The 72,089-nt window shown below is 38.9% G+C and overlaps 2 protein-coding genes across 2 annotated transcripts; one reads left to right on the top strand and one right to left on the bottom strand.

The window, feature by feature from the left end:
• Positions 1-47,843: 47,843 nt before the first annotated feature.
• Positions 47,844-57,360, bottom strand: ATPSCKMT (ATP synthase c subunit lysine N-methyltransferase). Its single transcript, XM_040548217.1, has 5 exons — positions 57,114-57,360; positions 56,456-56,739; positions 53,739-53,876; positions 52,626-52,676; positions 47,844-48,959 (listed from the first exon to the last, which is right to left on the bottom strand). The coding sequence occupies exons 1-5, from the start codon at positions 57,334-57,336 to the stop codon at positions 48,762-48,764; spliced, it is 894 nt and encodes a 297-aa protein (XP_040404151.1). The 5' UTR covers positions 57,337-57,360; the 3' UTR covers positions 47,844-48,761.
• Positions 57,344-65,036, top strand: CCT5 (chaperonin containing TCP1 subunit 5). The gene is made up of 11 exons (XM_040548216.1): positions 57,344-57,604; positions 57,981-58,041; positions 58,133-58,297; positions 58,802-59,000; positions 60,088-60,280; positions 61,019-61,168; positions 61,505-61,624; positions 62,082-62,267; positions 63,293-63,430; positions 63,639-63,819; positions 64,765-65,036. The coding sequence occupies exons 1-11, from the start codon at positions 57,500-57,502 to the stop codon at positions 64,890-64,892; spliced, it is 1,626 nt and encodes a 541-aa protein (XP_040404150.1). The 5' UTR covers positions 57,344-57,499; the 3' UTR covers positions 64,893-65,036.
• The last annotated feature ends 7,053 nt before the right edge of the window (positions 65,037-72,089 follow it).

Genomic DNA, 72,089 nt, shown 5'->3' with positions numbered 1-72,089 from the left:
GTGTCATTCACCAAATTCACGAACTCTGATAAAGGTTTAAGGAGAGAACATCTGAGTGGTTCCTGCCAGGCAGTTCTAACTATTAAGAAAATTCATCAGCAACAGACAGAAAATTAGAACTAAGTGCAGAGAATGGTGGAAACACCTAATGTAGGGAGATGTCTTTTACTGAATATTAACACACAGAGGGAAAAGGGGAAAGGTCAGAGGAAACAGTGTAAGAACTAAATGTAAATGATTTCATATTCTCAAGAAAATGGAGGAATATCCCTTCACTTTTGGAAAGGATCTTCACTAGCAGAAAGCTTCTTTGGAGAAAACTTATAGCCACTACTGGAGGGCATCAGGAAGGAAACTTTGTTCCATGAGCACCCTAATGGATTAATTCACTAGTCACCTATAGTATATTTCATACTTTGGCCACCACCATTTTCTTTTCCAGTGCAGGAACAGTTAACATCACGGAATGAGAATCTTCCAGGAGAAATCAGAACGGAACCTCAGAAACTTCTCACTCTGTTGAGCGTATTCTTATAAAAAACAACACCAAATGCTAAGCACTCAACAGCTTGTACTTATGCACAGTTTGAGTTTCTCATGCATAGCTGATGCATGTGCATCATACGTTCAAGCAGATCTTTATTCAGGCCCAAGCTACAAAAGGGGTAGCACAGCAAGAGCAGAGACCCCACCTCACAGTGCTTTTCAGAGAGAAACATTCATAATGGCTTTTTCTGCCCCAGGAATAAGGCAGTTATCAGGTTTCTGGACTTCATAATTTCAATAGCTAAATCAATAAGAGGTGGGGAAGGAGCCCAGAAGGCATGCCGCATGCAGAAGAAAAACAAAAAGTCTTGAAAAACAAAAAGTCTTGAAAAACATTGCACTGTTTGCTAGGAATGGCAGACACTAATGAATAAAAATGGAAGAGGCACTAGAGAGAATTTTGCAACCCTCATATTGAAGTGTGGAACTGATCCACAGCACTGGATACAGTGAAAAATACAAATGTGCATAATTTTGAGTGCCTAGTGAAAAATTAGTATTAGCTACCTAAAAGTTGTTTGCTTGAGTGTCATTCTCCATGAGTTGTGCTACATCTAATTGCTCTAAAACAAATGAATCAAGGCATGCTCTTGGGTATTCTGCAGCTTCTTTAGTAATTAATTCAGGCCTCTCATCACCTGCATTTGAAAGAGGATCTGAAGGTAAGAGAAGGGGTTTTGTTTTTGTTTTCTATAGCTTGTCTCATTATGCAGCTGTGTGAATGAGCCCTTGTACGTACAGTCAGCAAGCAGAACAGAACTGCTGAGCACTAACAACTGTTACAGAAATCAATAGGAACTTCAGGGACATTGTGCCTTTGAGAAACAGTTTATCCTTCTTCAGGAGCCTAATTATAAAACGGTTGATTCTAGAGCTGCATAACAAGTTTTCAGTACTGGTGAGGTTTTTCAGTTTAGATTCATTTCAGGAGGACAAAATCAGGCTAAGTCCCAGGGCATGGTCAGAAGGAAAAATGAAAACCTTTCAAGAAGATCAGCAGAGTTCAGAAGTATCCTTGAATCTCTTTGTGCACAAGGGCAACAACCAACGAGGTATTCTACGAGCAACACATAACTGAACATTGCAAATGAACAGGCCCAGCTGGGGTTCCCCATGAGAAAAATCTTTCTTTTATCTATGTTTGTAGGTTGCATGCACTTGCCCAGCTAAGTGTGGAACATTTGGCATTCAATGCTGATGCAATGAAGATGTCCTATCAAGGGCATTTTAAAGCTTGTCTTTATTCTCTCTCTTGTTAAGCATTGCTATCAGAAGGAGTTGAGTGGTTCATAGTGGTCATAGCACAGGGGTCAAAAGGCCAAGCTATGCAGCTATAGGCAATTCTTTAAGGAAAGGCCTTTGTTTTAGAGTACAATAACTGCAGTTAGCACTGCAAAACATGACATCAAAGAACATGAATGAGTCAAGAGGGAGGTGTAAAATGTAAAGAAATTACCCTGATCTTTCAGCAAGTTCTCCTGGGTTTGGATTCCATCCCTTTCCTGGCACAGGGCTTAAGTGAGAAGTAGCAACACAAAATTCAGTGGACAACACAAGCAACTGCCTGACTCAGGCAGTGGGATGTGGCTGTCAAACAAAACCAAAGATACTCTGCTGAGACAGAAGATGCAGAACCTGGCAATAAGTGCAAAAAGTTCTGAAGACAAAGGCAGCAATAGGATAGTTAATCGAGACCATCATCTGCAAATATTGCCTCATGAGGAAGTTAAGAGTAGTTGAAATGGCACAACACTTCACCTACCTTATGTGTACTGCACACAATGGAAGATAGGAAATAAACATACTCAACATACTACAAATAGTGTAGAAGTAGTCCAGTAAACCTACAATACTAATGCAGATAAGGAACACCATTTGATGTAAAATATCCAGAATATACACAAAGTTTCAGGTTACTACTTCTAAAAAGTTATTTTTTCTTCATATATTTTAAATCAGTAGGCCCTGATGTGGGAAATACTATTACACATTCCAATGTATTAGAATACGTGCAGAGGACAGTGTATTTGAAATCTTTGTAGCTTTGAATTTTAACACATTAGAACTTGAATGCTATCTACTTTCATCTTTTGTTTCTTGACATCCAATTTACCTTTGTCCATCCATTCCTGCTATTTCTTTTTTCCCTAGACCCTTTTAGAACAAACAACCAAACAAATCCCAGATAGTTAAACCCAGTGGCTCATTACCACTCTTCTGTCTCAGTGTCCTTGTCATACCGGTCCTTTGTCCCTGATTAACTTCAGCAATGTCTCATATTTTCCCCTGTCAGACTTTATAGATATGATTATTATGCAGAACAAATGCATTTAGAAGTACACATGAGTATTCTGAAGCAATGTATTAATATCTTATGTGAAATGCCTAATCAATTATCGTTTAATATTGAATATTTAAATTAGCCCTCATTCCATGACTGAAGACAGCTTTTTACAAAAAAGTTGATATTGGTTGCTTTTACAGGAAAACAAGAGCAGATTTCCAAAAGACCCTGCTGGAAAGACAACATGCTTTAGGGAGCCAGAAGGGCAAGTGCCTCCCTTTGGGATGGGGAGCCAGTGGGGCCTGGCAGCCCAGCCCCATCCTAGGGTATCCCGGGGATGGGCTGAGGCCAGGCCCATGGCCAGGCATGCCGGAGGCCAGCCCTGTGCAGCATCTATGGGACAGGGACTGGTGGCTCTAGGAGGTGGACAGACACAGTCAAGGCTAACAGTGCCCCCAGGACCATGACAACTTGCACAACACCATCAGCAAGAGCTGGAAAGCAGAGCACATGAAAGTTTTGTTTAAAATCATCCAAGTTTCACAGTCACCTAATAAAATTTTACCTGCTACTTGTAAACCCCGCAACATCTAGTTAAAGGTCTTCACATTTATTTGTTTTCCAGTATAAGGAGTGCATCGATTTACAGTGGCTTCACAGAAAGGGAATGTCTCATCAGAGACTAAAAGTAGAAAAACACCTATAAAGCTGAGCAAGGAATATATGGGCCTGCAGCTGAATGAGGCAGGTAATTTAGCAACAGCAGACACAGATAAGGCCAAGGTATCTAATGTCTACTTTGCCTCAGTCTTCACCATGGTCTCCCACATCCCTGTGACTAGTGAAAGGGGTCATGGAGATCTACCAGCAACGTGTGAGGACTCAGCTAGGGATTACTTCAGATAATTCAACCCACACTAGTCCATGGGATCCAACAGGCAGCATCCAAGCGTGTGGAAAGAGCTGGCCAATATCCTTGAAAGGTTACTCTCTATTATCGTAGAAAGCTTACAGATATCAGGTAGTCCTTCATGAATGGAGAAGGGCAAATATTGTATCCATCTTCAGAAAAAGCCAGGAAGTAAACCGAGGGAACTCCAAGCCTCACTTTGCTGGAAAAATCACAGAGCAAGTCCTCTTCAGGCATCTTTCTGGGCACATGAAGTAGTTGAAGGTGACTGCAAACAGTCAGTACAGATTTACGAAGCATATATTGTCTTCTAGGATAAACAATTACATTCATAGATGAAGAAAAAACAGTGGATATTATTTACCTTCATCTTTAAAAATATGCTTGACTGTCTCCCACAATATTCTTGCATCCAAATTAGAATGTTACGATCTGGGTTGGTAGGCAGCTAGATGGGTAAAAAGCTGCTTGGATGATCAGGCTCAGAAGACAGCAATTAGCCCATCGCACTCAGTGACCTTGAGAAAAGTGATGTCATGCATTCTCAGCAAGTTTGCAGATGACACCAAATCAGGAGAAACAGCTGAGATACTTAAGAGCAGGACTGCTGTCAAACGGGACTGAATAGGCCAGCAGGAACCTTATGAAATTCAACAAGGATAAATTCAAAGTCCTGCACCTAGGAAGGAATAAGCCCTTGTGATAATACATGCAGAGGAGTGACTGGCTGGGGAACAGCTCTACTAAAAAGGCAGCCAGCAGACAACCAGCAGTACATCTGAGCAGTAAAAAAAAAAAAAAAAAAAAAAAAAAGAGAAAAGTCACAGACTCCTGGTTTGTATTATCAGGAGCATAGCTAGTAGATAAAAGCACTTGTTAGACCACATCTCAAATATTGCATCCATTTTTGCTCCCTTCCATACAATGAAGGCATAGATAAACTGAATCAAGCCCAGCAGAGTTCAGTGGAGTGCTACCAAGAGGTCAGGAGTCTGGAGCACTTGCTGCAATTATACTGACTTCTAGTACAGAAGATCTCAACATTTCTCTAGATCAAGGTGTGAACTTTTTGCAAGTGCTGTCATGACAGTAATACAGTTCTTTTCCAGAACATTCTAGATTATATAACCCTTCAACAGACAAGTAAAAAATGGAAATCACAGTTGAATCACAAAATCACAGAACGGTTGAGGTTGGAAGGGACATCTCAGGATGCCTAGTCCAATCCACCTGCACAAGTCTGATCAGCTAGATGAGGTCACCAAGGAAAAGCAACATATGCAGAGGAATTTTTCATTCACTCTGCTATTAAAGAGAAGTTCCCTCCTTTCTGGAAACCCTTGTTTAAAGCAGAAACAACATGGCACCTCCTCATCTAGAGGTGAGAAAGCCAATCTGTCTTCTCTCCTCTGAACAGTAACAAGAATATACTAAGCACTCCTAGCACAAAGTTGGTGAAGTTCTAGGGCTGTGCAACTCTGGCAGAAGATGACTGAAGCAAAGACAGATAATTCTTAGGAAAACAGAATGGTTATGGCCTCTCAAAGATCTGATTTAAAATGTCCAAACAAACTTCTGGGGGGTTACTTTCTTTCAACTCACTGAAACCTAACTGCAAGACACGTAGCTACAATTAAGAGCCAAATCCTTCACAGATCAACCAAAAATAGTGCTATGGATCCCTAATTTAGAATTGCCAAATGCTAGAGTAGTGAAGTAGACCATGCCTTTGTTCAAACTGAAACATTACCTAGGACTGAATTATATTTTCTTTTCATCTTAACAAGGCATAGGAGAAAATAAGAAAGCAATGAATTAAACAATATGAGGGCAGGGCTAAGGAGCTTTCCTGAACTAATCTGGAAAGGTGAATTTTAAATATATTAGAGAATCAAATTATTCAACTAAGAGTTATTTGTCCTCCAAAAGAAGTTACACTTTCACACCTCGAGTGCCCAATAATTTATTTATGAACTGATTAACTTTTAATTTCACAATTACTAGTCAATATTTCATCCAAAATATAGAATTTTTTTTTTTAATATCTGGAGGTTTATTAGTTCATTTTCATAACTCAAGGGCGAAAAATATAATTAAGACATCAATGAATTCTACTGTGCAATATAAAGTTTCCTAAGTGAACTACAAATATAACACTTCTAGGATCCTCTTCCCAGGTAGCTGTGTTTCCTAAGGTGTCACCATATTCCTGGAAAAATCATTCCTTAGCCAAAGACAAATCTTTAGCTCTATGCAGAGTTCTCTCCCTTCCTCATCAGGATGGGTCATCTATACCAATAAAGCAGGTTATCCCTACTTCTTCTCTACAGAGATGAAATGCCTCTGCTGCTGCCAGTAGTACATTGCATTTATGTGCCCTCGTCTCAATGAGAATATATCTTTTCTCTATGAACTCATGTTAAGATAGAAGGGAATCAATATTCAAGAATACAAAGTGACAAGAAGTTCATCAGGAATAGTTAGAAGGGATTTTCCTAGGCCAAGTTGTGTTTGACCAACCTGATTACTTTCTATGATGAAGAAACTAGCTCTATGGACAATGGGAGATCAGTGAAAATCAGGTCAAGGGAATTATCACATTGAAGAGGCCACAGCTGGTAAGCTGTGTGCAGTCTGGGGCTCTGCAGTCCGTGAAGGATGATGAGAAGTTGAAGACAGTCCAGTAGAAGACTCTCCAGTAGATGGTCAGCACTTGACCCGCGAGGAGAGGTTGAGGGAATTGGGCTTGTTTAGTCTGGCAAAGAGGGTTATACAAAGGTAGGTCTAATAACAGACTACTACAGCTACTTGAAAGGTAGTTACAGTGACAGTGGAGCCAAACTCTTACCAGATACAGTAGATCATACTTGGCAAACCAAGAGCAACAGGGAGTAGTTGCACTTTGGAAGACTTATGGACACAGGAAAAAATTCTTCACTAGAAAGATAGTTTAGCACTGAAATATATTATTCACACAGGTGGAATCCATCCTTAGAGGTTTTCAAGATTGGCTAGAAAAAAATGCAGCTGACTTGATCTGGAGTTTATAACAGTCCTGCTTCAAGCAGGAGAATGGACTAGATGGCCTTCAGAGATAACTTCCAAACAACATTTTTATGATTCTGTGAAAATGTGTGAGAAAAATGACACTGGTCAATGTAACTTGCTTTTCACAGTAATGCTTAGAAGGGTTATGAAATACGCCTCTTGTTCATGAAGCATCCTGGATAAATGCAACCACATTTGCAAAAGGACTAATCCAAAACAGCAGGATCTCCCTTTACGCTACCTATAAAAATAAACAATGATAATGGCTTAAGATAATACTTCACCTACTTCGGAACTGGATGTATTTACTGAATTACAAATTAACACCGAAAGGCAATTTCATAGGCAGAATGTAGTCTAGACTTGCTTCTAGAAAACAGCTTCAAACGCCATTCTCTTTTCCACATACTTAAATGTATCAAACTTTTTTTTTTTTTTTTTTTTTTTTTTTTTTTTTTTAATAAACGTGGCACCTTCAACACAAAAGTGCCAAAAGTTTCTAGTATTTGCTCAGGGAAAAGAATCATGAACATTATACCTCAGCTTCTTGGCAGCTCTCCCATACAAATATTTTTTTGCTTCTTTTAAACAAGACTGGAAATAGCCTACCACACACACACACACAGACTTGAAATTAATAAACTACAAATTAAAAAAGTGAATTTAAATCTACAAGAAAGTAATGACATAATGAATTTGATTCATGTTTTTCAGTGTAAGTATGGCACAGTGTTGCATTCCCACTGACATACACATATACCACTGAATTTGGCTTCTTCCTGACTATGAAGGAAAGCCCTCGATATGATGCCTACCCTGCCAAGCTGTCTTTTAAAAATCCTGCCTCTTACTATGCACATTATTTAATATATACATATTCTAGTGTTATGCCAAATGCATAAATGGTCTATGCTGATTATTGACTAGTGATTCCAAATAATTGAAAAGTAGAATATTATTTGTAAACTGCATTAATTGGTAGCATCCACATCATACCCCCACCAAAAAAATAAGCATTAGCACAGGACCACATTCTCCTGTACCCCAGGATCAGAATTGACAGCAAAACCCCAGACAGTATCAGCTAGTACCAATGCACACTGCCTGACTCCAGAATCAGTTCTCCACTGCTCTTTATACTTCAGCATATATCCACTATGGCACTTAACTGCTCTTTCAAGGAGCTAAGGGTATGTCTGGCATTCACTACTGTAACCACAGCTCATGTAGACATTCATGATAAATCCAAAGTACAGAGGCTGAATACTGCTGACGATGCAGCCACAGCAAGAGACATGCTCAGGCCAGTGGGTAGTTTTTAACCAGCTTCCCGCTGCAGCTGTAATGCTGACAGTACCTGAGCTAAGCAGCTTCTAGCTAGCTCAAACTTGTTCACCCGAACCACAGCCATACCACAAGTCCGGCACTTGGCAGCCATAGCCATCTCCAAAAGCATCTCTCAGCTGCTGACCAGCCCGGTGTTGGTTGGAGCTCCCAGGAGCAGGCACAGAACAGAAGCTGAGGTGAAGTGCAGGCCTCAGCGGGACTGTCAGAGATCCCCACTGCCACCCCTGGGCACGGCCTGTTCCCAAACACCGAGCACGCCCAGGGGGTCAGCCCCACAAGCAAACAGACAGGGGTAAGATTCCCCTCTCTACCAAACCAGAGGGTTAGTGACATCGGGCAGAGGTAAACTACTTTTAAACGTGTGCACATGTAGTCGTACAGCCTCAGCAGGAAAGGCACTGAATGCCACCCCAAAGCACATCACCGACCTCAGCCCCTTCTATGTGCTTGTGTGTGTATTTGGCAGTTGTACTCCAGCTCCTGGATGAACTCTGTAGGAGACAGCTTTTTCTCCGCTCCTTTCTGAATGTTGACAGGTTGAGAGATTCCTGACTGACAATCCCGAGTGGAGACAAATGCTACTCTCTGGCCACGAGTTCAGCACTTCCTCAGTATTTCGCACTCTCTAGCTTAAGTGGCTGTCTATTCAGCTACATTTTTGGGTATTTCTATTCTGATGTGCATGGCTTTCCTCAGCCACTTCACAAAGAGGTCTTCCAAAACAGGATGGCGTACCTTAAAAAGCATTGTAGTACCCATTCCTAAATCCAGTACATCTGGGCAGATCCCAGTAGCAGCAACATGGTAATGGCAAATGTTGCCCAGGATATGGATGTAAATATTCCGCTCTAGTGTTTGTTAGTGGAACAAATTAGTGTTTCCCTAAAAACAAAAGAAAAGTATTTCATGCTGTATAGTCCCATCAAACAGGTAGAATTCAGTAAGTTGTACACTACTCAGTGTGTATGCATATATAAAGCTGCACTTCACTCAGTGAAAAAAAACATCTTACTTGAGCTGACATTAAACTATTTTGTTAATGCTTGAACAGTTGCCCTAGTAAAACATTAGTTTCTCAATTGGATCAAACTAATTTGACTTAGAATAAGCAGGAGGAACTGTTTAATTAGCACTACTGAAATATTCTGCACCAGACTTGATTTTCTTCTCAGCACCACGCAGAACTCATTAAAAAAAAAAAAAAAGAGAGAACTCAACCTTTTGCTTATAATCACCTTTGGAAGACCAGCACTTCAGACAATTTTCTAATTGCAGAAAAGGAATTGCACAAAGCTACTATTCAAATGCATCTATTAATTTACTTTTATTTTCTGCTCAGCCTTCCAAAACTAATTATCTAACACTGAAGTTAGAAAAATGGAGAGTGAGCCTCAAGAGGGATGGGGCAGAAGGTTTCCTAAAAAATAGCATTTGAGCCTTGGGGGAAGGGGTATTCTACAAAGTAATGTTTGTGAAATTGCCCCCCCAACAATCCCCGTAAAGGGCAGGCACTTCAGTATTGTGTATTTTTTATCTTCACGCAAGTGTCTTACAAGATCAGACAGTTATGTGGCAGATGAAATACACAGCTGATAAATGTAAAGCAATGCATATGGAAAAAGAAGAGTTTTCATATACAGAATGACAGGCTCTGAGGTGACTATAACTAGCCAGAAAATACAACACAGATTTGCATTATGACAGTCAGTAGCAGCCATGAAAGCAACCACTGAGATTGCCTCTGATAAAGAAAGGAACAATGTACAAAGACAAAAACATAAAAGGCAGGGTTTCCTGCTCTGCATTTATTACCTAGGAGGCATGCGCTGACCTTATACTACACACATAGCAATGTGTGTGCAAGAAAACATAGGAAGCCACCATTTTAAATTAAATTTTAAAATAGATTTTGTGACTGTGAGGAAATTACTTTCACACAATGTAGTTCATCACCACCTAAGTGGCTGGCATAATGTTCATACATCAATGCTCCCACTGGACACCCTTAATCTGGACAGTATCTAGAAGAAAGGGCACGAGTTACTACAGTAACTGTGTTACCCAAATGTTTTTCATTACAGGAAGCAATCCTTATACCAAGTTTAAGACTTACTTTGGCTATTCTTAAAGCACAGCCAAAGATCAAACTGTGCAGTCTTAACAGAAAAGAAAGGATGTCAGCAGATGATCCTCAGCATCTTCCAAGATTCACCTCTGAGTCTATACATTGTCTTTTGAGTGATCTCAGTGTTTTCTTGCTTACAAGAATGATTTCTCTTGCTTAATGCAGCAAATCTGTCTTACAGTCATCCAACTGTGTCGATCTTCTTAAACACCACTTACCATAACTATAGCTAGAGCATGGACGAGAAGCCACTATTAAGAAATGTACAAACACCTTCTAAAAGGGTACTCTCTCTGCTAATTTACTTCAGTAGCAACTTCATCTATAAAATTATTGACAATCAATTCTTTTTTCAATGTACAACTTCAAGTATTGGTTTCTTGATGATGGAAAGAAACAAGTTAATACCTAACATTGTTCATTAACAGGTGCTGCAGAATTCTGCAACTCTGTCTAAGGTTATCGCTCGTTTTAATGAACAACAAAGTGAATCTACATGTCTACATTAGGGTTCAGTATTGACAGCAGTGTTCAGTACATTCACTAGCTACAGTAATATTATTATTCACAATTACCAAATATCATTAATCAACTACTTTCACATAAGCATCAATAAAGATGTGCACGGTCATCACAGAAATCTTCACTCTGACTTAAAGCTTAGAGAAGAGTAACTGTGATGGTTACAGATCCTGCAATGCGGAGAACACTGAATAGTGACACGAAGAACAAGCCAGTGCCCTGGCTGGGCAGTACCACGTCAAATCCTCACACAGTCTCACCAAAACCCTGTGCAGGAATCCTGTAGCTTAAGGAAAGCACTGCCCCAAATCCACATGAATTCTGTCTCATATCTCACCTGTCCAGAATCACCAAAAGGCAACAGTAATCTCTGACAGTATGCTACCTAAATTTTAGCAAGGAATTCTGTCTTCCTTAGAGAAACTGGATTTATATTTTTCATTTCACCTCATTAATTCTAGTTTTCCTTAATTGCATCTCTTATACAAACCACAGCAATCTCTTCATAAACTAACTGATTATACTGCCCCATGACAAGAGTCTCAGATTCCTTGGGTAGGAATAAATACTGGACAAGAAGCCTATGGTTTGATGGTATTTTCATTTATGATAGCAGATCTCTCTTTACATTTTGCGGCTGAATGGGCAGAAAAGGCTCCTTGTTCAGACCAATGTGACCAACACCAGAACCAGACTTTTACTCTTTCTCCTCAAGAGACCTGGAATCAGTTATACCAGGCCTAAGCTTTTGATAACCTTCTCGAAGAAGAGCTTGATTTGAAAATTTACACCACAGAAAAGCAATGGAAGATTACTCAGCACTACAGAGTAAGATTTGTTGTTAAAAGAAATAAAGAGAAAATGCAATTTAAGAAAACCCCAACTATAAAAAGAAAGGTAATGTGGTATGACAAAAGCACAGGAATTATATCTAGAACAACGCACTTCTTACAGCTGCAATTTAATTATTATGAAATATCTTACACTAAGGCTTGAATAAAAATGGAAAGAAACAGGAGTAATATCTAAATCATAAACATATTATATTTTATGGTGTTTCACCAGAATTATATCTAAGAAGATATAGAATTATATAGATCACAAGAAAAATTCTTATGAAGATTTGGTATATGAATTTAACCACAAAAAAACCTTACGGTAGACTCTGAGTAAAAGTCTCTTTTTTAAATTCAAGGCTATCTGTAGCACCCAAGTAATTAAAAATGAATATGATTCAGAACTATTAAAGGAAGAAATTTGTGTAAGATAAACGAAATACATTTCAAAAGTTCAAATCCTTCATCAATGAGATGGTGCACTGCAATCCCTAAGAGCCGCATGCACATGAACAATATTCTGTATGAACATAAATGTTATTCAATAGGTATCACTATTACAGGGGGAAAAAAATACTGTTTTTTTTCTTTTCTGTAAATGTGTCTCCTCCTCCCTGCCCCTGCCTAAAAGAGTAAAAACTCAAAGAAAGATGCGCTTGCAATAAATTAAAGCCCTAGATGCATCTAAAAATAATTATTATATGAATCTTCCAGTATGTACATGCCAAAAGGCCTGTTAGCTCTAAGAAAGACCGGGGGAAAAAATAAAATTGAGCATTACCCTCTTGCAGGGTAAAGAATGCTATATGCCTGAGAGGTCATCAAGACTAAATTTAGTTGGGCACCACTTCCTGACAGTCTTAAAGAACATTTTCACTCCAAACATGGAAGCGTATATTAAATATGGAGTTTCCAAATCTTATCTTTTTTTTTTTTTTCCTTCTATCTCCTGACCTCCTATAGAGGACGTGTCTTCACTTCAGTGGGCTATGGATCAGGCTTTTAATTAAATGACCACCTAACATAAATTTTCAGTATAAAAACAGTCCAAAAATACTTAGCCTGATCCTCTTCTTCCCAATTGCTTACTCTTTTTGTAAGCAGACCAGTACACTTGTTCCCAAAAACTGTTTAAAAAAAAAAAAATCAGCAAAACGGAAGAGCTATGACAACAAACAAACCCCTCACGGTTTCCCTTCTGCTGTTCTTAGAAAGGGACTTACTCCTTCAGAACAGTAACGTCCCTTTCTTTAATTTTAGGAACTACCACAGTTCAGAGGGAGGATCCAGCTAACATCTGCAGGATGTTATGAGAACCATGGTGGTGGTCATGAGATGAGAACTCCAATGTTATTACAACTTTTACATGACTCTACAGAAAGTGTTCTGTTATTTTGTTCTACTTTTTGTTATAGACAAAAGACATGTAAACTAGGTGGCACTATAAGAAGATGTATAAAGGAATAAGAAGTATAAAGAAATTCCAGTGATGTCCATTAAAACTGAAATCAGCTGAGTGCTTTTGCTGTGCATTAAGAGACTTCTTTCTACATTTTAGAATTTCCATTAGAAAACCTGTATGTATTGAAAAGAGGCAGAAATATATTGCGAGCATCAAGCACATTAAAAAGACCTAGAAAAACATGACATTTTCATGACATCAAGATCATATTTGTTCTTCTCATACCTGAATATTTATAAAAATAATTCTAATTGTGTTATTAAGATTTGGAGAGTAAGTGGCAATACACTAAGAATGCCAAAACAAGAATTTGAATCTTCACCTCATCTCAAGCTTTTTATTTTTTTACCCATTGGATGCATTCAAGAAATAAGAAGAAAAGGCATTTCTGATCTCTCTGAAGTTCACCAGTCGGCTGCTAAATAGCAGCATTCTAGTTGCTAGGCTACACCATGTTTTGCAGGTTCCATGCTGCCTGAAAATCATAGTGGAGGACATTGAAGAGAGACTTGTCTGTGGGCAGAGCACCATTTCTGAGGGTGGCATACTTATTGGAAAATAAGCAGCCAAAAATCAAACCACCACAAAGCTAGATAAGAGGTTCGGCTACATGGTCTCCACAGTGCAAGGAACAGTAAAAAATAGTTCGCCAGGTGAAAAGAGAATTCAGTCACCATGCCCAGTCAGTCCTCTGCAAACGGAAGTGCTGACACCAGGATTTTCCAGTGAGGATACAAAATGGTGAATTAGTTTGTTTTACTTGGACCTTTACATTCCACTTTTTCTCAGCCTCACAAAGAAATACAAAGGTATTGGTTTCTGGAACATCTCACTGATGTACAAGTACCAGTACAACATAAAACCAGAAACAAAGGAGTCCGCAGGTGCCATTGCCAGGCCCTTCAAACCATTCAGTCGTCTTCTTCCTGGATCAGCAATACTTACTTATATATCAACCTGGAACATACACGTAAAAATTAATGGTGAAAACCACGCTGAGGAAACACTGGGGAGAATCCTTTTCTCTCAGCTGTTTTTGCCTTCACTTATCTCTAAGAAAAAGCCTTCTGAATGTTGAGCTGGGACCAGAGAATGGTGTTGAAAAGTAAATTCAGTAAATCCAAACTTTTTTAAGAATAGGGAAAAAACATAGACTAGCATCTAATTCTTCTTGAATAACAACTTCCAGATATCAGTCACATAGGCGTTCTCTGATGTAACCATGATATGTCCTTTCTAAGCTCCAATCTGCACACTGTCATAAGTGAGACCACGCAATTTTCTGGTCTATCAAAAATATTTTATTAATTAAGTAAGCAGGCACAAGCAAAACAGCGCTGGGCGGCCAGGGAGTCTCCGCTCCGCAACGGCACGCAACTTTCCTTTTTTCGCATCGCTGTTTTATAGCATCCAAGTTCCTGTTGAATCTCTTGAGGCTGCGCAGTCCGTTGTTGGGGGGTCGTCGCTCCTCTCTCAGTGTTCATGCGTTATGCTCGTGCTCAGGAAAGGGGGTAGTGAAGCGATGCCTTGCGATCACAGAGTCTTTATTTCATCAAGGATGTTTGCCCAGCACCCCCTTCCCCACTATCTACTTTCTTAATCCTCCCCCTTAACAAGGCCATAAATTGTGAAACCTTATCTTCTCAGTATATTCTCTGCACTCCTTTTAGAGACAATGAACAAACACCCGCTAATTTATCACACACACCAAACTTCTCTGATGTTTTTCACCCTAGACTTCAAACATTCAGTTCAGACTGAACCTCAGCCTCATTTCTTCTCCAAGTACTCTTCATCCTGCTGTCCCATGTCATGACAGGCCTTAGCAGAACCCCAAGTACCCTGCCTACACTAAATGTAAAAGAAGTAAAGAGCAGAGAAACTGTTTGCTACTTACAAGCTACATGGACCCCGCAGACTGCTTGGTTCTTTCTGCCATTTTCTTTTGTGCTCCAGATGAGAGCACAGCAGCAGGGAGGAGGAATGATTCAGCGCATCTCCATGGCAGACTTAAATGGTTGCCTCTGCCTCTGAAAGTAAGCAAGCAAGGTAGCACAAGGCACTTTTTTTTTTCCTACTATTGTTCTGCCCATTTTCGAAAGAAAAGAAACACCACCATCGTTCAGGAAGACAACCAACAACAACAAAAACACTTAACATTGCAAAACTAAAATTGCTGCTGAAGAATTCTGTAGAGGCTAAGTCCTGAGCACTGATTAAGACAGCTTCATCCACCTTGTGGTGAAAGGCAGCTATCTGGCATCTTCGACACCACGTGTTTAAAGATTGCTGCTAGTAGCACTTTTCAATAGTAAGGTAGGTCAGTTGTAGCACTAAAAAAAAGGAAAGGGGAAGGACAGTGAAGTTCCATCATATCAAATCCTTCTGCCTCGTTAAGTTTATGAAGATAATAAATATATTAAATTGCAATATGGCATATGAAAGCTGTAGGGAAGAAATGTCTGAGGAAAGAGGAATCTAAAAAGGACAAAGAACAAAAAGGTTAAATTTTTGTATAAAAATTGATCTTCCTAGTGCTTGTGTAGAAAATAAAGTCTTTTGTTAATGATAGCAACAACGAAGTCCAATAAATCAATCTAACAGGGCAACTGGTGCAGAATTTACAGCAAGAACTCACACAGGAAAATATTCAATTTTCCCTGCAAAATTTTCACCGCTTAGTACCTCATTAAGTACAAAATATGCCATTGAAACTTTCTAAGCCATCTCTGAATAAATATCTATAACCTGTAACTTTTCCCTTGTGGAAATTTTTAAGAATCTTCTTTTGCAATTTCTAAAATACTGCTCTAGCATTTTAATTAAACTTCAGCCATGTAACCAAAGTAACCTCACTTTTCTAAAACATAACGCTCATCAATATGCTACATACATCATTCATTCCAGTCAGTCAATCAGAAAGAGGGGCGGCTGAAATGTGAAGTAAACATTCATTTGAGATAAAACTAAAATTGGTAGATTTACATTTTAGTCACAAAGCTGCACTTCTGTAGTGTGATCTCTTGCTAAAAAAAAATACTACTGCTCTGCCCATTTTCAAAAGTACATGCTACATTTCACTTTTAAATTTACTGGTGTTTATTCCAGTAATTCAGAAATAAAGAACATAGAATTACACAGGAATGTTCAGAATAAATTCAAGATAATTTTTTGGTAGAAACATGTAGAGGAATACAAATGACAGCTTCTAAAAACAAAAAGCACCTCCATATTTTAGTTCTAACTCACGGGCAGTAGAACATTAAGGATCTGAAATCTGAGTCATGACAGCAGGATGTTCATCTAGGATGAAATTCTTAATCAACTGTTGTAAAAATTACTCTCAACATCATTCTGAATTAAGTATGATTTTTTTCCCCAAAAAATACAACTGCTACTGAAGCTTAAGTGGTTATGGTGTTCGATATGTTCTGCAGTTCCTCTCTTAAAGACTTAATCACTGTGTGTACATACAGAAATTGTTCTGAGAGTAAAACGCTGGAGCTAAATACTGTTTCATTCCAATACTACTTGATAAGAAAATACAGACAGCCTTTAACAGGAGTCTGACTTTTGGATTGGACATTTGAGTGGCCAATAAAATCGATTCCTCTTCTAAACTCACAATCAGAAAGATCACATTTGTTAAGGGAATGGCCCTCTTTCCTTTATACTAAGTAGTACAATAAGTCATTCTGGAAAAATAAGTTCAGGAAGGAGTGAAACCACAATATACCCATGACAAAAATGAGAACAGCAGAATAATTTCACATTATGATATGAACATTTAATTTTTTTAACCTGTCTGGCTACCAGACGAGTGTGCAAATGAAGGACTGAGAGATGAGTGTTTAGGACTGATGAACAGACCATTCAGAATAAACTGAACTTTTAAAATGCCTGGGAAACAGCACAAATTTCAAAAATGGATATGTGACTATTTTAGTCACACCATTCATTTTATAACACTACCTGAAGTGACAACAATATAGCAGCTGCTGCAGACAAGGTCTTTAAAAAGATGTGAATTAGAGTGGTAAGAAATAATCTCTCCCCCAAACACTGAAGAATTCCAAGAGCTGTTCCAAATAGGAGAGAACAGAGTAACATTTGGTCAACATGAAAGCGATCTCATATGACAGCTAATGCAAATGAAAGCAGAACTGTAACCACGGGTGCTTACTCTGTCTCTATATTGCAATATACAAAATGGATTATTAGGGTATTCAGGTTTTTAAACTGTGATTTTACTATTGCTATGCTCTTTCCAAAACTTGAGTGGAATGCGAAGCTTAATAGCACTCTTCTGATTGAGTTATACTTCAATTACACATGCATGATGGCTCTGTGATGCTATTCAGATCCATTAATAGATAAAGTAGAGGAATGGAGCAAAATCTGTTTAAAGTACAAATTGCAGGCAATTATTTCTGCATGTTTTGAATTCCCCTTTTAAAATAGCCCTTCTTAGTATTAAAAAATGAGGAGAGGGACAGTGGTCCAGATTGCAAACTAAACTAAACAATAGTGTCTGCTAACCAATAGTAGATATAAGAAACTGAGGAAGAAACAAAAAACAGAAGGAATCAACCGATGTGTTACAACATTCCACTAAGCCACTATGTAAGTAGAGCTCCCATCGAGACAACAGATCCAGGCTAGAACAACTGGGACTGAAGTTAAAAGTAACCATATCCTGATATGGAATAAATCTTCCATCAGCCTTGCAGATTTAGGAGTAATGTTAAGGACTGCAGAATATTGGGAAGATGAGCAGAATCCCTCACAGAAATAAAAACAAAAGATCTTGCTGATGAAACAGCTAGAGAAAAGCTAACTGTAAAAGATGGTAGATCCTTGCAATTCCAATAATGTTTCTCTGCTGAAATAACATCATGTTATTGTTAGATTTACATTTTAGTCATAAAGCTGCACTTCTGTAGTGTGATCTCTTGCTAAAAAATACTAGTGTTCTGCCCATTTTCAAAAGTACATGCTACATTTCACTTTTAAATTTAGTGGTGTTTATTCCAGTAATTCAGAAATAAAGAACATGGAATTATACAGGAATGTTCAGAATAAATTCAAGATAATTCTTTGGTAGTAGCATTTCAGTCTTATATAGGAATGAAGAAAGTTTCATTGTGGCACCAAAACAAGGTGTAGTGTTTCCAATCAGGAAACTCAAGAAATTCATGGGAATGGGTTGTGCTAGTTAATGTTTCTTCATTTAAATAAACATAGTGCCAGGGACCTCAAGGTTATGCACTCAATGACTTGGTAAAGGGGAGTTCAGGCTGGTTGTTTAGGTGCTACACGTGGAATCGAGTACAAAGAAAATGCAAAACGAAGCAGGATTTTTTCGACACAGACACATTGCAAACTCAAAGCACATCATGACACTCGGACACAGCAGGCTGACAGGAATATTTCCTAACGTGCACTTGAATAAATTCATGTACATATCAGACCAGATTGAAGATGTTTTCTTCAGAGGAATACTTTACTAGAATGTACTTTAACAGAAACACAATACACCAATTACTGTGGAAACTCTTGCCAAAATGTTTTAGCATTAATTTTGAAAGGGCTGGCAATAAAAGGAAACAATGAATTCATACCAATTTATAATGATTGAATTACACTGCAGAACTCCTTGGCTATCAGAGCCCTGCTGTATGACTGCATAAAGTTAGGCACAGCAAACTGAGTGACTACAATGCACTATTTCCTTTGCAACACACTATTACATTTTGATGTTGAAAGTCAAACAAATGACAGCACTAATGAAGCAAATGACAGTGCTAATCTCTCTCTTCATCTGAGTTTTGAAAAGAAAATGTCTCCTTACTCATTTCAGGATCTCAGCTTGATTGCGACTCAAAAAGCATATGTGAGACTGTACATTAATTGTGATCTAGAACTGTCCATGTACACCAGATAACTGTCTGTTTTATAATTTGCTCTTAATTAGCTTACAGAGAAAGCAGAATGTATTATGTAGTAAAATCTCTAACTTTTTAAAAGTTTACAGTCACTTACTAGCATGATATCAAATTGATAATTAAGCCTGGAATAACAGCACAATATTACTGGGCTGCAGCATGGCTTTTACAACTGAACCTCATGAGAGAGTTCAGCAACCTGCCCAAACACTGTTTAGTAGACAGGCAACTACTCCTCTCTAGGTAGTTCCTGGCTGGGATTCACCAGACAGAGCTCTGCACTGATTCAAGACACCTAAATTCACCACACGACCTTTGAAAAATCATTTCAGATTTCTGTAAAGCAAAACCAAAAATACTTGGCTGCTTCTGAGAGCTAAGATTAGGAGATAAGATAAACAGCAAGAATTATGATAAATACAGCTGGCAGGATTGTTTACAGTTAAGGTTGCTATACTTTACTAGCTGAAGCACCCCCTTTCGCTTTAATAAAAATGTTGCCAGACTTTAAACAATCTACTTCCATGCTGCATCTCTGCTTCAACCTCTTGCAACTTTTCCTTTCTCCACTCTAATTTAGTATCATTTGATGTTTCTGCTCGCCCTGTCATGCCGAACGAAGCCTGACTTTTTCCCTGCACAAGAGGAAAAGATGCCTCTCCTGGGAGTCACCCACTGTAGTCTTCGATCTGTGGGAAACTTGCATCCTTTGTTACAGGACCTGGAAAGGTCTGCACCAAATGAGGCATGGGACTGCAGGAGATAGAAGGATGGTCATATGATTAAGGCAATTTAATACCTTCCTGGAAGGCCTGATTTGATCTTCACCTCCTGAGTCCTGAAGCTCTCAGTCTTAAGCAAACTAAACCGTCACCAAATGTTCTGTGTGTCCATCTGCTGAGACTCCAGATGAAATGCTGAAAATGCTGATCATATGAAAAGATACATCTGAAGACACTGGGAAGTCTATTTTCATTAATATATATATAGATATATATAATGCCATGCCTGGTCTTTTAAAAGAGCATATAAAACTCAAGAACATGTGACAATTTCAGCTTTAAGACTCTTTGTACCTCATTATTTTCTCTGTAAAATGAAGACAAATTATTGCTTTCTTAGCATATTCCTTTCACAGCACCTCTGTGATACTTGTAAAACTATCGTGCTCAGTAGAATATTTCTTTTAAAAAAGGTCTTTTCAATTTGCAGGAGAAAATTTAAATCATTCATTAAATAAAGCATCGAGGTAAGTAAGGAGGGGATTTATTTATTTATTTATAATTCTGTCCATTCAGATATAACTACTACAAACTGCTTTGCTATTCTGTTTGCTGAACTCTATCATTTGTATTTAAGCACTATCTTAATTCTGAACTAATCTTCATTTCAATATTTCCCAGTTTCTAGGTACTCAGCTTACACTGCCGCTCTGCTGTCCAAAAGATCACCAAGCTCTATACCACAGGAAGAAATATATATTAAAGGGCATAGAAACAAGTAATATTTTTGGAATATTAAAAATTACTGAGTTTGGTTTCAAGTTCAGATCAAACTTTCTTAGTAATTCACATTTGATGTGCTCCAGCTCATCCTTCCCCAATTAAAACTTGTACATTTGCCAATAAAGATTAAGAGATCAGCAGTTCATTTATCATGTTTGCTTGAGTTACTCATCTCTAAATCATATGCTCGTTCCAGATACTTACCACACAGCAGTGTTGGAAGGATTGATTAAAGACCATGGTTTCTGTTGCCAGTGACAACTACGATAAAAGTGCTTTTGACTGAAGAGGAAGGATTGGATCCAATGCCATGAAAATACTGTGTTGAAATATAGCAAAGTTTTTAAATCTAAAGATGAAAGTGTTTTCCAACAAGACAGATGTACTTGCTCTGATAAAACAGAGGCTACGAAAAACACGGCCTGCTAAATACAAATTTTGTGAGTTAAGAAAAGATAAATAGCAAATTGCCTGTTCACCTGAAAAATCTTATATATTCCAGTAGCTGAAAACCAGAAAGAATATTCAGTTTGTTTAAAGTTTTCTAAAAAACACGTTAACATGAAAATTAAGTATGAAAACTCATCACCAAAAGCCATGGCACGGAACAAGGAATTAATGTGTAAAGGGAAATAGAAGGGAATACTATAAGGGTAGCAATTCCTGTGATCATACTGATAAATTCACTTGAATCTGTTTGCTTTCCATAGAGGATCCAGTGCTCAGCAGTGAACATTTTTTCCTTCTTATTTGCAAAACTAAAAGATTTGAAATCTATCTCTTACTTATTCCACTGTGTTTTGCTGCAGGGTATTTTTTTGGTTGTTTTTTGGTGAGGATTTTTTAGGTTAAGTCAGTCACATCTTAAGCAGCTAGCTGTATAGCACATCTGAAATATAAACCTTTCATCCACTTTGGCAAAACTCAAACTATAATGACTGGAACACTTAAGCAAAGAGGAGAAATCAAAGGATTAAATCTGACTCTCCAGGAGAGTCTCCAGGATAAAATGAAGCCCTAGAAGATTAGAAGTATTCATGCAACCTCTTCAGGAAAACCACTCTTTAGACATTTAGAAATGAATGTCCTGGATAAACAATGCTTTGTCATGTTTTTTCACTATAGAGTTACCAGGAGAGAATAAAATATACTCACCCAAGAAAGTGCACCTCAGGCATGTTTTTATCTTATTATTCAAATAGGAATTTTCTGACCTACACCCTCAGTTTACTTAATCAGCAAAGCTGCTCAAGGTTTCACTATAGATTCTACCTTCATAAGGTGCATGTGGAAATAGTACACCAGGAAAGTTAAGTGGCAATAATACCTATAGAGACAGCTCAAATGCATCCACTTTAAAATTCCAGGCTATTTTGATGATGCTCGTGAAATTTTAGTAATCAGCTCGTGATCATAGTTTAAAGGAGACACCACTGAAACTAGAATAATAAAGGCATACACATATAAGAGTATAAGCATATACTTTTCTGAGTATATTTTTTCTCCAAAAATTAAATTTTAAGTCCTGCAGTTAGGAAAATACCGAATTTAGCAGTTGTCCTTTGCTACCACCTTGTATTACTATATTGACATTACTGCATGGCCCTGGCTCCATAACAGACTCTGAAAAAAAAAAAAAAAAAAGCAGTTGGTCCAACTAGACTTTTCCACTCTTGCTGTTTCCTCATATACCCATAAAGTATTAGTTACCCACCTGCATGCTCAGGACTTTTAAAAATACATTTACCATACTAGTGAATGTTTTGATATAGCAAAAATACTCAACTTTTACCCACCTACCCCAGTGTTTTCACCCTGATGAGCAGTTGAACTCTACCACAACCACTCAGTCATTTCCCCTCCTCAAAGGAAAAGGGGGAGAAAGTACAGTGAAAAAGGGCTCAAGGGTTGAGATAAGGACAGGGAGATCATTCACAAATTAACACCAAGGGCAAAACAGACTCAGCGGAGGGAGAGTAATAAAATTTATTGCCTATCACTAGCAGACCACAGTAGTGAGAACTATGAGCAAAACTAATAATACCTTCCCCACCCATTCACCCTATTCTAGCTACTTTCCCCAAATGGCACAAGGGAACGAGGAATAGGGGCTATGGTCAGTCCCTAACGCTTCATCTCTGCCAGTCCTCCACGGTCACCTTGTGCCCCTGCTCCATGCGGGGTCCCTCCCACGGGATGCCGTCCTTCCCAAACTGATCCTGCGGGGGCTGCCCACAGGCAGCAGCTCTTCAAGCACTGCTCCCACATGGCTCCGTACCACGGGGTCCATCCCCCAGGAGCAAACTGCTCCAGCACGGGTCCCCCACGGGCGGCAGCTCCCCCCAGACCCCCTGCTCCTGCGTGGGCTCCTCTCCACAGGCTGCAGCTCCAACCCGGGGCCTGCTCCTGCGGGAGCTCTCCATGGGCCGCAGCCTCCTCCAGGCCACATCCACCTGCTCCACTGGGGGCTCCTCCACGGGCTGCAGCGTGGAGATCTGCTCCATGTGGGACCCATGGGCTGCAGGGGGACAGCCTGCTCCACCAGGGGCCTCTCCACAGGCCGCAGGGGGACTGCTGCTGTGTGCCTGGAGCACCTCCTGCCCTCCTGCTGCACTCACCTTGGGGGCTGCAGGGCTGCTTCTCACTCCTCTCTCTCCCAGCTGTTGTCACACAGCAGTCTTTTTTTTCCCCACCTCTTATATCTGCTCTTCCAGAGGCCCAACCAGCATCACTCCCTGGCTCAGCTCTGGCCAGCAGCAGGTCCCTTTTGGAGCTGGCTGGAGCTGGCTCTGATCTGACATGGGGCAGCTGCTGGGCCCTGCTCACAGAGGCCACCCCTGCAGCCCGCCTGCTACCAAGCCTTGCCATGTAAATCCAATACATTCTGACACATATGTACCCACGTAAAATGTATATGTGTGTGTGTGTTTCTCTGTATATTTATTTATATAGTCCTTAATTCCATGTCAGGCTAAGACCTGAGTACACGTATCTGGCCCTTCCTTCTCCCCTGCAAGATTTAAGGGAAGGAAATCAAGCACATGGATCCAAAGAAGTTGGCAAGGAAGAGGAGCACTTCAATGTTCCCCTGCTTTTCCGTATAGCCAGCCACTTCTTTATGGTCAATTTAGACAAGCAACTTAGTCACTTGAACAACAGGGAAAAAGTAACTTTTGGCAAGTGTGAACTGTGTCTACAGCCAGTAGACTTTGCTGGTAGAGACTGTATAGATTAGATCTAAATATCTTGCTCCATACCAGACACCTCTTATTTTTATCCTGCAGTCTCCAGCTGTTTCTTATACTTTATTCAGATACCCAAAGCTTTTAAAAGTTGGACTGAGCAGCCTGATAGAAAGGATGTAGGCTTGTCTTGAATCACCTTTCTGAGAAGAGAAGCATTTGGGATTCCTGCAGCCTCAGAGGAATTTAGTCAGCTTTTAACCACTGCATGCAAAAACAGCAGGGTGCAGAGGAAAAAATATTGAGTATTTCCCCTATGCAGTTTGATCAATAGATCTCAAACCAAACTACCATTTCAGCTGCAATTTACAAATTAACAGAACTGTAACATTTTTGAACAAATGAGAAATAGGGAGTCAAAGGAAAAGGGGAAGTAATACTGTAATTAGGTATTGTAGCTAGAATTCAGATCCCAAGGTGGGACTGAGACATCCGAAGAAAAATCCTACAGGGTGAGTACCTGTAGGTACTCTTCTCTCACTCAGTTCAGTGAGCAAACAAAAATAAAGTAACATTCTAAATCCTTTTACCGTAAGAAGTTTCTTCAAGACTTATATGTTGAATTTGGAGAGAAGGTAGTTCCTCTTCACTTGTTTTCCTTTCTCGAATCCGAATGGCATTTCTGTGTTCCTGGTAACATGAAAATGATTGGCAGCATGCATCAAGCAAATAAATTAATTGAATAAAAACACATCCATTCTCACAATTACATGGATGTGATTTGGTTAAGGTTTTTAAACTCAGAAAATAAAGAGACCTTAATACTAGAGTAACAGAAAATCAATGTTTTTCCTATTTGAGGAGTGGAGGTTTCAGCTATGGATCAACAAATCCATGCCATTTCCTGGCTTTCTCTATATAAAAAGAATCATCAGTCCTTTGAGTCAGTCAAACCTCTGAAAGAACATATGTCCTGTTTTCTCTCCTGGAATAGCACAAAAAACCCTTCATGCTATTTCTAGAACCTCTTAACTACGGATAGATGGACAAACACCTTTTAACTTATTCACTGCCAACAGTATGTCTGGATATTTGAAAACATGTCATTACAGGTAAATAGAGACATGCAAGAAGTGAATGTATATAAATAAATTCTCTTTACATTATTGCTATTATTGATATGTCCTCTCTATTTTGAATAAATTCTTTTCATCAAAATGAATCTGATGCCTTCTGCTGGACAGTGAATACACTAAGAAAGGTCAAAATGCATTAACATCTTGTAATAATTATGAATACATTTTTTCCCCATAGCTGGAAGGTAAGGCTAATGCTGACATAAAAGATTTCCAGATACAAGCTGTTTCTTTGGACTACTACACAGCAAGTTCTGTAGCAACAGACTACATAAAGTCTCCTGAAAGCTTATGAGGTTTAACATAGACCTTGATCTTCCCTTTCTACCATATTCTCCATCTTTCATGTCGGCATGTTAATAAGTGCCCTGGATTGCTCATTAGCTTTATGGTCTCTTGAGATAGCTCAGAAGTGGAGGAAGCATTTCACTGAATAAACTAACAGTGGCAAAGATCTCCACTTTACAGGTAGCATTGTGCCACATTATGTTTCACATCTAACATACCAGGTTTTCTGTTCCCTTTACTGCATAAAGCATGATTTCTTTCTGATATTCGTATTCAGGACAGTAATTGGATTGGAATACTATTTGAGCTGTGAGAGTATTTATCCTTGTATCAGAGCTTTTTAAAAAATTAACACACTTGAGTAGTGATCCACAATAATATAATATTGATCTATATGAAATACATGACAGCTTTCTGAAAGTAAAGCAGTAATCACACAGAATCACCACAGTCACATAGCACAATCACAACTAGTATTAGTCTGGTCACTGGTCATTGTTTGTCCCATTATAAGTGGCAATCTATAAAGGATGCTAAACTAAAGGTTTCAGCTAAATTATTGCATACATAACCTTGCAAATGTAGCACAGAACATTAAAAAATGGGAGCTTGCAAATACACGGGAGAATGTGGACAACATATGATTTAAATAGCCGTGTTCTCAACAAAGAATTTGACATTAATTCTATATTCTAGTGCTAATTTTACAGCACCAACGGTGTTATTTAGTGCTATCAAATTTATAGTTGATAATTCAGCACAAACAACTAACACAGCCACTTGCTTTTTAGCCAATAGCAGAACAGGCAAGCAGATGCACTTAGAAACGTACAGAATATAAAACTGAGTTCAGAGTCACCTGATGTCATAAAACACCTCTATGTTAATTCCCAAGAAAAATGTAAAAGGGCATTGCACATGCCAAAAGCCCTAACTGACCTTGAGAATGCAAGATCCCAAACTGGTCCCAGTGATCATGCTTACTGTTCCCCACACAATTACAGACACCTACAGCTTTTTCCCCCAACTTGCTCCTATAAAGCAGTTATGGGCTGTAAGCCAAAATATCTGTGATAAGTTAAAAACTAAGCCTTTTAAAGAAATAAGGGAAAAAAAAAAAAAAAAAAAAAAAAAAAAAGAACTACAAAACCAAAATCATAATGTAAATCTATAACATAATATAAGAACTAAAGCTTTGCTTATTTTCATGTATTTGTTACAGAAAGCACTTTCATAATTTCAGGGCTGTTTGAGGGTATCCTGGCTAAAGTAACAGAGGTTTCTGAAGAAATTAAGGTGAAATACTGCAGATTATGATCACACTGCCACCACAGGGACAGTAACAGAAACTCAATATTTGCCCATGGGGCTTAACTGTGATTTGGGAAAGTTTTTGTTGTTGTTTCAAAAATTTCATTTTCTTCAGTCTTCAGAACTTTCAGACTGTCTTATATAAGAACTTTCTGTTTATAAAGTTAACTACTGTTGTGAAGTATAAGGCAATCAAATCTACTATAAACAAGCCAAAATAACCAGCAGATGCCAGAAAACACATTCATCAAACCTAGTAGTTTGTATTCTGATACCTGCATGATGGCTGATAGCTATACTTCTGATCTATTAGCTGGCAGAACGTGCTGCTCAATACAAAGACCATGTTCCACATCAAGACTGTTGTGGAAAACAACTAATTGTATGCCTTTCACATATCCATTTATTTAGCTTGACCTAATACATACTAAGTTCAAACCAATACAGAGACATACAACAGAAAGATAACACTGAACTCAGAGAAGAATCATATTCAAGTAGGCAGAGCAATTATACAGCATACAATTAAATTCATATACTTACATAACCTAGCTTAGCCCTGTCTCTTCAGAAATGGAAGAACTATGGGAAATCTGGAAGGTAGTGCAAGGTTTAAATAATGGACATTTTAAAAATAATGCAAAAATATGACAAAAAAAAGGATTCTGTTTGTTAATCTAATTGAAAAGCTATGCATGCTGCCTTTATATTATGCCACTAGTAAATTATTGCATAAGAGCTATTAGCAATTACTGAAAGACACTGTTTTCACAGTATGCGATGTGGTGATACAATGATCCAATCTTTCTCTGCTCAAGTCAAAAAATTATCTTTTCAAATAAATGCACGTGCAAGGTCCTGCATCTGGGTCGGGGCAATTCCGAGCACAAATAGAGGCTGGGTGGAGAATGGATTGAGAGCAGCCCTGAGGAGAAGAACCTGGGGGTGTTGTTTGATGAGAAGCTCAGCATGAGCCGGGAATGTGCGCTCGCAGCCCAGAAAGCCAACCATATCCTGGGCTACATAAAAAGAAGTGTGGCCAGCAGATCGAGGGAGGTGATTGTCCCCTTCTACTCTGCTCTTGTGAGCCCTGCATTCAGCTCTGGGGCCTCCAGCACAAGAAGGACATGGACCTGTTGGAGCAAGTCCAGAGGAGGGCCACAAGGACGATCAAGGGGCTGGAGTACCTCTAATATGAAGGCAGGCTGAGGGAGCTGGGGTTGTTCAGCCTGGAGAAGACAAGGCTCTGGGGAGATCTCATAGTGGCCTTCCAGTACCTAAAGGAGGCCTACAGGAAAGCTGGGGAAGGACTCTTTGTCAGGGAGTGTAGTGATAGGACAAGGAGGAGTGGCTTTAAGCTAAAAGAGGGTAGGTTTAGATTAGATATAAGGAGGAAATTCTTTACTCAGAGGGTAGTGAGGCACTGGCACAGGCTGCCCAGAGAAGCTGTGGATGCCCCATCCCTGGAGGTGTTCAAGGCCAGGCTGGATGGGGCTTGGAACAACCTGGTCTGGTGGGAGGTGTCCCTGACCATGGCAGAGGGGTTGGAACTGGGTGATCTTTAAGGCCCCTTCCAACCCAAACCATTCGGTGATTCTCTGCTTTTAAATTCTCTAAGAGTAAAAACTTCAGGAATGTCTTACCTTGTCTAGGTCTTCCCATATCTTCATATTCACAGAGCTATTTTGGGAAAAGAAAGATGAACAACCTTTCGTGAAAATTTAGAAGAAACACAATACCAGTCTGAAACCACGTGATAAATCTCAGACCAGACATAACTTCTAGAGAAATTTAGAAATTTTTAAGTTACATTCTCTTCATGTAACCTTATAGTTTATACCAGCAGCCCCAGTATGTTAACATGTTTCTCAGAATCTAGTTCCTGGTGTCCGTGACAATGGCAGCTCCTGATTTGGCTTGCAAGAGTGGATGTCAGAGTAGTATATTTGATGGTATGATTTTGAAATATACAGGGACTTAGGAAACAAATTCCTATCCGTTTCATAATCTCCCTTGAAGGAAACATGACCAAGAAATGTGAGCTCTACAGACACCTGAGGGAACCATTTAATGGTATCCTCAGACACAGTAGCAGGTGTGGAAAATATTCAAGGGAGATTTTTAGATGAAAATATAAATGCTTTGCAGAAACCGAGGCATTTTGAAAGGCCAAGATTTAGAACCAAAGTATAGAGCACAAAAATAGGTAGGAACAGAAATCACTGGGACACAGCCATATGCTATAAAGAATCAGTAGGATTAAAAGGGTACTAGGAAAGGCAATGCATGAAGAAAAGAACGAGCCCCTGTTCCTTCAAAAAATGCTGGTTTTAAGCAAAATATGAATATGGGAAATACAGAAGGTAAATGAGAGAAATGAGCTTCCTCCCCAGGTACGAATTTAACCTCTTTTCACCAATTCAGGAATACTGAATTTTCTGCAATCTTCTTCCTCTCCTACAAACTCATAGTGATTAGAAAAGTCCAGGGAGAAAGCTGTGGGCTGGGCTGCAACTGCTTTCAACATTGAACAGCGAGGCAAATGAAGCCTGAGGCAATGGAACTGCACTGACAGGAAACTAAATGGAAAGTGTTGTATTAATTACCATGAAACAGATAAGCTCAGAGATTCAATGATGCCAGCAAGGATCCTGTCACTCTCCAATCCTAAACAGTTAACTGTAGTTCAGAGAGCTGAGTGTATCTGATTTGTCTCATGGCAACAATCACTGGTAAATACTTCTGCAGACCTTTAACAAAGACAACACAACAAGAGCACTTTAAAACGAAAGCCTAACAGTATTTCAACAGCAAACTTTCAACTGCAAAGCATTTCAAGAACCCTTCCCCTCTCCATGAAAATCCTCAGAAGAAAGAGCACTAGCTGAGTTGGGGTAGAGCTCCTGCTAACATCTGAACTACTTTGCTTAACACAAGACAATAGGCCAAAGAGCAATGAAACTAGAAAAAATATGTAAAGACTTATGGTAATCTTCAGGGCTGACTCACTCAAATTCAGTGCTGGACACAGCAGAGTCTCATCAGTGACTTCAAATTCTGGCAAATGGACCCTGCCCTCTGGCTACAACTAGCCTCTCAGTTACTGACTGGCAAAGATAGATTCTCCTTAATAAAAGGCAAAATCTGTAACATAAGAAAAATAGCAAGTAAAACAGTGAAGAAACATAAAAAAGGAAGATGAGAAACTTTGCAGTTCAATTCCAAATACTTGGAAATTAATAAAACACATGTGAAATGCTGTTTAGAAAATCCATCTGAACTAAATCAACCAAAGAAATTTTAAAAATTGCAAATATATGACCTACTGAAAGACTTCCATCATCATAACTTGCTCATAACTGATCAAAGTTTGCCTCTTGTACATTTCATGGAACAGTCTTAAATTGAAGGAACAGGTTTTGTTTTCACAAATGAAAGTTTTTCAAATACCAATGTTTTTATTAAGCTTGAAGGTTTTTCTGCTAAGACAGTTGTTCTCCCTTGACTCCTCAAATTAACCCTGGCCCAGATTCCAATAGGAATTTAAAATTTGTATAAGTCAGATTTAAGCCTGAGTTTTGTTTTTTACTGTTTCAGCTGGAATCAGTGGGACCTGGGGTATTCTCATAACCCCGAAGCTGTTCAAATACAGCTCTCAATTGAAGGTGAGGAGTAATTCTGTCTTTTCTAAGTCCTTGACAAAGCATGAACTTTAAGGGAGTATGTGAGATTAAGTGAAGCACAACATTTAACATATACCAAAATGAACTTGGAAAGATGTTTGTCTAAACATAAGCAAGAGACCATTTAATGCTGCACATAAGCCCAGTATCCCACAGTGCTCCTGGTCTCAAATCTGTTAGTAACAAGGTGATATTAAAGAGTACCCAGCAGAAACTGCGAGCAGATTTAAAAATGACCAAAGAGGTTTCCACAGAGAATACTGACAGGACTGGCACCACAAACACATTATGTACCACTTGTTGCCAAATAAATAACTGCTAATAAATGTAAGTCGTGTTGGATATGCTACTCAGATTTTTTACAGTGGTCAGAAAAAACTTGAAAGATTTACAGCTACTGTAAAATCTCCTTGGATGCTGACATCTACAGAAGGACAACAGGACTCTCAAGCACTTCCCTGTTCTTCAGACGTTTTTCTGCAAGTACTTCTAGAGTTTACAATGCCCAAAGAACTGCCAACTCTCAAGGACAGGTAAAAACAACTGTGAATGCATAAGAAACACTGGGATTTTTATTGAACTATTTCTAGGACAAATTCTGAATAAATAAATAAATAAATAAATGGTGGAAGTAGTTAAATATTTTCCCTTCCATTTCAGTATACCTTTTCTACTTACACAATTAAATTCAAGATACATGAATAGTAATTATTTTTTAAATTAAGAACTCATTACTCTTCTCTCAGATGACAAATTACCAGACATAGCACTATCTCAGTAATCATCTGAATACTTATAAAGGCTTTTTTGAATTGCATTCACCTGCCTGAAGTACCAAAAAGTAATCTTTTGTCTTAAACTTTTGAAATACATTGAACAAATTCAATATTCATACACATTATGGTCAGATTATTGAGTTTGGATAATGACCTCTATTCACTTTTCCAATAAACTCATACAGTTAGGTCTTTATTTACCTATATGCAGTTTTCCATTCAAAGATTAAACATGCTTCCAGCTTTCTGATGATTGCTTGAAAATACAGAATATTAATGCAGATACAATTGTCTTCAGACATCCAGTTTTCTGAAAACAGATGGCACTTCTCATTGTAAAAACTCATGTCCCAAAATACTACTACTAAAAAAAAAAAAATCTGGTTACATCAAAGTTTATCTTCAAACATTAAGAAAACAACTACCGCAGAATTTGCGTTATTTAGAAGATATTGTGAAAAGTTTCCATCATATTAGGGGGAAAAAAATATGGGTCTTTTTTTTCCCGCCCTCACAATAATGTGAACCATATTTTGTACAAAGACTACCCACTCGATTTTCTCTCTTTTCTTTTTGAAAAAGTACAAAATTTAACTTGACAAAATTTAAAGAAATCTAGTGTGGGACCTGATATTTAAACTTCAATACACCTTAAAATATATTCATTGATTTTTCTGCAGCAAGGAAGTCAACAATTTTCTTCCAATTGTTGTGTTTACATGACAACTTAATTCTAGCCAGCAAAATCCTCTGTTTAACTGTACCAACATCAAAACAGAGACTTTTTGTTATGTAATAGATTTGAACACAGTTGGTAAATTATGATTTTATTCAATGTCAACGTGGTTTCACTTTTTCATGGGAAATCAATTGCTAAAAACATAGGTAAGTAGGCAAGAACTTGGAACATACTTGAAATAGATTTTTTGCAAATATATGTATGCATAACCTCAGGTCATTGTTATTAATGCAAAGTTATTGTTATTGTATGCATTGTTATTAATGCAAAAATTATTAAATGCATTTCTCCAATAAGCTGTTTACCATAAGACTAAAACATGAGGTGATATACTACATCAAAACCTCTGATTATAGAAACACCTTCACAATTACTGATTTCACATTTAAAGAAAAGCAATCCAAGAACATTAACTGCTTGAAGACCTTCCAGCTACAGAATTATCAGTAATTACAGGAAAAGTATGTGTCTGTAAACAATCCATCATTTCTTTTTTATGATACTCAAACACTTCAATGAGAAGTGTTTGTCAGGATGAGACAGTGACACAAAAATAGATATGCCACAAATGGATTTATATAGGATCCCTTAATGGTAAAAAGCGTGTACTAGAGCATATAGGCACTGAGCTGCAAGATCTACTTTCAAATGATACAGACTTGGTGTTATTCCACTCCTGTTTCCTTACCATTTATCTTGACTACCAGCTATACCACACTCTGAAATTCTGTTTGCTTTACAAAGTCATTTCATTGCTACAAGAACTATCATTTAAAATCTTCACATACTTTCCATGGCTACTTTTCTTTCATTTTTTACCTCGTTTTTTTTTCTTCTTCTTCTCTTTAACATCTGTCTCTATTTATTTCCAAATAACATCCATCTTCACAAAGTAACATTATAGGTTTGAGTGTCATTCAATCATAGATTGCCAACATCAGATAGAATATTACCACTGTTGATATTGCCACAGATACTTAGGACATACTCAGAAAATACAGCACAATTTTTGCACAAAGTATATCAAGCATTATCCGTTCTTACTGGTAATATATTATTTTTAGAAACTAACTTTCACTGGCATGTATTTATTAACATGAAAACGTGTCATGATTAGCTCTGTTTTCTTATCTAAGCATGTACATAGTGACTTTAAGTTCCAATCGTTGCCTTGTACTTCAGCATTCAAAGGCAAACTGTCAAAATTTGTCAATACAACAGAACAACAACAACAAAGAATACCAAAACAAACAAACACCTTCCTTCAACCTACCATTCAGATCTACCACACAGACTACTTTCATTGAGAATAAAATATGTACAGTTCTTGGTATATTTGGAATTCAATTTGTGGAAGGGAACTCACGACTGACAGATGAAAGTTTTCCAAGTAAAATACATGAACTACAAAATACCTTATTTACCTTCTCAGCATGAATGTAAGATGCTAAATTGTGTAAATAACAAAACAGGTACCCTAGTTCCATCTACTGACCAAATGTTCTCTAGTAAAATATGTCACTCTTGTCTCAAAAAGACTACTTAAGAATTTCTTAATATTTGAAATGCATTGTAAAGATAAATAAACAAAAGCTTTTGTGTTAATTATCACAAATTATAATGTTTTTGTTGCAACATTGTAGTAAAAACCTTTACTCGGGTTTTAAGTTTGTGTCTTCACAAAGTATGCTAAAAAATAAAGTATTTCAAGAGGAAAAGAAAAAATTCCATATATTTAAAATAGAGCAGACTACAATAACCATATTAAGATGATACTGTACATTTCTGTTTTGACTGCGCTACAATAGAATGCTATGCTGAATTATGGATTGCAAAAGAGCATAAAATAAAATGTATTATAAAGGCCTGCACATTAAGGTGTTAATTATACACCATATGGAAGTTTTCCCATCAATAAGTTTAAGTATATCATAAGATCAGGAAACCATGACAGTCTTTCCAGTTTAAACTTACCATGTAATTGTTAGACAGAGCTGAGGACTTAGGGCATGACCCAGAGTGGCACTTGACTGAATAGTAGCTCAGGTACTTGTCTCGTTTGTCGTTTAAGTCCAAAAAAGATTTATGATGACAGAAGAGGAAGGGCTATAAGATAAGGAGTATTTGTGTTGCCCAAAATGTTTATGGATAGAAAATGAGCAGGTTTGTTCTCCTGACCAATGGCATCAATGAAGCAAGGAGAAACATACCCAAGGGTGGCAGCAACCATTTCCTGCACCCTTGACTCTTCATTTGGGTGAAGGAGGAGACAGCAGATCAGACAACAGTTCTTTCTAGGGGAAAAAGCTGGGGCAAAGCCTCCCTAGGAGAGGGCTGGAAGTTTCCACGTCACTTCCACACCATGATAATGCACAGACACCATTGATTTGCTGAAAATAAGGTGAACACGGTGAACACGAGAGTTAAGAGAGGTTTAAGAGCTGCTGCTTGGTGTTTTCCTCTGGTGGCAGAGGATCTGTTCTGTCAGAAGCCAGGATCCCCATGACAAGGCTATCCTTCAGTAACAGGTACTGAGATGTGGAACTCCCACCTTGCAACCCCTGTAGCAGGAGTTGCTTAATTATTCATAGAGAATGTAACAGCTCTGTGCCCCGGCACTATAGGGGCACAGACTTTAAATTCCCTCAGGCAGAGAAAGGTTTGTAACACAGACAACTGGAATATTTTCCATTGAAAAACTGAAAACTTCTGAATACTTAATTTCAGCAAGGAATAATATTCCAATTCCATTCAATTCGGTTATATCCAGTATAAAACCAAACAACGTTTCTGTCAAAAATTCAGAAAACAATGCAATATAATAAAGATCTGATATTTACATAGATGAGACATTTTTATTCACATTCTTCTGCTCTTACATCAAGTAGTGCTCTCCCAAATAATATATAATCTAGGGGGAAATGGCTATAATATATATGAGTTGTCCTCAGCTTTTGAAAAGCTAGGATTGTCACTCACACTTTGGAAATGAAAAGATTGCAGCTAGAGCAGAATTATCTATATACAGCATTGTATGGTATGTTGCATAGAAACCTGTGCAATACTTATCAAGTCTCATTTACTTTTAGAAATTACAGTTCCAGGGTCAAAGCTATTTGTACATTATGTCACAGTTTAGTGAATAGCTTTAACCAAGAAAAATAGATAAATACAGAAATCAGAATGTTTTCCTTCAACATTTTCCTTCAAAAAGTTAAAATCCAAGAACATTTTGTTTACAGGCAAGCCAAGTATACCAACTATTATTTGAATATCTACACTTTGTTCATTTTGCTATATACAACGATTTTTGGTCTGCCATTTTCATGGCCTTCATTATACTTGGCCTTTATCAAAGAGTTAGATGTCATTGCATCAATATAATTCCTCTCCTTTACATACGTTCCGAAAGAGCAAAATAAATACCTGTGTCCTAAATTCACCTTTAAAAATGTCTTCAGCAAATAAGAATAATTTCAGAGGCATATTGTCTTAATGGCACTAAATGTCATTAAAAGACATTCACAGGAAGCAAAACACTTATTTTATCATTTCTTCCAGATCAGGTCCTAGTATGTCAGTGTTAGCTTCCATGTCCTGTGAACAAAACTAATTCTATACAAAATGAGGCATGAGTTAAACACTTAACATGAGAAGAACACATATATCATGAACAATTCTGTCTTTCACAGACTTGCTATAACTAAAGTAGCAAAAATTCTTAAATATATTTCAAGAAAAATGGTTGAAGCCAACATAAGACAAGCACTAGTTCTAATATCAGATCTACCAGGTGTGGGTAGAAGGAGCAAACACTGCAGAAGTGCAGGCTGTGAAGATGTCAGGAAGTCAGTCATTGTATTTGTGTATGAGCAGTGCTACAATATGCATTGATGTCTCCATTTTTTAATTTTAATTAAGCTAATAAAATAGCAGCATCAAGCTTCTTATGTTACCACCCATCAAGTTCTGAGTATCAAAAAGAATGGAACACAAAGCCTGCACATTGAATAGGAAAAAGGGAAAGTAGTTTATCACAAAAGCAGAAAGAACATAGCATCCCATCTAAAATATAAAGGCAATAATTGTTCGAGGGTTTGTTGAGATAACTGCACTGGAATAATGGCTTCAGAGTTAAATATGTTAACATACTACTGGTATTTTGCAACACTAAACAGACAAATTGTGACCTGAGTTTCAAGCACAAAAAAAAAACTTAACCTGCCTAATTACCATGAGGGAAAGAGTAGACAATGTACCCAAATGTGTGAAAACATATCGACAAACCAACACATAGAAATAGTATCTAAACAAAACAGAGTTCTGGCATTCAAATCTTTTGCAGAACAGACTAAATTTGCATGTTTTTTTTCTTTTCTTTCCAAAGAGAATAATGCTCTAGATGGTTCAAACTAATGAAATGTGTACAATCTTGCTCAGGGCAAATACAGCCCTGTGTGCCTCATCATTAACTCTTGCTACACCTGAGAAATTGATAGCTTGTAAAAACAAAGGCTGAAAGACCAAGTGTCAGTAAGCAGAATAAACTTTTGACTTCTCATTAACCAACCAGTGCTGTCAGAGGTCAGTCTGGCAAGGAGTCCGCAGGGCAAACAGATCTCCAGGGCCAAGAGGGAAGCAAACTCAGGCAGGCTGGTAATAAACAGATGCTGGGGTAAGAACCAGACCCTACACTAGGCAACATCAGGAGCCAGGTCACGGGAAGCAGACCTGGGAACAACCACGGGGAGATCCTGTAATCAAGTGCAGTGAGCATCAAGAAGCAGAAGCCTCTCACTTACAAAATGGCTAAAATAAAAGCACCAAGCAGGCCCACAGCCCCATTTCCAGCCAGCCACACTTGGGCTTTCTGGTGTAGGTCAGGATGAGAAACAGCTGACAACCTGTGGCTGCTGAGTCTCTGTCCCCTTGTCAGTACTGGTTGGTTAAAGACAACTCTGAAGTTGCCTTCAAACATTCGGGGATATGATTAGAAGCCTACTGTAGCACAAAATATTATGTTTTAATATTATTAATGTATTAACATTATCCTGTCTGTGCAGTGAAGTTCACAGACCAAATCATGACTTTTCACTGAAAATAAGTTTCCAAAGGGCACTAAGGTCCTCTGTGCTTGCTACCGTTGGCAAACAGTTGCATCCAACTTAATTATGCCAACAAAGTCTTTTCACATGTGGTTTGGGGCAAAGTACAAGAGGATTCAGTCACATTTCAGGCTTACAATTGTTCCTGAAATGCAAGTTACAGTTATTAAAGTAAGGGCATTTATCTAGAGAAATCTGTGATAGAATGTCTTCCATCTGCCTTGTATTCCATTTCCTTCAATATCTCAGGCTTTTTTTTTTTTTAATTTTTTTTTCTTTGCCTATAGACCTAGTGCCAGGAGGTGGGCAAAGAGGAGTGAATGCTGAGGTTGCCTATTTTAAACAAAAGCTACCACATCATATTGTCTTGTGATCTCATCATAAAAGCTTTCTCTGGAAAATGAAAGGTTAGCTCATCAAGCAGTAAATACAAACAATAAAAGAATGTTTTCCCTTCACTGTTGAGATCATGAGGATTTATCATACACGAGTATTTATTTTTAGCCATTTTCCCCATCTAACCTTTTATGCTATTATCATTGCAGTATGGGTGGTCAGGCAGATTTAGTACAATGACAGAATAAAGTTAACATTCAGCAGCTCTCTTGGAGTCCTCTGTTTAAGGAGACAGAATTGTGCACTACAAGAAAATAGTTGTTTGGATACCTTACCATTAACAATTTGCCTAGGAAGAGAGATTCAGCTACATCTAGAAAGGCTTAGACACAGCAAACTGAACATGCTCCAGAAGGATTATACTATACTTCAAACATATGTTGCACTACAAATATTGTGACATGCAATACCAACCAGCAAAAGGCTAGGGACTGCACTGATGATGTTTAATTGAACATGAGTAAAAAGACAGTGTTCTAGATACAAGGCTTACTATTGATTTAGAAGTCTGCGTCAAAATTACATTTTCATTTTCCTTTCCAATAGCTTCAAATGGTACCATTTCTTAGTGACCTCCGCTAACATTCACGTACAAAATGAGGGCTGCAACCTGTTGAAAAGGGTATTTCTTCCTTTATTTTTATATTATCCATACTGAATGAATACTAATAAAGGAGAATGTGTAAATAACATCACACTCAGGAACCAGATAAACAGAACAAGCAAAATGAAGCTTGTAAGTTATCTAAATGCATGTAAACAGTAGACAGAATATTGACCAGGGTTTTGTTTTGTAATTTAGGTTTTGGTTTTGTTACAGTTTCATCAAATTCTGCAAGAGTAATTTGAGACATTCCAAGTGTAGGATTCAGCATAATTGTCTATGATCATATAAATCTCCACCTGCAGAAGTTGTCTGCAGCCTTGGCACTGCAATCAGCTTCATTTTCCATAGGCCAAAGGCCAAGGAACCATTCAATCAGCCAAGAGCCAGCAAGTATAAAAGTGTAGTAGGTGCAGACCAATTACACTTCAGAGAGATTTATCACTAGCAAAGGCTAATTAATATCTTTACTCACTCCATCTAGACTTTTTCTAGGAGATAGGAAGTTAATTCTCCTTTGTAAGTCTCAAGAGCACTACCAGCTATTAATGTCTTGCCAACAGCAAGAAAATTATCTCACTTTTCTTTTATGTGTCATTGTTAGCAGCCTCTGCAGCATTCACTTCAGAGGATACACCTTCTCTTCATGCCTAGTAATATTTCAACCCTTGTAACTAGCTCTCACATTGGGATTTGGCCTGCTGGCACGCACTTACCCAGTTTGTTCCAGAAAATACCAGGAGACAGCAATTAAAAGAACCTGATCCTTCCAGTAGAGACAGAAGCCCACGTGAAAACTCCCCTGGGTGAGCCTCCAGGTTCTCCTCACTTGCCAGATGTGCATTGAACTGAGGCTTTCAGCTGCTCCAGCTGGGGCTCTGCCAACACACAGGTACAGCTCAGACCTCCAGCAAAGGGACAAACTCCACCTTGTCAAAACTTTGGCAGATGGCTTCTATTCAATCCACATACTCAGGAGAGCAAGACTGTAAGAAAAAGCAGTGCTAACATGAATAGGATTCACTGAAGCTTGTATATTGAACATTTCCTTCTTTTCTGCATGTTTCTGATGGACATCTGGTTTAGTAGCATTGAGGATATCCATCCTCTCATTTTTCAGACGCTACTTCCCCTCGCCCCCCTCTCTCCTCCCCATTCTTTAGGTGAGGCAACCAGCATCTACAGCCTGGACTGTATTTGCAATATTCATTCCAGTAGGCATTGGGAGGTCTTTATAAACTTCATCCCTGGAAGATACTAACTCCTTTTGCAGGTTTTTGTTTGTTCTCTTCAATCTTGCACTTTGAAAAAAAAAATACCATAAGGGGCTTCTCTATTCAGGAATAAGGTTTCTTTAAAATATAAATTAATCTATTTGGTGAAGGCACCAAATTAAATCCTAATTATATCTTCCATACTATGATTTAAACAAACATACCTAATGTAGAAGTCAAGACTCTACTAATTTAACTGAAACTTCATAAACCTACCACCTAGAAAGGGTGGGAGGGAAAGTAGGTGGGTGGGTGGGGGTTGCAGATAGGCAAGTGGCAGATAGGGCACGGCTGACATACAGGTAAAAGTTTGACCTCTGTCTGGAGAGCAAGTAACAGAATTTGATCCAGAGAGTGGAAGGCAATTGAAAATAGCAAGAACAATCTGAAAGAAGCAGAACAGTCTTTGCGGGTTGTGCAACTTACAGGTCCTTTGTAAAGATATCACCCCAACATCAACAGATTACTCATGGAACATGTTCAGATTATGAAACATTTTATTTTAAAGTCAGATGGTATAAAGTTTTTCTTAAAGTACAAGTACATTAATGCTATAGTTTCTTACATCTTAGTACCTTCTGCATTATGAAATATATGAGCTGAAACCTGTTTCTTAAATCTTTGGTGTCTAATGGTACCATGTACCAGTAACATACCTGGCCCACAACACAGGAGGAAGCACATTTTTACTGAGGCTGACTGGTATAAATTCACAGTGCTCTGTGGGATAAACAAACCTAAGAGATATGGATTGTAATCTATTCTAGCAGACTATCCATACAAACATATTAAAAAGCTGGCATTTGCAGCACAGACATTTGATCATTGAAAATTAAAGCTCTGTTATACAATCGCTCAGAAAAACAACAGCTTTCTTTATAGCAAAACTACACTACAGGTAGGCAGTGTTTTGTTTGCTTGTTTATTTGTTGTTGTTGTTCTTGTTTAAATCAATTTCCTACATTATTTTCAGCCTTAATGAAGGGATCTCATCTTTCTTTTTAATGCAAACTGCAGGACAAATGATTTTTCAAATAGTTTTTATCAGCATAATCTGTTACTATTAAAGCTGTCTAGTGAACAGATACTCCCTAATGCCTATGGATATAATGGATGGTTTAACAACTCCATAATAAGGAAAACAATTTAAATCAAGGGCTACACATTTCTTCTCTATTACTTTACAATAAACATTTTGAAAGCAGGTACCATAGGCTTCTTCCTTCTCAGAGGCAGACTTAATTGTTTTTCAATTCAGTTGGTCTTTCTGTGTTGTTCATTCTCTTTTCAGCCTTAGCTGAAAAAGTGTATTTTTATCTGATCTTATGGCTCTTGCTGTACCATCAATGTGACATGACAGAAGTGAACGCTGAACATCCAAGCTTTACTATGGCTGAGTAACATTACCTAATCGGTGGGATTGAGCAGCAACACCACTATTTTCCCTAGCAGCTTTTATTTGTTTGTTTTAATTCTAATGGTCTGCATAACGTGTATCAACATCTTGAAGCAAAGTAGCGTTCTGCATAAGGTGGTGCAGGGAAAAGTCTTTCACTTAGGAGGCTGCGGGAGGGCTGTAACTGATCTTTCAATAATTTAGGTTTGAGAAAACAGTTGCTGTGCATAAAACTGTCTCAAGCAGCCTTTTCTGTATACTCATTCTGAACTGATTTTTGATTTTGCGAGACTGGTCTGATTTCACGACTGCTTTTCATGATTTGGTGATAAGAGGCAGAACCCAGCAATGTTGTTTACTATTTTGCTGCTGGACTAATAACCTTTAATTATATTTACTTAACTGGTAGATAAAGAGCTTTGATTACCATAGTGAAAGTAGCGTATTTGTTCATACATCATTCAGCGTGGACTTTCCTGTATACGATAGAGAAAGCAGTATTTTGTCTTGGGGTTGTTCATATTTAGAGAGCATAAACATCAAGTTTTTGACTCTTACTTTAGAAAAGTTAGCCAAAGCAACTAGCCTAGGAAGACCCTAGGAATTTCAGTACTCTGTTTTCCAAACAGAGAAATAGATCACATACCATTGCTGGTCTTGAGTTGGTTAAGCTTATCACTGTCAAATAGGTTCTGAAACAAAAGATCAAGACAGTAACTGTACTTAAAGCCAGTGGTAATCTCAGGGTGGTTTGGGCTTGCAAGGACAGTGAGTTATAACAGCAAGAGCTGCAGCCAAGTCTCATGAACAGAAAACTTTTTCATTCTGTTTTACATGCCATTTTGATGAAAGAAAGTCACTGAGGCTTAAGAAAAACAGTTCTTTGAGTTCATCTCATTTGTATCTATGAATAATTACAAATAAAAAATAGAAGTTTGAAATGAGAACATGTAGGCTTACAAATGCAGACCATGATGGATCAATCCAATGAGTTTCTGAAGAGAAAAATCTTATTTTATTTATGCCAATTTAGTGACATGTCAACAGGGTATTAACACACAGACTATTCACAAAGGGTAAAATAAATAAATACGGTAAGTAAAACAATACAATAAGAAGGGTCACAATAAATATAAATAGTCTGCAATACAGCAATGTTGGTTTGAATTTTTCTGTCATAAAAAATGGAAATGATGAATATACAGAAGAACCAGAATGACTCTCAGAAGTTATGTGAGACAATATACATTATGTATTACATCTTGGTCAAGTCATACACTTCAAAAAAAGAATAGAAGTTTTATTATGAAGTTGCATGTATAAACCGTGGCAGAAGGATCCAAATGCAGTTAAAAGCTAGTAACCAAGAGACATCAAATCGTAAGAGCTATTTGATGTAGCAAAGGCTATAAAAAACATAAGATTTTAAGAATGCAAAATCAAAATCAGGAACCTGACAGACACAACCACTACAGGTGCTGTGTCTTACAGTCGTCGGTAAGAAGATGGCACCAAATGGCATGTGTGAGCATCCGACCTTTATATCTCTGGCTACATCACCTGTCAAAATGCACAGGTACTTCCACCATCAGGAGCAGCCATTCAAAAAAGCCACATTCTTTTAGCTGGAGATGCAGACATGCCATTGCAAACTTAGAAGTCTTTACCATTTTAATCACAGCATTGCTATTGATTACTTCTGTGGTCTTGAACAATTCAGCTCTTTGCTTCAGTTTTTGCAGTTGTATAGGGTGAAGACAATATCAGCCAACCCTAAAAAGTGTTGTGAAATTTACTATTCGGTAGCAGTTTGAAATTGAATACTGCTGTGTAAGCATCACGTTTTACAGCAGGGGTGAATGCAACACATTCCAACTACCTTATTTTTCTTTTTGATCTTTTTAAATGCATACAATTTCCCTCAAAGTTAATAGGAACAATGCACGCTTACCAAAGGGAGAAGGCACTTGTGTCTCTTTCTCCAACCTAGAAATCTCCATTCAGTAACCTTTGGCTTTGTCTATCGCCAGAGTATCAGTAGATTATACTCACATTTTCATTATATCAATATATTGTGATATTTTTACTAGAAATTTTGCTGCTGTAAGGAGCAAAACTTGTTTCATTATGAGGCAAAAGCTCACCTGCACACCCACAGAGGAGCACAGAATGGCAGTGAGGACAGCCCAAATAACCCCCTGCCCAGTCCCATCCCAGCAGCCTGCCAAAGGCTCACCTCCATGGGCCCAGAGGCACCACGGCAGGCAGGAACTCCACAGGCAGGTTCAGTGGGACTCCCATCAACACAAGGCAGAGGGAGCAGCAACTGGAGTGTCCCTCATTATGTAATGCAGGGGAAGAGCACGTGGGAACTGCACAAGACTTGCTACAGGATGTATAAGATCAGACAAATCCTCATTAAAGATCCAGTATCCAAGTCTCCCGTTTCCTGGAAGAGTGCTCAAGACTATCTAATTTTCATGCAGCAGACATAAACCTCAGAAGTGTGCTGTTTGATCGGGATTTTTATTAGAATGAGCAAACAATCTAATTTAGATGGTTTGTCCAGGAGGCTTACAAGAAAAGAGTGAGCACTTCTAAGAAACTTAAACCATTTGTTAAATCAATATGGATCTGACCTACGTTATACTTAACTCATGGTGGTAAATAAGAGCCAGCTGCTGAAGCCAGCAACTGTGTTCATATTAGAAACTATTTCTTCAGCTTCTCAGGGTGATAAATGCAGTTTCCTTTTGAGTTGGTAATGTCCTCACTTGGAAGGGGTTGGGTTTATTGTTTGTATCTGAACAGCAAGAGATCCCACCATCCCCGTCACTAAATAACATTGGTAACCATACATCATGAGCATTACTTGTTCTCTTCATGCTCAGAATCTTTGTAAAATTGCTTCAGTGTGAGATCTGTGTTTGCAAATAAACTTAATTGGTGTTGATCATACTCACAACACTTATTTATGAATTAAGCATTAAGGTAGTCAGAGTACAAATCTGGCTTCTACATGTGCAGAAGAAAAGGAAGAAGCAATAAAACATACAGGGACACAGATGATAAGGATCCCTGTAGACAATTTAAAGAATGGCACATTTGGACATATAAATTATTTCAAATTGTGTGTGCACTCTGAAAAGCTTGGGGAAAAAACGTGGGAAAGAAAAGGTACACTTACAAGAAGAGCTACATAGTGCCAGGAGAAAAAAAAAAAAAAAAAAAGACATCAAATTTTAGGTGGCTAGAGGAATGGTGACAGAGAAGGCCCCTTGCATTTTGGTTATATCCCACACCACTCATTTATCTCCAAGAACTTATATTGATGCTCAAGTGGTGTTTTTTTTAATTCCGTGTGCTCTCCTAACATTTCCATTTTCAAAGCTAGAATTGATTAGAATGCAATGAGAACGTGCAAAACCACGCACCTGCTCTCACAGAGAGATATGAAGTTGTGTGCTTACCAGAAGAGGCACGGAGGCTCATACATTTGTATAATGCAGAGGTTCAAGGCTCAGCAGCCCAATGCAAGGGAAAAGAGAAAGACAAGAAAAATCCATCCCTTTGGTAAACTCATTCCCATTGGTCCACAGCATCATACCTAAACCAGTACTTTTTAGTTCAATAACTCTCAGATGTTTGTTTCAGACACATTAAAATTTCCTATGGAAAGACAAGACTACGGGTAGCAAATATGAACCTACTGACAGTAGACCTGCCTATTGAATTACATCTGGATTCCCCAGAAGCAGCCCACAGACCTCAGGTTGAAAGCCATTAATTTGCTGCTTCTGACCTTGCAAAGACCTCTGATGACCTCAAAACTTCATCCCACAAGCTTTACATGGAACTTCCAAAACTTACTTCATTTAAAAAAAAAAATAAAAAAAAACAACCATCAACATATACAGTAAGCGGAGAAGTATCCCTTCACATTTACTGGTAAGCAGTTTTTACTTTTTTTTTTTTTTTTAAACCAATCCTACCAGTTCACTGGATTGTATTACAGTGATTTTTCAAGGACTACGCAGCAATTCACAGCAAAAACATCAGTTCGACATTTCAGCCAAAGCCTCTAATAGAAAACCCAACATTACACTAAGAAAAAGAAATCAGCAAAAATCCCACCTGAACAAATAACCCAAATGAAAAGAACTACTGAATAAAAGGCCTGCATTCATTTCCCAAGTGATGAAATATAATAAAAATGCTAAATTAAGTACTTAAAACTACTAAATGTCCAGAACTGTTGTAGACCGAGGCTGTTTTTCAGTCTAATACCATATGGATGGATGTGTTTTTCTTTCATTTACTGGAAACAAAAATCATGCTATGTCAGCATACAGACAGCTAAATAAATCAAGTGGGTTAGTTAAATACATGTTAAAAAGTTACAGAGAAAGAGGACGTTCCTGCAATATATTTAGTATTTCTGCAAGGTTTGCTGGAAAAAGGCAACCAGTTTACAGAAAATGAAAGGAAATGAGAAGCTGTGATGAATTTATGAAGACAAATAGTCAAAACTGTAAAAGACAGTACAAGAAATAAAAACAAATGCTGAAATAAGAGGTAGATAGGAGAAAACAGTGCAGAAAACACTGGTAACTAACCATGTAAAAGTCTCCCTCAGTAAAAGCACATAAGGATGAGTAGAAAGATTATCATACAAAGAAAAATACTGAAAATACTTATGTTGCAGCTTTCACACTTGGGGTGATTTTTAACATTTAAACACAGAGGCCACATTTTCTAATCAAGATTTCAAGAACTATTCTGGCAGAAACACAATACTTCTAAAAAACAAATTGTGGTTACTTTACAAAACTAGAGATATGCAAATTTTGGAAGACTAAAGGAAAAATAACTCCAACCAGAATTTCTTGTCATTAAATCTGATGTTAGACTGCCCTCTTCAATCATGAGCCTGAAGGATTCATGGCTTCTTGAATAACGCTTCACTATTTGCAAACCGTCATAAAAACAAACTAGAGAAGCCTGAGGTGATCTGTGAAGAATTATTGTTCATTCAAGCATCGTGGTATCAGACTAACTCATTTCTGACTCTCATTTCATCACAGCCTATTCTTAATAAGGATGCACCCATCCAATGAGAAATACACAGAGCTAAGATGCAAGTCTGTCAAACTGCTTTTGAAATAGTTCAAACTGCCATACTTGGGCTGTGAGACACGCTTCCTCTTTTCTCCCCATACTTCAAAACATAGAAGATGAACAAGCTGCTACCTCTGCTTACTTCCTCCTTGGATCTCAGAATGGTATTGCGGTGGCAATATTTTTTAAAGCTTACATGCATGAGAAAAGTCTATGCTAAGACAAAAAAAAGCAGAATTTGGGAGATCTCTGGCACCTCATGAGATGTGTCCTTCATTAAAGACCTTCCCTAAGCCTGAGCTCTGGAAGTATTTTCACACCAATCATACTCATTCAAGTGGCCTTGTGGAATGTGGTAGTGTATTTGAAATTTGATTCCTCATCTTCTTACCTGGCTACAACTCATGAGTCACAAACAAACAGCAGCACAGAGACAGAGGATTAGCTTCCTCGGAGTAGTGTTAGATTAAATGACAGCATATAATCAGACTCCAGAGGGTAAGTCAAGAACTTCAATATACCTACTAATACAGAAATGCCCAAAGCTCATAAAATATGTGCACATTTCACGGACAAATCTGGACAAGCTTAGCTGAGATTTGTGTAGCTATACTGACTGTGCAGTACATACCGAGCGACCTGCATATCAGATGGCTCTCTTGAAACCATACCACTGTCCTTCTCTCTAGAAAGTCAGCTCATGTCAAATAGAAAACTACAAGATTATGTAATAGGAGCATTAGTGCAACTGATCTTGCACCACAAAGCCCGTGGGGACACGATGTGCCACAAAGAACAGATTAAAAATAATTTGAAAGTCTGAGTCCAAAAGAACGCCGACCCATTTTATTTTCATACAGATCAAATTCTACAGGATTTCAGGAAAGCATTACTCACTCAGAGATGTAGCAGCTTTTTTGCTAAGATCTGGCAGCATGAGGAAGGGATAAAACAAGTAGCTCCCAAAAGTCAAGTGATTCTACTAGAAGATGTAAACAAAGATAAACTACTGTTTTTTTTCTGAGTATATGAATTACTTCGGTACTGAACGGCAGCGTAGCTTGGGGGTTTCCTTCTTGTGGCTTCAGACTTGTGCTGTAATTTAATTAAGCCAGTTCTCTACGGCTTTCTTGGTTTCCATAAGTAACAAATGTGTACTTCGAAGTAGCACATCAATGAAATCATAATCACCTGAGCAACTGGAAATGTATCAACATAATAATCCATACTGTGATAACTGAAGCCACAGTTGTGCTCATTTGATAGTTTTCTTGATTAAATACCAACACAAGTGATCAGGAAAATTGAGGATGACATGACAAAAAGCACTTTCCCAATCCCCCTGTGTAAATCAGAGTAGTTTGCTTTCTGCTTCACACTTCAGCCATGGAAACAGGAAACACATTGCATTCCTCTATGTAATAAGGAATAAAAAACTATGGACCACTGTATACTTCAGTGTAGACACTTAACAAAAGGTAAATGTCCAGAGTAAGAAACAGCCCTCTGCTTCACTTTAAGAGCCATCATAAATTTCTCCTTGCCTTGTGAACAGCACTTAGTGTTCCTAAAGCTCAGGCCATCAAGTCACTAATTCCTTATCTCACCCTCCTCAACAAGTATTTCTGGTGCCATAGGTGGTAACTAATGTAAAATTCAGAAATTCAGATTTACTTTTTAAAAGGCAAATAACTGATAATGCAATGGACAAACATATAGCCAAACAAGTATCTACTTCATTCCTTGCAAACTAACTTCAGTGACCGTTAGTGAAAGCAAGCAGTAGAAACTTGGCTGAAAGCACTGCGTGGCAGATGAATCACAACTTAGTTTACCAAATTCTTTTGCCTTTTCTCCTTTATAATCATTCAGGGAAGGACTCTTGGCTTAGCTAGCCAACATCCCCTTTGTACCATCTTTTTAGTGGAAATAATTTCAGACTTCCTTTGACCAAGATTCCAGTTTTATGGCCTTGGGATATTAAAGTAAGTGCAGACATTTAGATAAGCCGCTGTAGCCCAGTCCTATCATTGTGTAGTATTTATAAAACTCTTAAATCATGGTGAAAAGAGTTTAGTGTAGTTTTACAAGACCCACTATGCTACGCTGCAGTGAAATGCTGTAAAAGATGGTTTACTAGTAATCAGTGTTCTTCAAGACATACAGTCCCAGCGTTCACAGCTGTGCCTTGCCATATGTGAGGCTGAAATCATCTCTCCTTTTGCAGACTCCTGAGGATACATCTGCCCCTTTCTTCTCCTGTTTTGTATACAGTATAAGGAGAAAAACATTCTACTGCACCGTATCATCTCCTCAGTGAGGATTTTATTTTAAATTCTCCTTCCTCCTCCCCTCCCACACACACACGAAAAAGTTTGAGTACAAGTATACCTGTAGACTTACCTGTAGACTACACATCCCAAATAACAGAATCACAGAATCATCTAGGTTGGAAGAGCCCTCCAAGATCACCTAGTCCAACCTCTGACCTGACACTAACAAGTCCTCCACTAAACCATATCACTAAGCTCTACATCCGAATGTCTTTTAAAGACCTCCAGGGAAGGTGACTCAACCAACTTCTCTTCAAGTCAGATACTGTACGCCCAAGAAACATGCTTTTGTAACTGCTAATGAAACGTCACAGGCTTTGTGTTGACCCAAGAGCAGCATTTCTGTGCTTTTCTTGGCCTGAGCTAATTTTAGGTATGGTAACAACTGCCTAGTAGTCCAGGTGGCAACTCCCTAACTTGTTCTAGCTTAGATCTCCGGACAGCACTTGTGCAGAGGTCTGACAAACTTACATAGTCACTATGCAGCAAAGGCTTTCTCCTTGGAGATACTCAGAAGCTGTCTGACACAGACCTGGGCAACTGGCTCCAGGTGGCCCTGCCTGAGCAGGGGGCTTGGACCAAATGACCTCTGGTTTTAGGCTAGCCAATTTGAGCATTTGAACTCACACATGCTTCCCGTAACAGTACTGAACCCTGTTTTATCCCATTTTCCATATTAAAGTTTTCTGATTCTATTAACACTTTTCAATACTTTTTACTAAACACATTAAGTCCTTTAACCAAACCTTTTTGTGTTTTCAGGTAACCAATGTACTTCAGTTATTTTAGAGAATATACACCTCAATATCACGTCTCTATTTCATGTTAATCTCATCTTCCAACCAGTGAAGTCAAAGCTGAAAAATTCAGTACATGAACACATTAGATGTTTAAGATTCTGTCGCTGGTGTTGTTTCCAAGCTTTTTCTTTCACTTCCTCTAGGACATTTCAAATCATAGGCCCAAACAGTGTCTATTCCCTCTCCTGTAGTATGATCTGGGATCCAGCAAGGGAAAGGAAAACGACAGGCGATGATTCTGGCATTAGATTCAAGCTCTTCTTTGAGCTTCTTCTCCAACTGTGGCATCTGTAGAGAAGCAAAAAAAAAAACCTTTCAGAAACAGTACAAAACAGAAATATTCTCTAATTTAAGTGTCAAAGACAAGTGCAAAGTTTTAGGAATATTGGAAAAAAAATAGAAAGTATTTCTGATATACATTCTGATTTGATGCATTGACAAAGAGTATCTAAACTAGAAAATGGTCATTGTGCCCTGACCAGTGAGATCAAGGAAACTGTAACTAAGTTTTTAAAATAAATAAACTAAAAAAAAAAATAGTTAAATCTTTAGTTAAAAAAAAAAAACACAAACACACGACCACATTAAGGCAAGACTTTGCATGTTCTAATTCATGATTTTCTTCAGTGAGATTCTCCTCTGCAGAGAATTAGAGTTTAGCATCCCAAATTTATACTATTTATAACACCTCAAGTTGCGTGATAGTCAAAGGCCAATGCCTCTCATGTTTTCCAGTCTATCCCCAAGACGGATCTTGGGATGCTCAAAACCCCATGTGTGGTCAGCAAACCAATGCAAGCATTCTGCTCTCACTGTATGGCAAAGTACTGGTGTGGTAAACAGCACTGAAATTGAGCTTTGTTGGCTCCAGACTATTAACGCGCACACACACACACACACCCCAAAGTCCCTGCACAGCACTGTATGAAACAGCACAAACCACCATACAGCTTGCCTTGGCTGAAGACCTGCTCCGTACAACTTTCCTACACTGGTATTTGTATCAGCTCAATTTTTGCTACAGGAAATATCATTACCCCTCCAGAACAGAGCAACACTCTGCCCAGGTACTTTATCTCCAATAAATATGACAAAAAATCCTCTATGGATTAAGTGAGAAATGAATTAACACATCTGTTTTCTTCCCAGCCCCCAGACTGCTATTATACTGGGGGCTGGGAGGACGCTGCATAGATCTACCCATTTCTGTGCTTTGCAAAAATCAGGTGTTATGCTTAAGTAGATCACTGCACATCCATTTGGAATTCCTTTTGACAAATGATATCTATCTCAGTGAGTAATTATAGCAGCGAGCTCCAAAATTAAAATATTTTTACTTTGATATTGTGGCATAGCATTTAGCTATCAAAAGGTTAAAAGGATAGCAGTTATCTACAAATACAGTTCAACTTAAGTCAGACACAAGATAAACAAAAATTTCAAACCAAAAAAATACAGAACACATAAGAAAACAAGACTGGCTTTAGAAAACATTTTCAAAGGCTAAAGCTAACTTCAACTCTCACATACACACGGGGCCTACCTTTGATGTACCCTCCCACTATAGCTAAATTTAAGCTTACAATGGCATATTTTAGGAAAATTATTCAGAGGTAACTCGTGGCTATATTAGATCTACGAATACCTTTAACCATTCTGTGCTCTAATTTAGTCCATACAGCAAATGCTTTTAAAAATTTTTGCTACTGTACCTTAAATAAATGAGAAAAATATAACCAATTTCGTATCTCAAATTGAACTAATACTCCAGAAGAGACAGGACTAAGTTGTTATGGCAATTAATACAGTCCACAAACATGGACCTAGCCTAACCTTTAATGAGTAATGATGAAAAACAGTGGTATCTCATGTCTCAAATTAGAAAATTTCATTAATAGCTCAGCCAAAAAGAATTGCATTCTTGAACCAAACCCAAAGTAGTCTTTAGCTAAACCTCTCAGTAACATTAGGTGTTATAATCATACTGTATTTTATATCATTCAGATTTTGTTACATCTGTATAGATAAACAGTTTAGTAAAAACTTTTGTACAGGACATATTTAGTTAAAATTCAACTGCAGTTGTGAACATGAACACCTGGTAAAAATTCTGTCATCCCACCCCAAGCAAGTAAAAGTCTCTCTGCAACTACTCATTGATAAACACATCTTCCCCCAGATGCTTGCAAGAACAGAGGGGTCTCACAGTCTTCGCTGAAGATCAATACGTCCCAGTTCTGTTAGCTAATCTTGGATGTGAAATAAAAGCACAGTGTGACAGCATCAAATCAGACCACTATTACTATAAAAGCTAAAGACATGTATTGCCCTCAGTCAAAAAAAAAAAAAAAAAAAGAAAATGCATTAAGAGTTTCTAGAAAATCAATTTAGTCATTCAGGAGACTAAGCATTCACAACTTAGAAAGTAAATTTAAAGAACATTATGAGCAAATTAATTCTCAGGAAACGCTGTAGTTCCTACGTTTGGGTCTGTTACATTTATGACAGTATTTTATTGGAAGAATTAAGCCTAATATTTGCTGAATTTACTGAAGTTATTCCGAGACTAATAGGTAGTCTTTCTATCATAGTAGTATAAAAATAGGGTAAATTAGCTAATTTTAAAATTCAGACAGTATTTCAACTAATCACGCTCACATTCTCCCAGGGCATTTGTTTAGTTTACTGAAATAACGTTCTTCACTTGCACTTCTGCCCCTGGTGCAACTGCAGAATTTGTGACTGCAGATTCAAATCTTTATACTGCCCCCTCCTGGAATTCAGCCCAGAGAACACGCAGCAATCAAACCTGGAACATCTGCAGCATGAGCACTGTAACTGCTCTTGCTAATACCACCAGAAAAGTAGAAAAAAAAAGGATTTTCACTTCAGTTCTCACCACGAGTTGCAATGTGAATCTGAAGTAGGTATTTAATTCCAATGCTGCTAAAGGAAAAATCAGAGAGTAAGGAAACATCATTACGCTTCTTGTTGTGTCTTCCTGTTAACTACCACAAAAATATTATCAATGCATATTGCACAGTATAGCATCACGTAAAGCTCTTCACTCCACTTCATCCCACATCTGCCCTAGCAAAAAAAAAAAATTTAAAAAGCAGCAGTACGGAAGCATTTATATATTTCCATTTCACTTCTCCATATGCATTCAACCTATATAGAAGGTTCTAATGATAAATATAGCAAATATTATTTTACTCGTTTGTAGTAAAAAAGAGAAAAACTAGATAAAGCCGAAAGTCAAACTAAAAGCAAGTCCTGACCGAATTTATCTAAGATACCAAAATAGTCTCTATGCAATAATATCTACAGCAATTTTGAAGAACCCATTTTCACCAGGGACATGATGAACATAAGCTACAAAGCCCTCCTAAAAAGCAAAGGATTTGTACACTTGTTCTCTAGCAATTACACTTGAAGTGTTTGTCTTCCTTCCTAAAACCCTCACAGTCTAATATGAGCAAGGAATTATTTCAGAATACTAGCTACTAGCCTAATTTGAGGTCATCCTATTTTTAGATAATCTAACAAAAGTTCAGTAACTTCCATTGATGACTTCACAGAAAAGCAGTTGTAGCCAGTTTCTTATTCCATCCTCTCCCTGCAAACATCCATTGTTTTTTCCAGTATGAAAACCTGAAATTTTCAAGAATCGATCTATCACCTTCTCAAAGCAACTTAAGCACAGCAGTTTTCATTTTGATTCTGAACTTCACTAATTGATAGTAAATACAACTCTACCACTACCGCCATCCAGGAATGCTTTTAGAGCTCCAGTCTGCACCCTGTCACAAGTTTTACCAGGTTTTATCATGGACGTTAATAACCAACAATGAAATATCTAAATATTATTAGTACTATCTTTGACATTTTGTAGGTTATTTTGCAGATTAGTATCTTGGTATTAAAATAACTGTGCAAAAATAATAAACTTACCATTTGAGGTACCCCAAAAATAACAACATTTGTATAATGGGAAAAAGAAACCTGAAAGAAAGAAAAAATGAAAAAGTCTTAAAGAAACGAGCATTTATAATTGGAGAAGTTCTCAGCATTCTCTCCTGAACCCTCTAACTACACTCCTTTGAACAGGGATTTAGACCAAAAATAAGAAAGGAGATCCTATATCAAGTATTCATCACACAAATTTCCACATACAGACAACTTTATGCTGCTGAGTAGCAGAAGACTACTGCCTGGTCAAGAATATGGCACCAATTCCAGGAGCACAAAGAAAATCAATTTAGAAAACACTGTATGATTTTATTCACTGCTATGCTTTTCCACAACTCCTATATATGTTAACATAAGATATGCTTTAAGTTTGCCCCATCTTGTTAAATGTTAGTTATAGAAGCTTCCCATTGCAATGCCTGGGTTCTTCTAGTCAATGCCCAGTTTTCCAATAGACCTCTCCTGAACAAAGATAAAAAAGAGTATATTCACACTTTTTACCAAAATTCCTTGTATCCACTTTACTCATTACAAAATGCTACTTAAAGAAAAAAGACTGATGGGAATAGCTGGGGGGAGACAAACATAAATATGACAAAAAATAAGTCTCATTAAAGATGCAATTTTCATTCAAATGAATGCACACTGAAAAAAATACAATTGTGTAACTTGCTTAAAGCAACACTAAGAATCAGGTAACATACTGCACAGCTACAGAAGAACACACATCTAACGAAATATCACAAGACGGTGTTCTTGCACATTAGGTGAACAAGAGTCTCGTTACTGACTGCACAGAAGGACCTCTCAGTGAAACCTGTTATTACAGCAGCCCACATCATTCAACTGGCAAAAGTACGATGTAGTACGCTCACGAAATCCGTACTGGAAAAGCACAGCACATCACCACAGCACAAAATCAGCAAAGCATTGTATTGTGCAGTGAGCCTTGTTTCTACGGTGTAAGCACTCTTCTCAAAGCCAAACACAGCATCTTGTGGCCAGACAGAAATCTAGTTTTTCCAAGAAAGTATCTCCAAATTATGGAAATCTCCCAGACATCCCAGATTCATTCTTACGTTCTCCACCACCTACCTTCCACAAGTCTGAAATATAGAATTCGGTGTTGTGATGTACCCCATCTCTCCAGGCACGGTATCTGGAGTACCAGACTAGCCAGGGATTTAATTCATAACCAACAGCTTTGAATCCCATTTTGGCAGCTGCTATCACCTACAAGGAAGAGAAGAAATCTTTACTTAAAAACAGAGAGAGAGTGCTAAAAAGTATATTCGTCCAAACAGGAGAAAGGACAGAGTTTTATTTATAAGTCAAAGGAATGCACTTTTGCAAGTAATCAGATTTTAATTCCTAACAGAATGGTAGTATAGCAAACAAAAATTCAGATTAGATTTTACTATTATGCTTAGTTCTGTTGAAATTGATATTCATACAAACAAAATTAACCACTTAAATATTCACAGGACAAAGCTGTAAGCTTGTACTATGTCTATGACTCACATAAAAGTTTAATTTAACATATTCATGACACTACCTTAGAATGCAAGAGTACCAAAACTGACCCTGGAGACAGTAAAACACACAAGCAGATATGCTCAGAATTAGAGCATTCAACCTAGCTGAGAAGCAGTGAAGGGTAAGGCACGTGAAAGATCCCTGCATCAAAGCCAAAATGACCTATCAATGGAAAGACTGTGAAAGCAATCTGTTGACATCCATAAAAATAAAAAAATAAAAAAATCACAGAGCAAACCTCAAAGTGTAGCTTTTATCTAATGCTAAACTTCACACGTAATTTTGAAAAGGCAATAGGTAACTCAGTTAACAAAATGCATCAAGTATATTCCCTCAAATCAGACCTTAATATTCAGAATTATTAACCTGTATAGAAAATGTCTTCTAACTAAATCAAAGCATACTTATTTACTTTTTTAAGGAAACTTCAAACCAAAACAGCATAGTAATTTTTAGAAATATGAAAATCTAGGACTGAGACATAATTTAAAAGGCTACTGCCAAGTTTTATTCAGGAAAAGCCTCATCAGCTATGAATTGCAGAACAGGCAAGGTAGAATCAGGAAGAAGTACAAATTTCTTAATACAACATCTCAAACAGCATTATTACACAATGTGCTGCACAGTATTAAAATAATGCTCCTTGCATCACACACACCAAATTTTCAAATATTGTAAAAGAACCTGACATTTTCACCGTGCTTGAAAATAAAATATGTTCATATTTATCCACAGATTACACCGCGTAAGTGCTAAATATTTAAAAGCGTGAACAGAAGCTCAACTTTTTTCAATACAGATGCATTAAGGCAACACCGAGCATCCAATTTTAGGCACCTGGCTCTCCAAGTAGTCTTCAGTCTCCATTTAGACACTAAAGTGAGTGTGTGTGTGTGTGTATATATATATATATATATATATATATATATATGTAGCTAGGTGCCTACATATATAGATACATATGAAATTTGAATTAAATATACAGTACCTAATCAAATTAAGTGTCTCAGATAAGGGTCAAGAGCCAGAATGCAGAGCAGAGAGGACAGCAGAAACTGCAGTTCTCTTGTACCTACGTGCTTTTCCCTGGGCCTTACTTAGGCACAATTTGTTCACAGATCTGGATGTCCAAATCCAACTTCAGCATGGACAGATGGTCAAATCATTCACATGAAATATGGACAAAGGCAGTATTCAAGAAAGATCTTGCTTGTTTCCGTCAACAACCCACTTAATGCACCATCCTGTTACTAAAATGGACTAGAAGCAGGTACTTTAAAAATAGTACCCAAAGCACCACGACTACAAAAAACCCACACCATTCTCCGCAGCACCCTCCCTCACTGCTTTTGACAAACGGAAGTTTCAAGCAATACCCTGAAAGCACAGCATCACTTTGGCTATCCAGAGCCTTCCTCCCAGATCTCCCTAACCTCTTTTTCAATCTATTTATGCCTCAAAACTCCACAGCAAGCTGTTGAGTTCAATCTTAAAATAATTTTGCAGTGGATTGGATGAATCTTAACTTTGCCACATAATGATAAAGACCAGAAACTGATGAAAAACAGGTGTTACAACACTAAAAACATTTGAGGCCAGTGAAATTACCTATCTTTTACCCTAATTTCCATACAGAAAAACCCTTGAACTAGCTTCTGCACTGAAAGTCTGCTGAGAGCAGAGAAGCCTTTCCACAGTGTTTCCTACCATTCCGCTTTGCAATTGCTCTGGTTTTACCACATTCATTTTGAAATGGGGCAGCCAGCAGCGCACAGTGGTTTTAAGACTGTAGTTTTAATGATACTATGATATTTATTTTTGTAATCCATCATTTCTTTCTCATCTTCTTTTGTTCTTCTGTCACTTTTATGCAGTAATCATAGAGCTGTAGCTCCAAAAGCAGAGGGTTATTTAAACTCACAGCCTCGCATACTGCAGCTATAAACCTACGTGGAATACAGCTCTCTGGAAAACACAATGCCAATACTTTAATTACATCTTTTTATGTGAACGCAGTGCAATGCCTCCCAAGCAACAAGATGAGGTTATGATTTGGGACGCTACTTTGTCAAGCTGAGAGTAAGGCTGGAACAAAAGTATCGATTGTTCACCTAAACTAAACATAAACCATTCTCAGGCTTGTGCCTTTGCATAAAGCTCGGTAAAAAACAATCGATGTGAAGAAAAACATTTGTAAATATGAGAAAACAGAGGCCAGGGGTAGAGTATTTGCCACTTTTCAGAGGTAGAGAAGGTACGAGATGTGTGTAACTTACAACACGGCCATCCCCGCTACCAATGTCAGCTAGAGAGCCACTTCTGCCCTGCAACATTTTCAGGACATTCTCGATCTGCGTTGAGGTGGCAGGAACGAAGGGCAGACAGACCTTCCTGAGAGCTGGGGCCAGGAAGGGGGTGACCACAGCGTACAGGGCCACCAGAGCCCCACCAACAGCGCCCGTCACCAGCAGCCCCCACTGCCTCCTCTTAGTGCGCTCCTCAGGGCTTCCTTGCAGAAGTGGAGTGGGGCTCCCGGTCGCCAGTGCTTTGGACACCATACCTACACACAAAGATTAACAGCGTAATTTTATCAAAGTGGCTTTACCAATTGCTCAATTAATGGGCGAAACAGGACATAATGTGGCAAGTGTAACACAAGGGGGGGGGGGGTGTGCTTTAACACTTCAGTTGATTCTTAGGGCTTAAAAATGTTAAATAAAAAGCTAAAATATTGTATACAAGAAGGTGAGGTACTAGGTTTATTGTTCATAAAGAAAAAGGGAAAAAAAAAAAGACACTTTCCACTTAGCCATCCGCGAACCTCCCCCTGCTTCCACCCCCACCATGAGGCCCCCCACCGCCGGCGGTCTTATTTATTGAGGAGGACCCTACCACCCCACTACGGCGGGGGGGATGAGGGAAGGGGGCGAGCACCTTTCTGCTCACGCTGCAGAGAAGATCCGCATGGCACTCTTCGGCGGCGGGGCTGTCCTTCCTTATTCTCTTCCCGCCACCTCGCTGCGGCTCGCCTAGCGTCCGAATTGTGTCTGATCGCATTCCCCACCCCCCCGCGCCGCGCTGGTGGACGGGGCCGCGAGCGCCGCGCAGCGCCCGGAGCCCCAGCCGCTTCCAGAAAGCTCCGCCGCGAGCGCCACATAAGTTCCCCCCCCGTGAAATATGTCGCGGCGGGGCTCTCTGCGCAGGCGCGGGGCCGTCGGCGGGTGAGCGCGTTGCGTCACGGCGCGGCGTGCAGGGCGGGCGCGGCTCGTGCTCGGGTGGCCGTTGCGAGCGATTGGGGGCCGTTGGGAGCCGCTGCAGCCATGTCGGCCATGGGGACGCTGGCGTTTGATGAGTATGGGCGGCCCTTCCTCATCCTCAAGGACCAGGAGCGCAAGACGCGCCTCATGGGGCTGGAGGCGCTCAAGGTGAGCGGGCGGGCTCGGGAGTAGGCGGCGGGGCCCTGCCTGAGGGAGCGGACATCGCCCCGCTGCGGGATGGCCGCCACGCGCGGCCGGGGGCGGCCCCTGCCCTCGGTTTTCCTCTGCAAGCCTTAAATGTTCAAGTGAGTTCTTCTGCTTTAAGCCTCCGCTCTGCAAGCGACGGAGAGGCTTCGGAAATACCTAGCATAAAAGCCATGTGCGTATGTAGGTTCGTTTTCAGTCATAGTTGGATGTTGCTACTTAAAATGTAACATTTACAATACTTACTACCACAATATTAAAGCTTTTCTCTTTATTTGTTAGCTTAACGCTACGATTTGCAGATGCACAATAACTGTTTAACTTCTCCATTCTTTTATAGTCTCACATAATGGCAGCAAAGGCTGTGGCAAATACTCTGAAAACATCCCTCGGGCCCAACGGTAATAAATCACTTTAATTATTTTTCCTTAGTAATTGTTTTTTCAGGGGTTTCCAGCTTTGGCCTCATGTTCTGAGCATGTCTTTCTTCAGGCTTGGATAAAATGATGGTGGACAAAGATGGTGAGGTGACAGTAACTAATGATGGTGCTACCATCCTGAATATGATGGATGTGGACCACCAGATTGCCAAACTCATGGTGGAGCTGTCTAAATCTCAGGATGATGAGATTGGGGATGGAACTACTGGAGTCGTTGGTAAGAAAAGATCTTACGTTTAACTTGGCATTTCTAGTTAAGTTTCTTAAGCTATTTTAAGAAAACACTTATGGAGTGAAAGTAGCTTTACTGAAGCACATTTTTAGAGTATTTACTGCTTCAGTATTCTTTTTAGTTCATCTGTTAGGAGTTTTTTTAGTCCAAAACATGCTTTTATGTCTCTTTCCAAGTATGGCTGCATTTGAAGTTAGTGTTGGAAGTCCTCTTTGTACTTTCAGAACTCTTTGCATAATTTTATTCCATAATGATCTTACTGTCTCACCTAGTCTCCTGTGCTTTTATGGTCTAAATGCAGTCTTCTTAGTCAGTAAGTTGAGCATTGGTGGTATTATTATTATTGAAGTTATTACCTAATAAACCTCAAACTGTTAAAATACTGCAGAATAAATCTAAAGGTATACTTTTTAAGCTTTTGATACTGTGTAATACAGGATGCCCCCATCTGTGGGAGAGTAAACATTATTTAAAATTTTTGTTTTACAGTTCTGGCTGGAGCACTGTTGGAACAGGCCGAGCAGTTGCTGGACCGTGGTATTCACCCCATCAGAATAGCGGATGGTTACGAGCAGGCAGCTCGCATTGCTATTGAGCATCTCGACAAAATCAGCGACAGCTTTCCAGTTGACCCACAGAACACAGAGCCTTTGATCCAGACAGCCAAGACAACGCTAGGCTCTAAAGTGTAAGTTCACAAAAACTTAAAGAATATATGCAACTATTTATATTTTCCATACCTACGTGAATATTTATGAATACTTATATTTTCTATAGATACACTTAGAGCTGAAAGGAGAAATCCTTGGTGTTTTGATGAATTATTAAATTGTTTTTGTTACTGGAGTGGCTGCTGAAAGCTCTTTAAAGTTTCTTTGATTTTGGTTTCTTTCTCAATGGACTCTTATCTCAGGATAACAAACTGTGAAACCCTTGTTCTCTAAAGAGGCAATTCCATGAAGTTAAACAGCTGCAAAATCAAATTTCATTCTACCTATTTTGTTCAATATTTCTGCATCATAGCAAGTGCAAACTTTCTAAAAATAGCTACATGCTAAATTTCAATGTTTTTTTTTTACCCAACAAGACTCGTAGGATAGTTATTGCTTCCATAAGTGCATTTCTTATTGCAGGTTCTACAAATATAAATTCAGATCTTAGGGATGAAACTCTGCTTTCTATTTGCATTATAGCATTTTTTTGCTATATAGTATGGAGTAAATAAACATCAGTGTCATTTCCCAGTTATATTTCTTGGGACAATTTTTGTCTGTCCCTCTTCAGGCATTAGCTTTTTAAGATATCTTTGTGGAGGTCATACCTAAAATTATAGGAAAGACAGGAGAATTAAAACAGAAAAATATGGAGATGGACATCTCTCATTTTTAATTCCTGTGGGCCTGTTTTTGCAAAGTGCAGTTTATGATTACAGTATCTTATGACACATGGTAGGAGCTTCCTTTGCAGACCTGTCTTAACAGTGGTTTCTGGGACTTGAGTGTTTTGAGTAGTAGTTAGTTCTCCTTGCTTGTTTCAAATCTGTGTCTTGAGACTGTGTTCACGAAGACAAGCTATATCCTGTGCTGTTTTCTGTCATATTTAGCACGTTCAGGTGAACCAGTGAGCAGAGCACCCTCTCTTCATACAGCAAACAAAAGCTATTAGCAACACTAATATATATACGCATATATTCTATTTGAGACTGACAAAATAAATTTATTTCTTCTGAACTGTGTAAATTTAATGCAACCTCCTTGTGTTTTCTTTAAATTTAGAGTTAACCGTTGTCACAGACAAATGGCAGAAATTGCTGTGAATGCTGTACTGACAGTAGCAGATATGGAACGTAAAGATGTTGATTTTGAGCTGATCAAAGTACAAGGCAAAGTGGGAGGTAGACTGGAAGATACGCAGCTGGTTAAAGGAGTGATTGTGGATAAAGATTTCAGTCATCCGCAGATGCCTAAAGTAAGTAAACGCTCTGCATGTGTCTGTCATCTGTAACAGTTTAAATAATTCTGCGTAGAAATAGACCAAAAATGCTGTTCTAGCATTGAAGCATTTAAACACTGCTGTGGTTTGCCTTGTTGTTTCACTCACGTATCAACAGAGGAAGGGAAGAGGAGTGTTAAATTCTTTGTTGGACCCGACCAAGTTAGAATTCACAAGAATCTTGAGAAATGATTGGGGAGCTAATTACTGCACAGCTAAGTGAGGACAAGCATAGAGTGCAAGTCGTCATTTGTACAGAGTAATGCAAAGAACTGTGTTAGAATGGAGGACCAAATGTCAGTGTACCGATTTTTAATGCAACTCAGTATCACAAAGCTTGTACTGTTACGCTGTATGAGTTGGAGTGTTGTCCTGTTTGGAACACCATGGAAGTAGTATTTTCAATGGTCACTGTGAATAGGAGTTTTTTTCTTTTTTTTTCTTTTAAGTATTAAATGATTAAAAAAAAAAATGACTGGTAAAGATTGAAGTGCTTAAACAGTGTCTCGAAGCAGTGGAATTTCTTTTAAATTAGTTAGATTTTTGATAGAATTGTGTGGGTGTAGTTTGACTTCAGAAAGAGTCAAGTGATCTTCAAGGTTCCTTCAGTCTCTACCTTTTTAACAACGTGTATTGTGCAAATACAAGAAAGAGGCGTTGCTGTGGCCAAAATGCAACCTTTCCATTTTATTTTATTTTTATGTTAATGTACAGGAGCTCAAAGATGCTAAAATTGCAATCCTTACTTGTCCATTCGAACCACCTAAGCCCAAAACCAAGCATAAGCTTGATGTCACGTCTGTGGAAGACTACAAGGCACTGCAGAAATACGAGAAGGAGAAGTTTGAAGAAATGGTGAAACAGGTAGAGTGTTCAACGTTATTTCTCTGTTTTGTAATTTTTCATAGCCTTTGCACAAAACAGCATAGTGCATTGATTTATTTCTGCAAATGAGCTACTAATACAGATAAGAGGCAGCATACAAGGGATTGTAAGGCTGTGAATGAAAGTTAAGTTTATGGAAGTAATAGATAACACTTTAGTTTGAAATGTACTTTCAATTCTGTATGTGCCAGTTATACAGATACATGCCTTCTTCAGAGAGTTCTGTTGTGAAAAATACAGAATTAAAACCATTAAACTTTTCTTCCTTTTTGCGTTAGTGCTGATCAGAAGATTGTTGTTGTGTGTTGCTTTCAGATAAAGGACACTGGTGCAAACCTCGCTATTTGCCAGTGGGGTTTTGATGATGAGGCAAATCACTTGCTGCTCCAGAACGAGCTGCCTGCTGTTCGTTGGGTTGGTGGACCTGAAATAGAAGTAAGTAAAATCTTCGGAAACTGGGATTCGCACCAGTCCTCGTGTTATACAGCCATTTTGTACAACCAGCTTGTTGTATGCTTGTTGGTACAGCTTGTTTGCTGTACCAATTGAAAGTGTGGGCTTTTTATTTAGAACTGCATAATCAGGTGTTATATTGGTAAATATTGGAGCAAAATCACTGGGGATCTGTGGAAGAGCCTAGGATGAATGGGATTATGGTCTATTACTGGTGTCCGTGCGTATTGCCTGTGACAGATTTTATGTGGGTGGGAGTGCTTTTGCTTTCAGTCTCAGTGTTTGTAGAAACAAAGGCATTGCCTGTAATCTACTCTTTGACTGAAGCAATGAGAAGGTAACTTTGGAGGCATTTGATAGATTGTTTCCACTAGTTTAATGTTATTTAAAGCACTACGGACAGCTCTTCTCAAAATAATTGATGGACGTTTAATTTTAGTTAATTGCCATTGCAACTGGAGGGCGCATTGTTCCTCGCTTCTGTGAACTCACACCAGAGAAGCTGGGGTTTGCTGGTATCGTCCGAGAGATTTCCTTTGGAACAACAAAGGACAGGATGCTCGTCATTGAACAGTGTCAGAATTCTAGAGCTGTGACCATTTTCATTAGAGGAGGAAATAAAATGGTAAGATGCTTAGTTCGTGTCCTTGTTTTGGCTGGGATAGAGTTGATCTTCTTCCTGGTAGCTGGTGTGATGCTGTGTTCAGATTGAGGATGAGAATAATGTTGATAGTGCACTGGTGCTCACTTGCAGTTAGCAAGTGGCTGTGTGCTGTTCAGCTGCCTGCCAGGTTGGATCACAGCAGTTTGTTACTAATGTTTGATGCCTCAGTTGTTGAATATGTAGTTTCTTTCATACCATAAGAGCACGTTAACTCTTCCATTATTTTTATCTAAATTTTACTTCGCACTGTGGAAGAACTTGGGGGAAGTGGGGTTGTAGGCAGCAGTGACTGTTAAGACACGTTAAATTCATATCCCACATTTCTGAGTGAAAATGTTATGTTTTCTCAATATTAGACCATATAGTTCATAAATAAATAATTTTATTTGTGGCCGCTCTTCTTTTTTTCTCTCATGGAAGGGTCATTTTTATGAGTAAAGATGTATTAGTATTTTTGCAAGATTAGTTTTTTCTATGCTTCTGTATGTCATTTCTGATTTAAAACAATTTAAAAGAACAGAATGAGACCATTTTTAATGCTTCCCTACTTAATCTAGTCATTGACTGAACTGTTAGTGTGGAATTATACTTAGTATAGGTCAAATTCTACTTTGAGTGAAAAACAGGAAGAAAAGAATTGAAGTGCCAGTCTAAAGAGTTCTTTCAGAAGACAAAAATGCTTCATGAAAGGTTAGCACAACTTGTTAAATCTTTCTACATCTGTCGGAGCTGGGAGCTGGCACAAAGTGCAGTCTGAAAATAATGTTGGCATTTACATTTGTGGCCTTTGTCTGGGTGTGTATTTTTCATTCCTTCTCTGCTAATAGGAGTCCAACACTCTATATTTTGAAATTGTATAGTATAGAAGCAGTAAAGCAGTGAAGAGATCCTCTAGTTCATTTGCAGTTTTTGTTCCTGTATTAGGAAATTCACCTTCATATCAGTCAGTTGTGTGCTGTAAAGTATGTGCTGTGTTATAATTCCAGATCATTGAAGAAGCAAAGCGATCTCTTCACGATGCATTATGTGTGATCCGGAATCTTGTTCGTGATAATCGTATTGTGTATGGTGGTGGTGCAGCTGAAATTTCTTGTGCCTTGGCAGTCAGTGAAGCAGCAGATAAGGTAAGGAAGAAACATTCTACAACTTTCTTTAATTTCCCGTGGGGAAAAAAGGGATTAAGACCATCTTAAGAGTTTCCAAAAAGCTTCAAAGAGCTTCCAGAAAAACGCATGTTACAGAACTTCCTGACATTCACTGATAACCAGTGTTAAAGTTTTGCTTCCCCTCTTTGTAAAGTTGTTGCAAGTACCTTTTTATGTCTTTTCCTAGTGCCCATCTTTGGAACAGTATGCCATGAGAGCTTTTGCAGATGCCCTGGAGGTAATCCCCATGGCCCTGTCAGAGAACAGCGGAATGAATCCAATACAGACTATGACTGAAGTACGGGCTAGACAAGTGAAAGAAAATAATCCTGCTCTCGGCATTGATTGTTTGCAGAAAGGAACAAATGGTAAGATTTGTAATGGAGAGAAGGAGAGGAGCATAACAGGGTTTTCTTCCTCAAAAAGATGAAAAAGGTTATATTTCGCCCCTCAGCCCGTTTTTTCTTTTAATTCTTTTTTTTCTTAAGATGTCTGTCACTTCGATTAAGAACTCTTTTCTCTTATTCTAATAAACAGAGTGGGGGTGGAGAGAGAGGTGATGTCTGACAGGAAGAAAACATGTAACTGCTTGAACCAAAAGTAGTGAGATCAGTTGTAGATACTGCTGACCTGGTGGGACAGGAATAAAAACTACTCACTAAGAGGCAAAAATGGGATGTGTTCTTACTACTGTATTTTTAGTGATCCAGTTTACAGTGCAGTCCTACCAACAGTTGTTTTGAGAAACGACTTGTGAAGAAAAAAGGCAAAAGGTTGGAAATGTCTTCAGGTAGTCCTGTTCACACTGCTATATGCACATATATAGACCTATAATAAGTAAGTGAAGGCTAAGAAATCAGTGTATGAAAATCTGTTTTCAGATGAACTTACACTGTTCAAATTCTTACTTTCATGCTCCTTTGAGGAAAACAGGCAGTACATTTTGGAACACAGCATGAAGCCTTGTGTTTGTGTAATGCGTAGCCCTTCCTTGATCAGATGTTTCTGCATTATGGCATGGCAGCTTTCAGTGGTCGCTCTGCCCCTAGGATGCTTCTAATATTTGTATATGGAAGTGCAGGAAGTGAAGTTATGATTGAGGAAGACTTAATTGGGGAAGAGAGTTTGATCTTAATGTTCTAAGATCTTTGGGAAGAACCCAGGCTTAAAACTAAAGTTTATACAAAGTATTTGTTAACTGGTGGCCAAGAGTAATTTAATATCTTCTTTAAAATTACATAGTAAATGAGTATCTGGGTTAAATGTTATGTTTAGGTTTGAGGAGGATATTAATTCTTTCATATCTCTTACAGATATGAAACAGCAACATGTTATAGAAACCTTGATTGGTAAGAAACAACAGATTTCTCTGGCGACTCAGGTCGTTCGAATGATTTTGAAGATTGATGATATCCGTAGGCCTGGAGAATCTGAAGAGTAAAGGTTGAAAAGCAAGAAACATTAAGGGGGCCACAGCAGTAGCGAAGACGGTAGTATTCTGATGCTTCATCTTCAGCTATTTATTTTGGACACTGTTTCAGATACTGTAATGGCTAACTGTTGGAAATAAAACACAATTTAGCACTGATGGTTTCAGTAACTGTTTTGGAAGCATCATTGCATTTTTTCTTAAAGGGGTGTGAATGTTCTTGGGAAAAACTTCTTGAATGTATGGGGAAGAAAAAAAAGCATGGATAATGCATTAATAGAATTGTGTAGGTCCTTTTCCGTTGCTCCTGCAGCTAATTCCTTTATCTGATTGTGAGCAAAGTCTGCAGATTTTCATTTTAAGAGTTCTTCTGTCCCTTTTCAGTGAAGCAAGCAGAAAATTATTGTAGCCTCCAGTAATTCTTAAATATCTCAAGTTTGAATTTTAAATTTGGCGATGTAAAATATCCAGATTACATGCTTCCAGCTTTCAGTAGTGGTACTGAGTACAATTTTTTTTATATCAAGGCAATCCGTGCTTGTTGCATTCCCAGGTTTTGACAGCCGTTGAGTAATTACAGTGTTAGAAGAGCCATTTGAACAGTGGCATGTGGGAATATCACATTACAAAAAACAAGCTAAATAAACAGTTCTACACCAAATATGAACATCTAGATGTTCAGGGTTTAGGAAATCCTAAAAAAAGGTTTTAGGAAAGGGTTTAGGAAAAAAGATTATGTGGATCCTTGCAGAATCTTCAAACCAATTATCTGAATGCTTTAACTTTGAATGGGCATGTTACCACTCACATTTAGTGTACTCCTGATTGATATGCAGGGAGTTTTTTTAGGGGGATATGTGTTCAGCCGTGAGTTTGGTTCTTTTTTTTTTTTCTTCCCAGAACTTACTATACTACCAAGAGGAAGTGTACTTACTTCATAAGTCCCAAAAATGATTTTAAAATGGAGGAGTAAAATTTACCTGTAAGCTGCCTTGCATCTTTGCACGTATAGTTACTAGTAAGAAACAAGTGGCAGACTAGAAATAGCACGTAGGTTTTTGGTGTGTGTGGTTTTTTTTTTATGGTAGTACAGATGAAACTGCTTCTCTTGCCTCTGTTAGCTAGCATGTTCTGTTCTAGTTGTGTTATGATTACCACTTGAGTGAAACAAAATCCTTTAGTGAGTGTCGGTAGAGGAAGGTTAGAGAAGTTTGATTTTTATGGTGTGAAAGTTCCAGTGCTGGTTATGATAAAGTATATTTCCATAACTATTTAAGGAAGAATCCTGCAAAGCTTTATTTTAATTTGTTAGAAACTGACAACCATAACTTCTGTTCATCATTGTTCTTTTCCAAAATAGGTTTATTTACATACAGATCAACGAACAGAACAGTTAAACAGTTTTGCTGCAGCTGAAGTCTGGCACTTCAAATTGATTCATGGCTGTAATTGTGACTAAAATCCCATAAATCTATTGGCTCATGTAGATCCATCTCTTTCTTTGCTCAGTAGCACCGAATGAATGTGGCTATAGCTAGGACTTCCAAGGGAGTAGTTTAATTGTACTGGTGGGGTTGTACATAGGATGGAAAGGAAGTGAGAAAATGGTTTGTTATTTGTGTTTCAGTAGTTTTTCCCTTCAAGTCCTTGTCCGTAACATAATTCCATTACCAAATTATTCAAAAGCTTCACCTCTTTCAGTTATACTGTCTTTTGGCATGGCTTAGATGATGTGACCTATTTAAAATGTGAGATGCTCAGAAGAAAGGCTTCTCTTCCCACTGCTTCTCTTGTTCTGAGTATGGTATTCTGACCAGGAGACGTGAGGGAGGGCGGGCTCTGTAAGCAGCCCTGCCACTAGAGGGGAGAAAGCTGTGACAACGCTCCACAGGTTGGATATGGAATTGGTTCGCAGCAGCCTGGAGCCTACACTTTATATGAACACCAAATTGTTCCTGCTATCAAAAAGATCTGCAGCATGTTATGCTGGTAGTTTCTAAGGATATATGAGTTGAAATCTGGTCAGATTTACGTTGCGTTTTTAATTTTTTTTTATTCCTGGGAACATATTTTGTTTGTAGTAAACTGCCTAATTGAGAAGTCTCTAGAACAACAGGGAAAAGAGTCCAAGAATTGCAAGATCATGTGTTTTTGTTAATCTGACTCGAGGAAGTAAGTCTGTGTGCTCTGTATATAAATATTAATCTTTAGCCAGACCTTAGTATGGAAGTTTGAAGCTCAGTCCTGAAATGCTGACAAAATTCTAAAAATGAAGAATTACTCTTTTATTACAGACTTTGATTTTCAACATGTAGTAGTATCAGCTACATTTTTGTTATTTAACATACATTAGTTATTTGAATTTAACGTAATAGTTGTTTAACGTATATTTAGTTGTTTTTGTTGCATAGACAGTTAATTGCTTGGAGGACAAGCAACATGCAACTGAAAACATTAACCCAGATTAATGAAACCGATGCGGCTCAGACTGGTGCGCTCTCAGGGCCGATGTAAATGGATTTGTGCCTTAACAGGGCGGTGGGAGTACCGGTATTGTGACTTTGTGCTGTGGTCTGCCCTAGTCACATAAAGTGGAGGAAACATCTGAGTGATGATAAAGCTGTGGGAGACAAACACTGACGTTTAAATTAAGCGTGTTGTGTCTGTAAATATTAGTACCTTCAGAAAATGAAAGCCTTGCCTAGTGGTGTATTTGGGGCTGAGGACGACAGGCACCCTATGTTCCCTTGAGGTCCTATTACTGCTTTATGCTAGGGAAAACACAAGGTTCGCCACTGGAGGGCGATGTATGCACACCCGTGTTGTAGGGACTGCGGCCATGGTTAAAACCCAGCTGAGGAAGCCGAGCAGCTCTCCCAGCATCACCGACGTGGTATGCGTTTGTCAGGAGCAAGAGCTGAATCTTTTTCAAGGGCTCAGTTGCTTCGACTGATTTCTTAACTCCCACGTGCCCTCTTAAATCCAGTTTTCCACATTGTCCTAGGGCCCTTACCCTGGCCTCTCACTTTGGCAATAGTGCTGTCAACCAACTTTCTCCAGCCTCATTTCTCAGCCTCTCCTGCTCTGTCCTGGGCCTGAGCTCCTTCCCTCCTCCCCTCTCAGCTCGTGTTTGCAGGTGCACAAGGTGAGGTTGCCCGGAGCACTGCCCGCAGGTTCCCCTGTCCCTCGGTCACACCTAGCCCACGGCAGCCGCTGGGTGCTGTTGGTCCAGGGCTGGGCCTCAGGCTTTGGGTGTGCCGTGGTGATTCAGCTTAACTGGATTTTTCCAGGAACAAGGTTACGCAGAGCTGTGAAACAGCATTATTGTTTTGCTACAAACTAATGCTTTCTAATACAAATATATTTTTCCTACGCTTAAGAAAAAAATTGCTGTCTTTCAAGTTGCCCTTTTCTGACCGTTCTGCGCAGGGAAGACATGTCATGACAAGGGCAGTTCCAGTCTCAGCAATCCCACCCGACAAACACGCAAGCAACCACAACCAGGATCCTAAATGGAGCCAATTCAGCAATCTTTCTAATCAGATCCTGGCTTGATCAATTTTGCTGTACAGAACGAGTCAGGGAAACTGCCTTCCTCTATCACTGCTGTGCCACGCACTGTTAAAAATTGCTGTTGCAGTGGCTGTTACAACCCCTGAGCTCTCACCATCATCGAAAGAGGGATGATTCAGTTGTGAGGAACTAGCCTCGTTTGTCCTCTCTGCGTAGAAGTACCTCTCCATTTCACAGCTTGGAGGGTTTCCCGGGAGCTCTCTGCCAGGGAACATTTCTCGCCATGTTAAAGAGCCAATTAAATGGACTGACAGTGTTTGCTTTGTAAACAAGTCCTCTGTGATACAAGAGAGACGGTTTGCTAAACGCAAATGTTTGGAGGGTAAAGTGCTAGCATGTGCTCCGCAAGACACCGAGCCTGAGGCACATGCACTAGAGTCTGCATCTCCTTGAAGCTTCTCCCTAGAGTATTCAGGAGTGGTCTCTGCTACGGCGAGGCTCCTGGTGTGCAGCATGAGCACTGAAAGAAACAGGTCTCTGCCAGACATCCGGTGCCTGCGTGCTCTCTGAATGTGGGACGCTGCTGTCAGGGCCCTGACAGCCCTCCCCTTGCTTCCCTCCCAGAGGTTTGGCCGCTTGTGTCAAGGCACAGCTGTGCTGCCTTGAGTTAGACTGCTGGAGAAAACACAAGGGGTGAGGAAAAGTTGGGAGAAGCTCTGGGAGATGCCCTCCTCCTTTCTCTCAGGAGCTTTATCTCTCAGCCTGCTCGTGCTGCTTCCTGACAACGGCCCCACATCAAGCCCGCGATCAGTACTCGCTCTGCCTGATGTCTCTTGCGAGGGAATGAAACCTTAATTCCAAAGACAAGTTTGGAGTGACAGGGGTTGAAAGGGATCACGAGTCTCAAATGATTTGAGGAGAGACGCTGGGGTAGACAGACGTTTGCATGCTCTCTTTCTCTGAGGCGAGCAGACTGAATAGAGAAACTAGATAAGGAGATAAGAAATAGAGAAAACCAAAGCAGATGGAGGTGAATGAGCAAATATAACCCAATAATAATAATGAGCCAATATCATAGGTTAATAATAAACCCCAAAATAAATATAAACCAAATATTTAAATATTTGGTTTGAATTTAAAGGTTTCATGCTCTCTGATACAGCATAGTGCCTTTTTACACCATGCGGAGAAAACTGTCAGTTTCCATAAAATTTATACGTAACTAAGCTGGTTCCTCAAAAACAACATTTATGCCTTCCCTCCAGGTCAGGACGGAGCAGTCTCCCTGCTGGCACAAACAGGGCCCGTGTACACAGGGGAATATCTAGTGTCACCTCAGCTGCTCTGGCCTCGGGGCATCAGGGCCTCAGACTGTCTCAGTTTCAAGAAGCTACTTTGATTTATGTGCCTTATGTCACCTAGTTCTTAGTGCATCGTAACAAACCCGTCCACCATCAAAACTGCCGTGCGCCCGCGCTCTAACTGGACTGTCTTGTGATGAACTTCTCTGCCAGCTGCTCGTACTCATCACTCACCAGCCATTCCCATCGCCCAGCCCACAAGTGAAAAGCCCTCGGCAATCTCCTGACCTTTCCCCCACGTGTACACCACCAGGTCCTCTGCTGCCAGACCCGTCTCTGTAACCCAGTGGCAGGAGCTGATGGCCCTCATGCTCAGCTGGGCTTCCCAGTGAATATGATGCTTCTCCAAGGACCCTGCAACCAGCGGTCTTAGCTGACGTTAGCTGGTTTCCTATTTTTTGCATCCAGCTACTGTGCTGGCTGGCACTTTGCAAATGCCGTGGCTAGGTGATTAGATACATGGTCCTCTCATTAACACGTCGCTTGTAATTGGAAGAAGGCCACAGGCCAGGAAAGGCAAGCTTCCAGAAGTGCCTTTGCATTAAGGGCAGCACTGGTAGTTAAGTTTTAAGAGATTGTGAATTCTAGAGACCAGGAACACAGCTTTACAAGATGAAAGGTAACATGTGGAGAGGGCTGGGGAAGCAGCAGTATCTGAAGGGATGGAAAACCTGCTTAGGAAAGATCCTTTGCTGAGTAACTTTGGCACAGCATTGCAGTGGAACATCATCTTAATGCTGGTTGTGCTTTTCAGCTATGTTGACTCAGTCCCTAAGAAAAGCCACTGCGACAAATCCCATGGGAGCGCCATTCCGGGCTCCTCAGGATCTCTGTCAGGCGAGTGTGCAGGAGAGGGACAGACCAGAGCTGCCTTATCCTCTCTTCCTTGACAAAGAAAGCTCACAGCACTTTCTTCTCTTTTGCTGATGTAAAAATATGTAACCATCTAGCTGCTGGTTGCTTGGAAAGACCCCCCTGAAGGTATCGAAAAAAAAAAAAAAAAGAAAAAAAAAGGATCCTGCTTTGAAGCTAAATGGGGAGAAGGAATTGCTCTGTTGATGAGGCATGATGGGGATGGCCTAGCTCCTGTGAGGGTTTAAGAGGAGCTAGCTCCTAAGAGGGTTTACGTGGTGCCACAGATGAGACAACAGAGGTCAAGCCCACACAGAAAGTAATTTAGCAGCTCTGGTGTCTCAGTTGTCGAGATCACAAACCTGATCCATGCATGGTGAGTTCATCATGTGTACAATTTACTCACTGACAAAAAATGTGTACATTTATCCTCTCTGCACACTAATCTAACTGAATTTCTGGGCAAAGCTGCAGTCCCAAAAAAGTGTCTTTGAAGACCTTTCTCAGGAAGCCATTCATTCACTCAACTCTTCCCTAATTGTTGGCCTACTCAGCAGCTCTATAAAGAAAGAAAATGTGGGGAGGTGAAGACAATCCAGCTCTTTCCTCATCGGAGAGTCCGTGAAGTCTGTCTCCAGACCTGTTCTTAAAAAACTTCCTTTCAGCCCCTGGACACAGGCAAGAAATTCTTATTTTTAGCGATGGCCCAGACATGACTGGCATGCTAGTTCTTGCCTGACAAGCTATACTAAAGTGAGATTTTTAGTCTTTTAATCTTAGCAGTATGTCTTTACATAAGCTCTTGCCTTGTCTGTAGGCTGACAGATAGTAGCCCTTGGTTCCTCACTGCAACAAAATGATCTGGCAAGGAAACAATAAGCAGATTTTTGACTGAAGCAAAAACATGTTCAAACCACACACACACACACAAAAAAAATAAAGACAATGAAGCTAAGGCTAACAAGGGAGAGTTGCAAAGCAATGGCTCTTTGAATCAGCGTGAACATTTCTGCCAACATCCTAGGAGATCCTGGAGTAAATGGAAGAGCCAGAAAACAGAGCTGAACACTATCCTTCCTAAAGTGAGCCTGTCTTGCAAATGGTGTCTGCTTTTCTTCTTGGTAAGCAAAGGTTCCTCACTCACCTCTAGCAAAGAGTTTCCCATTTCTCTTTCTTCTTCACTATCATCTGATTAAGATCACCTATGTGAAAATAGCAGTTTCCCCACACCATTGTCCTCAGAGCAAGCTGCAAGTTTAAAGGCAGGGGTGTGAAATCCAATCTAGCCCTGAGCATTTGTCCTGATCTGCTACTCTCCCCCCCGACAATTTTAACATACAAATGCTCCTGCAACAGTCCCAGCCATCCCCCAGATAGCAAGCTGAAAATAGCCAAAAGAACCACCAAAGAGAAAAAAAAATCCGTATCAGAACTTGGAAAAATGAGTACCCATGCCAAAAAAAAAAAAAAAAAAAAAAGAACA

The sequence above is a fragment of the Cygnus olor genome, chromosome 2 (assembly GCF_009769625.2).
Source record: "Cygnus olor isolate bCygOlo1 chromosome 2, bCygOlo1.pri.v2, whole genome shotgun sequence".
Lineage (NCBI taxonomy): Eukaryota > Metazoa > Chordata > Aves > Anseriformes > Anatidae > Cygnus > Cygnus olor.
The sequence above is the reverse complement of the archived record's forward strand: the minus strand, read 5'-3'. Positions and strand labels throughout refer to the sequence as shown.

What these genes read in the sequence shown, in the direction of transcription:
- CCT5 (XM_040548216.1), top strand. Translation starts at nt 57,500, where the DNA reads ATGTCGGCCATGGGGACGCTGGCGTTTGATGAGTATGGGCGGCCCTTC. An exon ending in TTGAAGAAATGGTGAAACAG is followed by an intron (nt 61,169 to 61,504) that starts GTAGAGTGTTCA and finishes TGTTGCTTTCAG; the next exon opens with ATAAAGGACACTGGTGCAAA. An exon ending in TCAGTGAAGCAGCAGATAAG is followed by an intron (nt 63,431 to 63,638) that starts GTAAGGAAGAAA and finishes GTCTTTTCCTAG; the next exon opens with TGCCCATCTTTGGAACAGTA.
- ATPSCKMT (XM_040548217.1), bottom strand. Translation starts at nt 57,336, where the DNA reads ATGTGGCGCTCGCGGCGGAGCTTTCTGGAAGCGGCTGGGGCTCCGGGC. An exon ending in GTAGCGGGGATGGCCGTGTT is followed by an intron (nt 53,877 to 56,455) that starts GTAAGTTACACA and finishes TCTTCCTTGTAG; the next exon opens with GTGATAGCAGCTGCCAAAAT. An exon ending in ATATTTCAGACTTGTGGAAG is followed by an intron (nt 52,677 to 53,738) that starts GTAGGTGGTGGA and finishes TCTTTCTTTCAG; the next exon opens with GTTTCTTTTTCCCATTATAC.